The sequence below is a fragment of the Papaver somniferum genome, chromosome 7 (genome assembly GCF_003573695.1).
Source record: "Papaver somniferum cultivar HN1 chromosome 7, ASM357369v1, whole genome shotgun sequence".
In the NCBI taxonomy this organism is placed as follows: Eukaryota; Viridiplantae; Streptophyta; class Magnoliopsida; order Ranunculales; family Papaveraceae; genus Papaver; species Papaver somniferum.
Genome location: NC_039364.1, coordinates 222263535 through 222335623, shown reverse-complemented (window position 1 = coordinate 222335623; position 72089 = coordinate 222263535). Strand labels below are relative to the sequence as shown.

The window sequence follows — 72089 nt, the reverse complement described above, 5'->3', positions numbered from 1 at the left end:
TCTGTGTTATTTCTTTTCCGCATTATATTTTGTTATATAATTGAAATATCACAGGTTGTGCGTTGTTCAATCAATTAGAATATCCGACTTTTTGGTTGTTGATTTAAATTGATTGATACTTGGATATTGGTCTTTGGTACCATCCAAGTTATCTCTCTACTATTTTCTAAAGATTCGCAGATTTCTATTTGCTTGAGTATATATCAAATCGAGAGATTGAGATATAAACTCTTTGATATACTTTTTATCTAGATTGAGTCTGACTGTCTAGTTGATTCTCTAGAAATTATATTGGAGTTTGTTCATACATATTGCTAAGCGAAATATTGGGTGTGGTTGTTGTACTCCCGCTTTTTCAAAAATGATTAAGCCTCTAAAGAATAATATTATGTCAAGCAAATTTTACAAACGAAAACAAGTTCGAACCTCTTTTTGAGAAGTGTCCAGCCTGACAATAAAACTTCAGCGATCTATGCTTAATCCTTTTTGTTGAGTAAAAATTTGTGTAAAACAAAGTTGATACTACACGACTCAAACAACCTCTAATAAAACAAAAACATAAATAAATGGATAAATGCTCTTTCAAGAGACTTGATGGTCCTCATCCTCACTCACTTGGAGAAGGTAGGGGTTCAATTCCTGGAACTTGTAATTACTAATTACTAGTACTATTTATGAGCCACTAAAAAAAGAAAGAAAAAGAAAAATTATAGCCAAGTGGTCCTGCAACTATAACGATATTCAAATGCGTTTGAACTTGATCTGGAGCCCGTCTTCAGGTTTTGGGTGGGGAAGATACATTGTTTTCGTGCCTGGATTTATTAGTTCCCACCTACAAACCATAGAAACAAAACAAAATAAAAAACAGAAAACGAGTTATTTACACATAAAGATTGAAAAAAGGTTGAAAAAAATAATGCAATATACGAATACAATCATAACCAATTTAATGCTTTAAAAAAATAAAAAATAAAAACCAATTTTTATTCTTAGTTTTCTTATGGTTTATTTACTTGTAGCCAATGGCCAAATAATGCAGGAAAATTGCAATCTGAACTCGAGCAAGCATATTCCCTGCACATATCCTTGCTCCTCCACCAAAGACTTGGAATGTACCAGGCTTCGCGGGACCCTACAGAAAAGCATTAGTTAAGGGGTTATTTAGTGTTCTTTATTCTTGCAGTCACATAACAAAATTTAGTAGCATTTTTCTTAAGCTAGCTCTTAATGCATGGTTTCATACATTCCATCTGTCTGGATTAAAGGACATTGGATCATTATAGTTCCTTGGGTCTGTGTGAAGATGTCGTAGCCAAATGATGATTTTCCAATCTTTTGGTATTTTAAAACCTGCAAAAAAAAAAAAAAAAAATCAAATTCAGTATCTTCTTTTAACTCATTAAACCAATTTTGTAAGTATGAAGCTTGATTTTCTACCTTGGTATTCTGTATCTTCTTTAACTATTCTGAAAATGAATGGTGCAACATTGGCAAGTCTAATAATTTCTTCTACCACCTACAATTTCATTCAGGATTGACATTTATGGCATTGTATATGGTTTGTCATTGATCAAACATCAAAAGTTCTCGAATACGGTATTTGGAAATACCTTGTTTGTGTACTTCAATTCTGAAATATCTTTTGCAGTTATGAAATTACCATTCTTCTTGTGAGTCATTGCAAGGTTCTCATCTTGCATCGAGTTACATTGTGAGACACATTCCAAACTAGACCAACTATTGTTCATATCTAAATTATCACTTACCCTCAGTTTTTGGAGAACGTCGGGGAATTTCGCCAAGTAGTAGAAAGACCACATTGATGCGAGAGAAGTGGATTCGTATCCAGCAATTACTAGAGACACAATGTTATCAATAACTTCTCCATCACCTAATTTTTTCCCTTGTTTATCTTTCATATTGATCAATCCATCCATGAGATCATTTCTCTCCTCAATATGGCTTTTCGCATGCAATCGACGACTTTCTAGCTCTTTTCTAAATATGTCTGTCGCGCTTTTCCGACACTGTCAAAACAATTTCAAGAAATTTACCGAGTTCACCATGGACATGTCATGCAATCAACCAAGGCCACAATTAATTTTAACAAACGCAGACCAGGATATGCACCTTAAGAGCGTGGTGGTATGTTGTTCCTGGAACGTTAATGCGTTGGGCTCTCACCCCTCCGATAATGCCAGCGAAATAACCATCAAGCGAATCCAAGACAAGGCCTGGCTCAAAGTTAGCAAACATTTTTCCAATATTTGCAAAGGTTACCTGTAATTCATTTCAAAATTATTGAAAAATATTTGGACATATTCTACTCTACGAAATACTAGAGAAAAGAATGAGAATTATACTTTCTTAGTTTCCTTCATTCCATTGAGTGTGACTTTGTCGGCCCACAACTGAAGAGACGATGAAATTCTAGGTTGCACAACTAGAAAAATTCTCTTAAGAGCGTCGGGACTGTTGATCGCATTAAAAACATAGCTTCTTAGTCTAGTATGAGCCTTTCCATTCACAACAGCAACAGACGATTCACCTAAAAGTTCATTTGAAGGCCAATTGATGGGGAAAATATCGTCTCGCTGCAGGAAAAACTTGTTCGAAGCCGGAGAACAGGAGATGATAGATGGTGTCCCGAAGAGGCAAGTCTGGTACACTCCTACTCCTTCACCATATCTAATGAACATTGAGTTGATATCTGAATTAGCATAGAATTCTGTCAAATGTATCCCACACATTTATTAACCATAGCCCATTTAAAATAAGTACTTAAGTTAACCAAAGAAACCTTTATAATCATTCGACATAGCCCACAAAATTATGTATAATTATCATATATATCCCATAATAATAAGACAATCATTAAATCCCTCGATTAACATCAACAAAAAAAATGTTAACTATCTAATCAAGTTTATATAAGATATTTGACATAATTAATGTTTTTTTTAAGAATAATCAACACCTTCGATCAATTTTAGTATAATCATGATTGAGAAGAAAAAAACACCATCTTATAGATTTTTTTCTTTTTATAATGTTTATGGAGTTCATAGGAGAATGGTCTTAGGACAAGAATTAAAAACTTAGGTAATTCCATTTTGATTGACGTTGTTGTGAAAAAATTTAATGGAATAATTAGAATATACACCATCAATTTTGAGTGTAAATTTGTGCACCCCTCTAAAAGCGGGGTGCACATTTTGGCTCTCTTTAGTGGCGAAAAATTCCCCACTAAAATAAGAATTTTTAGTTGATGTAATCATGATTAAGAAAAAATTACTTTAGAGAAAGTTTATTTTGTGTTTGGGAAAATATAAGAATTAAGGTTTATACATATTTGTTCAATTGGTGAGAATACTAAAAGAACAATTATAATTAATTTTAAGTATGGTTAAGAAAATTAGGATTTATTTTGATTTTCAAGAAGAATTTAAGTTTAATTGTTAGCAAAGAAAAAACTTAAAACTTGTTTTGTTTTTCATTCTAACTTTTGGTATTTCATTTTAACTAAAATTTTTGGCTATGATTAACAAAAGTGTGGACTACATTTAAGAGAATTTTTAGCATACAATCGTGCTAGGTGAACAGCTAGGTACCAGCTGAGTACCAGCTGATCCACATGGCACCTGATGTGGCAGACTGGAGTGCTTACTCCTCCAACCCATGTCATCAACAAAAAAAAGGCTTTTCGTCACTCTTCCCTCGAATCATTGTGTAGATCTTTACTTTCATTGCCCTAATTTTAGTTATATTCTTGAGCAAATTAATAAGCCAGATCTCAACTCGATACATATCTATCGAAGACATATAACATGAGTCCATCGTTATCAATCAAAGATACTACTTTTTCTTCAAAGATTAAAAACTTCATTAAATTTTCTTTCCCATTTCTAAAATTAACCAACTGCCAATGCTATCCATAAGCTCTTCAAAAAAACAAAAGAAAAAACACACCATGATTTATGCAGTTAAGTTTCAGAACTGCAATTATACATTCAGGTGGACGGAGACTTATTCGATTTTGTTGCCTGAAATTGAAAGAATTTTGAATAGATTAAGGGTTACCAAAAAAATCATCACTACTTTCCATGTGAAATTAGAATTTTTTAGGTAAAAAGTCATCACCATGGAATAAAATGGTAGAAATTAGTTTGATCATAATTTTAGTAAACTTAGGAGTTTTGTGGGCGTGAAATCCGAAATAGGATATAAGTTCTGGAAAAAAAAAATTATTAATGAAGATGGAACAAGGTGAACGAGCACAAAGGATGGAGATGAAACATTAATTTCACTTTTTCTAGTTTTCTTTGTAGACCTCTTTCTAATGATATGGCAAAAGAAAAGTGATCTCTTTCCACCACATCCCATGCCATGTTCAAATCAGTTGTTATTTAGCTGTTAAACGGCTGTTCAAATAGCGTTTTCGCTTAGCATACATGTATACATTATTAAACATAAAATGAGCATTAAAACTGACCTTTGCTTTTTGGCTTCAATGAACTCGTCAGGTAGGTGAAGGATTTTGAAGTACCAAAGAAAACTCAGCATTTCGCCAAAATAAGGCAAACCCATAGTACCTGGAGGAAGCTTAACGTAACCACTGTAGCGAAGTTTAAGAGGACCTATGTACCAGATTTCATTCCACCATGTTAGCAGTACCCAAACTAGCAATGGTGCACCACCAAAAACTAGAGCAAACCACCATGTTTCCGAACTAATGCCCATTTTCCTTGCTCTATGACTCTCAGTATGTTGCTCACGTGGTTTGCCTTCTTTGAAGCTCATGAGCATTTACGTTTATAAGGAGAAGTATTGATTCCCAACAAGGGATCCTTGATAATCTGTAGAGCTAATAGACAAATTGTTTTCAAAAACTTCTGGTTATTTCATTGGTGCTTAATTTTGGTTGTCGGGGACCATTCGAGCTAACCAATAAAGACTTGCTAATTACAGATTTTTTCAAGAATATTCTGTAAGTAAGAAGTTCCAACTTCCAAGCAGTCTGAATGGTCTTGGAATCACCTTCATGTGCGTGAATACACATATATGTTGTGTTAGGCACTAGGCGGGGCGAGGCGCCAATCCCTTCGCCTTGCCTTGTCTCACCTCGTCTAGCACCTAGCTGCCTAGAAAAAAATTTAATATTGCTCATAGTTTTTCGCCTTGGGGCATTTTATTGCTAGGCGCCCTTTGGACGACTCGTGTGCCTAGAGAATTTTATAGCTAGGCGCCCCTTGGACAATCATTTGCATCATCGTGGCATCCAATTACAAAGTACAATCAAGCCTATCATAATCTCATCAAAATTGAATAATTTTCACATTGAGCACTCCTCAGCTACCATAACAAGCTGGGGGGATACTGCACGATCTCTAAGCAAATGTTGCTGCAATGTGTATACACTATAGTAGATGCACAGACGAATTTTAGTATTCTCCATGCAGTTGCTGGAGATAAAAAGAGTAGTAAATTTTCATATAATTGCAGATGCTGAAACCAGGACATCAATTGTTTAGACATGATATAAACCATAGAATGCAGATGTCTTTTGCTGGTTGATATACAACAAGAACAATCAGCACCGATCAGTAGTCATAATCAACAATTGGTAACAACAACTCAAATAGGAACACAGACAGGACTGTAGCGAGGGGGGAGAATGTAATAATGACATGATTTTTCCGTAAAAATGGCTGCAGATTAAGTTACTCATTCAAATTGATAACTCCATCTTAGACACAAGAATTCCGTCAGTATCTGCATAAAGCCACTCACCATCTAATATACGTGTTCCAGCCATTATGACGGGTACGTGCTTGTCTCCAACTCCCCTTTTATTGGCTTTCATTGGATGCGAAGCCAGAGCCCTAACTCCGATATCACACCCATTAATCTCATCGACATCTCTAATGCAACCATTGATCAATATGCCAGCCCAACCATTGTTAGTAGCTTGTTGAACAGGATTACCTCCCAGAATCGCACACCTCAAACTTCCACCACCATCAACAACCAGAACCCTGCCATTACCTTTCTCTTCAAGAAACTCACGAACAAGAACGTTGTCCTCAAAGACCTTGAGCGTCACTACTGGTCCAGAAAACACTTGACGTCTCCCGTATATCTGGAAAATAGGTTGTAGAGCTCTAAGCTCACCACTATGAATAAGTGGTGGGTTTGCGTCACAAACTTCAGCTGTCGCTACCATCGACATGTTATTGGAAATACCTATAAGAAAAGGAAAAGTGTGCTTCCATTAACAGCAAAACATGGGAAAAAAAAAACAAAGAGTTCCCATGGTGCATTACTTAATTCTATTTAACTCAAGTGCTGAATGACATTTGAAGTGCATAAACCATGACTTTCTCCAAGTTATGAATGGAACAAGGAAATCCTATGAAATCCTTGAAAAGATTGAACTGCACTCATCCTCACAGTGCAATAGTATAATTGGAACCTCAAAAGCTGGTTAGCATCGTATTCTCCTTAACACCGCATTGATCAACATTGCAAAACTTCAAGAATGCTTCTAAATTTGACCAACTACAGGCTGTCCAAAAACATCGTAAACTAAAAACCCTCATTTGATTGTTTGTTTAAAAGGTGATTCTAAATGAGGATCACCACTTCAAAAGCCATCCATCTAACCATCTCCTTGTATGGCCAAAAAGAGTAGATACTAAATTGTACTGTAGCCAGGCATAGTAGTTATTAAACAAGTTGGATCCATAATTGACTAAATTATCATATCACTCTCCAAACAAACCTTATATGCCTTAAATCAGATTTGATTTTAAAGAAATTCAATTATACAGACCAACAATTTATACTAATATCTTTGGGGAAAAAAAAAAATTTCTTTCGCTATCTGATTCAACATGATAATAGTAAGACAGATTTCTCAACAAAACAGTAATCCATAAATATGAATGAATCATACAGCTATCAGCAGTGAGAACAGATCTGAGAGAGACAAATACCTGAATGAAAGAGGGAGGGATCTTCAGAAAGAACAATCAAGAAGGAAGTGCAGTGTGCTGGGTGGTGGGTATCTTTGATTTTGCTTTTGTATTTTGTTATAATAATGGGATAGTTTTTATTTGGATTAGGATTGATTGATCCCCTTCATTATATGATTCTATTTCACCTCGTTTTTTTCTTTTCTTAGGACCCACGGGGTTGTGACTTGTGAGTTAGTGGACAAAAAGCTAATAAAAGTTATGGCCTGATGCCATTAGCACATGAGCAGCAGCAGCATCAGCCATCAGTTAAAAAAGAAAGAAAAAAAAAAATACTGAGTGTCAGATTGCTATTTTGACATGGACAGATGAAATCATTAATACAAAACAAAGCTGGGATAATTTAATCTCTCTTGGAATTAATAGAAAAAAGATCCAACGATGGTGGTTCGTTCAACTTAAATATCATAATTGTTTTATTAATTAGTGTTTCATTAATTGCACATAATAAATAATATATTCATTATAAAATGTTTTATTAATATGTGTTTCATTAATTGCTCATAATAAATGACTAATCATTTTTTAATTATAAATATTTTCTTAATTAATTATAATATGTATTTCTATTAATAAGTAATTTTGATAAATAATATCAATAGACATTTTTGGCGACAATGAGTAGTAGAAGAGGTGGAGGCCGAAAGATTAGTGGTGGTTAAGGGCGGCGCCAAGCACAATTATATTTATTTTTGTTCTTTTATCATAAAATGGGATACGAAGTCCATTTTCACATGTATCCAACTTGCCAAGAGTTTTTTCTCCCTCTTTCCTCAAAATCCTGGCTCCGCCCCTGATTTGTGGTGGAAGAAGTAGTGACGGTGAGTGCTGGTGAATAGTGATGGACAATATTAATTTTATGTTGTCGTTACAACATCGATAACATCGTAGAAAAATGTGGTTGGTTGTTTTTAAAACTTTTGATAAGTGAAGGTACCATATATTTCAGGGATGATATCATACAAGACAATATTTTCATGATCGTAGTTGGATCACCCAAATGGTACCCCTGTTATCTTTGGTACTATATCGTATAAGTCATGATTTCTTAATGTTAAAATAAAATTGATTGCAATACAAAAAAGAATATATACACGGAAAAAAAATAATGAAACTAATCAATTGACGACATTTTGTTCAATCTAAACCTCATACATGGCATTTGTGATTGAAAATTAGAATTGCGTCCAACAACCTACATGGGGTGGGCGACAGTGATGGTGGCAGTGGTGGAGTCAAAAATTGACATTGAGGAGGCCTACTTTTTTTTTTAAAGAAACATGTAAACTTTGTTGGACTAAACCATAAATATATATGCACAAAGTACTATTTATAAAATAAACTAAAAAATTTATGTAGTTATTAAAAGTTTAAGGGGTTAGAGCCAGGTTAGTCAACCCTTGGCTCTGCCACTAGGAGGTGGTGGATAAAAAATGGATTCATATGGTTTTATGGTGGTGGCGAGTATTGGTGAACAAAAACATATTATGCTAATTTCGTAACGCCAATATGTAACGTTATATTATAACGTATAACACGTAGTTGATCATTCTAATGTTAAAATAAACTCGATAAAACACATGTTCACTTTAAAAAATTGGTGCAATCAATTGCCATGTTATGTAATAACTAAACGAACGACACGAATCAAGATCAGAACGTATGAAATTATTTATTATCGATTTTTCTATGTAAAGAGTGGTCAAGATTTGTCCTTGACAAAGATAAATTTACCGCTGGGGTCTGTTCAACTTAACCATTTTTAAATGTTTTATTAATTAGTGTTTCATTGATTGTTCATAATTATTAATTAAATTTCTATTATAAATGTCCCTTTAATAATCTAACATAAATACATAATTTTATTAATAAATAATTTTACTAAAAACTATATTAATTCTATAGGTGGCGGGTGTTTGTGAATGGTGGAGGCGGTAACATTACTATTGGTGGAAGAAATAGTGGTTGCGGATGGTTTTTATGGTGGTGGGTGTTTGTAGTAGTAGTGGATAATAATAGTTTTTACTTTTTAGTGAGTTTTATTGACCGAGTAAAAAAAAAATCTTCACAAAACATGCAACATTGTATTGTGAAATATGTAATTGGTTGTTTTTAGCACGATTGATAAGGACAAAAACCAAATATTTCGAGGATGATACCGAAACGTATAAGACAATATAATCATGACTGTTGGATCACCGAAAAGGTATCCATATTATATAAAGGAAATTGGTGTATCCGCGTAAGAGAACATTATCGCTCTCTCAAGTATTATTACATTCTTTTTCCTGAAAGACCATAATGTCGAGTTGTTTCGCGACAACTACCTACAAAGACAACAACGTACTTTCACTCAATTCCCGATATAAAACCTTATTGACCGGAAAAATGTATTTACATTCTAAAATATTTGTTTGAAAATTATGTTTGTTCATCAAAATCATCATAAAAAACTCTAAATCATAAATCTAAATTTTGCCTCCGATGTTTATAGAATATTTTTTATATTTTACATTTTCAAATCATGCGACCTCTTGATTATAAATCAACAATATCAAATTACGGATCAATATGTATAGGTTTCATTCACTGAGTTAGAAGGTATACTAGATACATATGGGTAGATCACACAAAGCAGAACATGACTGAGAATAGTTCAATAATTTGGTCAAGAAATAAGGTCAAAAATTTAAGATTAAATTTCTATAGGACTAATTAGATCGGCTTCGATAGGAGCCGATTAAAATATGGATTAATAATAATTTCCACGTAAGACAATTGCAAAACATAGTTTGGCTAACTCTGCCTATGTAAAGAGTGGTCAAGATTTGTCCTTCCTCAATTGCTATGTTATGTGAGAAGAAGGTGATATCTAAGATTGAGGTACAATTCAAATCTATTAGATTCATACTATTTACAACTGGATGCCTTGAAAAAAACTGACATGTTGTTATTATTATTACAGTTAAGGAATACATTGACCACACTTGCGCAAATAGCTCACTTCGCAAATGATTGGTGTTGCATGTACTGTCAAATTAATTAAGGAAGTGAATATAGTTTCCTTAGTTACAACACATTTCCCATATTCTATTACAATTTTGAAACCCTTATCATCTAAAACACCACAAGAAACAAGATTTTTGCAGATGTCCGAAACATGAAGAACTTCATTTAAAGTGAGAGTCTTGCCAGAAGTGAGCTTGAGCCCAACTTTGCTTTTTCCTACTCGAAGCTGCAGATGAGTTACCCATGTAGAGTTTTTCGCCTTCCCCTACCTTATTATGAGAGGTGAACATATCTCTGTTTCCACAGACATGTTTGGTAGCACCAGAGTCTACCCACCAGTCTCTCACATTTGTTACCAAATTTACTTCAAACACCGTGCCAGAAAATTCATCTTTGTTGTTTTCAACCAAATTAACATTATTTTTATTTTTAAGGTCCTTATGGTTTCTACAGTGAACCGCCATATGTCCAGGATTTCCGCAAGTATAGAAATCACCCTTAAGGCCAGAAGCAGTGTCCGGAGTATTTTGGATATAGTAACTTAGACGCGATGTAAGACTTATGTTTGTTTTTTTTTTAGTTTTTCCACAATCTATTTATTTAAAAAAAATGAACATTGCAAATAAATAACATCAATAAAAATTGGACAGATTGCGTGAGTGGATTGAAATTGGCGAATCTAGTAAAATCTCTTCCTTAAAATGCAGAATAATCGTGCAATACATTCGTCTGAAAAGGGGACAAACTGGGAGCATGAGGGCCCAAACCAAATTGATTACCTGGACAGGGGTTGCTGCGATGAGCGTTCTCCCAACTTCGCCACCAATCACTCGACCATCTGGACTAGAAAGGGAGATACTGAGGGCACCAGATCGGCCACGAGATCCACCACTATCTGTCAGCAAGTAAGTGCCTGACAAGCATAGGATCTCAAACCGCCCCTGTGCAAATTAAAGTAACACCATTCAGTCACCAGGATAAAGCGGATTAGTTAAAATGGAGAACATTGAAAACTATGAAGCGCAAAGCTTTATACTACCTGGACATTGCCAAATCGAGCAAATAATTAAATACAACTATATCCATTACCACTAAGAGGACAAATATCCATTACCTCTAAGAGGACAATAATGGACTAATTTCACTATCTAATAGTGAGGGAATTAATCTATATGCGTTGTCAACAGGAGTACAACAATCTCAAAGCATTGAAACACTCATAACGGAACAACGAAAATATTTCCTTCAAAACAATATGAACTCTTCATCTGATGTAATTGAGAAAGTGCTAGCAACAGATTTGAAACATAGAAGGGCGAATGAAAAAATGGACAGGTATGAAGAAAACCTCTCCTACTGCAATTATGATTATATGTGGGGTAAAACCATTCCAAGCTGAACCTGATATCCATTCACCTAGCATGGAAGTTTGGCAAGAGTCATCATGCGTAAACATACAAACAAGAAAAACACACTTTAGACATTTTTCTCAACGAAGAATATTCCAAAATTCAATTTAAGTAAGGATAAATACGATCATAAATAAGATAAAACCATAATTGGTTTCGTCAGAATTCAACTGCAAGAAAAATTATAAACCATGATTCATTCTGTTTGACCACACCAATAGTAATAATCTGTGTTGGCTTATAAAAAAAATAACTTGAACATTCCCTCATTAATAATTGTTCAGACCATTGACTCGAATAAAACCCACACTGAAAACATTTCTAACGCCCACTAACACATCTTTCATCACCATTAGTCATATATTATAAACATTTTGTTGTAATACCAGTAAGTACCATACATAATTCAGTCAAAGTTCGAGTATACACATTACATAGTAAATACACATAAATCCTAACCCAAATTTTGAACTTGATCAAGAGGTGATTAAAAACTTCATATCACACACAATTGATCTAACGTTACATCCACAAGAATATTATACACTAAACTTCAAGAGCTAAAGGAATAATTTGAAAAGATAAAAAAAAAAAGTTTTCATTTACTGGGGAGCACACAACATAATCATAGGGGAATAAGGAACGAAACTCAATAGCAGAAAATGTGAATGTCACTTCGAGGTAAGGATTCCATGAAGCAACAGGTTCTACTTTTTGAAAATACAACATCATAGTACTTCTAAACTCCATCCCCAAAACCGAAATGGAAGGATAAATAGCAATGGAACGATAAACATTTGAAATAAAATTTAAGAGAGAAATTACCTTGCACTAACTCCGTTCTAGGACGCAACTGCATTTAAAATCATTGATTTCCACAAGTGCATGTACAACTGCAATATATTCTTCCTCACCCTGTTCATTCTTCAAGCCTTTCAACAATTCGTCCTCCTCGATGATCAATTCCTGCATCATAGGAACATAGACATAACTATAATTTAACCAACAAAACGTGGTTTCATGGACAAAATTTCAAAAACATAATTAAAATTCAGATGAAACCACAATTAGGTTTCGTCGGAAAAAAATCATAAAACTGAAACAAAATCATAGAACACCACAAAGATCTATTGGATATACTGTAACTAGTTAGGTACAAATTATCTAACTCTTTGAAATGGCATCATTGGTGTATTATAGTTAAAATTAACATGTGTTGTTCTTCCAAACTAACAATATTTCAACTTGCGAAAAACTACCATAGTTCTTCCAAAAAACTACCAAAAATTAACCTACTAAATGATTATAATCCCTCTTACGAGTAAATGGAACTCCAGAGTCAATTCCTGCATCACAAAAATTAAAGGAAGACGTTCGACATTTGCGTATACGTCTCAAAGTATGAAAGTTCCTTTCTTGTTAAAAATCTTAGTTAAAGGAAGACCAAACAACATTCACATCAAGGTTAACAAAATGACTAGTTCAATTACCCTGTTTTGTATCAGGATCATTGATTATGAACCAAAAAAAAAAAAACGAAGATCAAGTTTAATTCTCCAACATTATTCAATACCCTCTATCTAATTCACCAAATCAACAAACCAATTAAAATTTGTGACCAATTTTTTTGACATTCAACTTTAAAATAGATAGATTGAGAAGAAAAATTACATTAATCTTACATTAAAAATCAGATCTCTAGATTCAGTTTAATTTTTACCTTCTTTTCCCTAATTCGCATACTCAATCGTTGAGTAAAAGGAGGAGGTGTTGTTGTTGCTGATGGGGAAAAAGGAGACGGAGGGTCAGGATATTATCGTCGATTTGGTGGTGGCGCAGAAGGAAGAAGAGGAAGTGCTGCTAGTAGTTGGAGAAGAGGAGGCGGTGGAAAAAAGAAATGAGATAAGAAGAGGAGGGGACAACAGAAAATAAGAAGAAATGAGCTATGGGAGGGCTGTTATGGAATTATTAGAAAACTTGAATGATCTAATTTAAACTTTATAAAAAATATGGGGTTTTTGTATCACTTTTGGGGGAAATGGAGTTCCTGTAACTCTCAACATGTGGGTGGAGTTTTGGTAACTTAAACAGTATCACCTTCGTTTTTTATACAATCCTGTTAAAGGGACGGGTGGTTCCATTGGAGGGGCGGCAAACCTAATAAGACAAAAAGGATCATTAGGTGGTAATTCAAGTGCCCCTTATCAAAAAATATGGAAATGACCAATTAACCCTTATTATTAATAATCGAGATTAGTGATGATAATCAAGATTAGTGTTGATAATCAAGATTAGTGTTGCTAATTAATTTTCACTTATAATAACTCTAAAATCATATTTTTTGAGTTATAAAAAAAATTTAGAGGAGAAGAAAAAGAAAACTTATGTGATATTTGTGAAACCCTAGATTTTGATTCACTCAACCAAAATGAGTGATTCCAGTGGCAAATTTGAGATGGGTGAATCTCTATACGATAAAGAAAACAAATACTACATACCTCTTGATGGAGATCCTGATATGGAGTATTTGTTAGATGGTAGAGATGTTTTAACCCATAGTGAAGGTCAATCTTAACCAATTGAAGAAATTACCCAACAAAGTGAAGAACCCAGCACTGAAAATCACCAGGTATACTTCTAAACTAGTTCCCAATAGCTTTTTGTTGCTTAAAATTCTCTTAAGAACGTAAAAAAAATTAAATTTTTAAAAATTTCAGAAGAACTTACGGTTGGTAATTAGCTAGTCACCAACCGTAATTGTATGTTACGTTTCGTAAAGTATCCAATACCAACCGTAACTGTTTCAATTTGGGGAAAAACCCAATCATATTACCAGTTACGGTTGGTAGAAAATTTTCGAGACGAAACGTAAGTCCAGTACGGTTGGATATGTCCTTCAGTGGTTACCAACCGTAACTCATCATGTGCATGGCAGTATTTACTGCACTCTTTACGGTTAGTAATGTGTAAATCGAGACCAACCGTAACTTGGTTACGGTTTGTTATATGTGTTTTTACCAACCGTATATTTCTGTGTCTGGTTTCATTTTCATTTCACCCTATTTACGGTTTGTTACTGGAGGACCATTATCAACCGGAGTTAAGTTACAGTTTCTGAATGATTGTAGTTACCAACCGTATCTCTGTTACGGTTGGTGTTTCCTGTGTCGTGTCCAACCGTAGATTTATATATGTTTTCGTTTTGTTGCCTTGTTTAGACTAATGTGGGTATATTGTTGTCCAGATCGTGGATGTACCCCCCCTAATAGATGAACAACCTTTAGCAAATCAACTTCTCACCGAAGATTCTAGCTCTCACTATTTAACCGAGGAGACATGAGAGGAAAAAGATGATGCAAAGCATTGGGCAAGAGAACGAGGCAAGTTGATTATGTGTATCATAGTTTGTAATGGTACCACTAGTGAAAGTGCCTTTCAAATGGTTTGCGAGTGTAGTGGACAACATAGAAGTCATGCAAAAAAGGGTATCGTGCAAGTAGCAAAGGCAAAGAGGAAGCAAACTACGTTCACTAAGAAAACCCGATGCCCCTTCAAGCTTCAATTTAAAAGGAACGCGGCAAAAAGGTGGTTTTTGGAGAAAGTTGTATGCGATAGTCATAACCACCCTATACCGGAGAGTTTGCTATCACATTCGTATGTTGGACGCCTTACCGAAGAAGAAGAGAAGATCGTAGAGTCACTGACACAAATTCGTATGAAGCCCGTTGATATCCTCGCTCACTTAAAGGAAAGAAACCCACAAAATGCTTCTACTTTGGATAACATCTACAACGCAAGAACAAAATTGAAGGCTAAGAAATGGGAACAAAGGAACAAAATGCAAAAATTAAGGCATTTGGGGGAGGCGAATAATTACTCGGTTTTCCACGATGACGATGAGAAAGAACGAATAAGACATCTTTTGTTGGCTAATCCTGAGTTTGTGAAGTTGGCACGGTGCTCTCATCAAATCCTTCTAATGGATTGCACATACAAAACCAACAAGTTTGAGATGCCTTTGTTGAACTTTGTCGGGAAAACTTCTACCAATGCTCCTTTTAGTGTTGGTTTTTGCTTCTTGAAAGATGAGCTCTAAGAGAGCTATGTGTGGGCATTAAACCAAGTGAAGCTATTCTACGTAGAGGGATATACTCCAAAGGTGATCATTACTGACAAGGAACAAGCTTTGTTGAATGCAATAAGGAGGGTTTTCCCGGAAGCTCATAACCTTCTTTGCACGTTCCACTTGTGGAAAAGTATTGAAAACTAAGTGCATGCGCCCTGTCCGTCCAACCAAAAAAAGCGAAATGGATAGAATAAAGAAACTACCGTTACATCAACAAAAGGATGCCAAAGAGAAATTTAAGAAGGATGACAAGTTGGCGGAACTAAAATGAGAAAGTTTCAAAACGGAGTGGAGAGCCTTGACCTATTCTATCACCGTGGATGAATATGAGGATAGAGATCGTATGTTAGTGGCTCATTGGAAAATAGGTTATCCAAGTGTTGTGAAGTATTTGTTGGATAATTGGTTGGATCCACACAAAGAGAAGTTCGTACCGGCGTTCACTAACCAATATATGCACTATGACAACCAAGCTACAAGTACGGCGGAGTCATCTCACAACCGGTTGAAGAAGAAACTTCATAGTTGTAATGGTGGGTTAGTTACGCTATTCGAAGCCATGGATTCGTATTTCCGCCGTGATCACGATAGAGTTACGGAGTCTTTTGAAAAAAGCCGAAGTAAACAACACACCAAATGGTTAGACAATAAGTGGCTAAGGGGAATTACACATCAAGTTTCGCACCGCGCTATTGATAAGATAATGTATTAAGTACAACATTATGAATTGGGGGATTATGAAGAAGAGTGTGTTTATCCAAACATGACAAGTTTGGGACTCCCATGTCGGCATGTTATAGCCACATACCAAGACAAAGTGATCCCGATTCAAGATGTTGATCCCTTTTGGAAACATCATTCCGTGAAACAATTTTTGATTAACAATTTGGAGGAACGTTTGCCGATACCGAGATTTGCCAAAGCTTGTCCTCGCTCTTTCTATTCACATATCAAAAAGAGTGTTAAGATATTATTTCATAATAATCATTAATCTTAAAATCCAAAGTCATGAGGATAACAAAATTACGTACCGACATGAAATATAGCTTCTTCCAAGTCAAACCAAATAGACATTTTTTCTCTTTAGTCTCGTCGACCGTCTTCCTTTGAGCCATAGCCTCTTGAATATATGGTTGGGCCTCCGGATCATTATTGATCACATATGGATGACCAAAATGAGAATACCAACCCATGTAATCAGCAGTGGCTTCTTTCGTGTTGTTACAAGGAATTGCCTCTCCCGCTGCGAGTTGGTATCTTTCTTCATGGCGGTTGTTCCAAGCATCAACCGTTGGAGTTGCCTGTAGTTGAGAACAATGGTGGAGCCTTTTGTCTCGGATCCTTCCTTGGATAATTTGAAGTTTTCCTTTACAACCCTTTGTTGAATATGAGCAATTTGGCGTAGAGTTCGACGAGGATTGGTCATAACGTAACCTGTGGGATGATACAATGGTCCATTGTAACTTGCGGTCTCTGTGAACCTACGAACATCAACTCCATTTTCAATCCTCAAATAAGGGTCAAATATAACATCTTCAACAGTGAAAGCATCTATTTTCTCCCTCATTTGAATGAGCTTCTCCTCTTTGTTCCTTAGTTTCTGCCAGTGAACTTGAACTTCTTTCCCGTAGGGCCATAATCATGTTCTTCCCACTCAGTAGGAGGTCCCAGGCTCGGAAAGTGGTCATAAACCCATGCCTAAAAAATAAATTAAGTATAAACAATTGACACATGACTAAAAATATAATAAACAAAGAAAAATGTAACCAAACTTACCATTAAAAGCGCAACATTCCCGGCAATTTCAGTAGCTCCAACCCTGGAGGCCTTTCTTAGGCTGTCAAGTAAATATGCAAGGGTTGCAGTTGCCCACAAATAGTTTTTGATGTTGTCCAAATTCTTCAACAGTTGTAGGTAATGAATATTGACCATATTTCCCGAGTTATCGGGAAAGAATACGGTCCCAAGAGAATACAACAAATACTCTGTGGATGTACGCCCAACTGTTGTTTCATCCATCACCTGACCTTCCCTTTCCTTTGCTATTGTTCCTTCAACTTGGTCCTCAGATTCTTCAACAATAGATTTTTGATGATTTTTGGTTTATGTGGTTCAGCAGGATCATAACCACCAGCCAACTAAAACTCCATCTCAGTTTCATCTTTATCCCACCCAAGTGTTTCTTAAACAAGGATATAATGGTCAGTCCAAGACATGTTGTTGACGAAACCTTCAAACAGAGATTGTCCTTCAACTTCAAGGTCAGTAATTTGCTTCACATCGTCCGGTGTTATTGCCATCTCTCCAAATGGAAGATGAAACGTATCGGTTTCAAGACAATATCGTTCCCTGAAGACAGAGACCACAACACTATCATACTCCGATTGAATGTGAAGAATTCCAGACCCTAGTCCTGTACTAGCCACTAGATTGCGAACTGAAGCACATTCTTGACTTAATGGCCAATGTTTACCCCTTTGACGCTTGAGCAACTTAATGCATCTTGCGTGGTCCTAAGAAAACAAATATACAAAAATATAAGCATATTATGGTGAATTGAAATAAACAAACAAAATGTATCAAAATAATGAATTTTTTAAGAAAAGTAACAAAATAATACCCTTGTCTGACAGACTTTTGCGGACCAGGAACCGGTATAACCAAATAAGATTGAAGACTTATCTGGGGCCTCGCCCCAAGGTCTTTTATTCTTCTTCGGTGGAAACAAAAAATCTTTGCCTTGAGGAATATTCATCCCTTTCGGTGCAGGCTCCTTTCTCGGCTTCTTTTCTTTCTTTTGCCTTGGAGGTGCAGCTACAACTACCTCTTTTCCCTTGGTATTTTCTACCTCTTCATCATTTTCTACCTCTTCATCATTTTCTTCCTCTTCCTTTTCTTCATCATTTTCTTCATCTTCCTTTTCTTCATTATTTTCTTCATCGGCCTCCTCTTCATCTTCCTCCTCTTCATCATTTGCTTCCTCTTCCTCCCCTCCATCATCATCGGTTCCTTTAAATTCTTCTTCATCTTCATCATTATTAGTTTCTTCCTCCACAATCACATTTCCGTTGCCTTCACGGTTAGTTTCGACTCCGACCTCTTCTTGATCATTATGTTCCACTCTTTCTAGCTCAACTCCAGATTCAGCCACAGGTTGTTCCCTCAACTTAATTTCAAACTTATTCTTCATCTTCTTCTCATTCTTGTGGATACCTCTATTATTAACCCCTAAATGCTTGTCACCGCGAGGGGTGGGCGTATGATCAATCAGGGTTAAGTCATTTCTTCTCTTTTTCTTCCTACACAAGCATTACAATTGATTGATTTACTAAGGGTAAAACCAATAATATAGACAAAAAAAAAAACAAAACAAAATGGTGAGCCTGCATAGTTACGGTTTGTAACCAATGAACAAAGACCAACCGTACCACTCACACGGTTGGTAAATAGTGAATCGAGATCAACCGTAACTAAACTACGGTTGGTATTTTATCTTAGTTTTCAACCGTAAGTTTTCTTTGGCCAAATATTAACATACAAGATATTCTGCGGTTGGTAATGGATGTTGAGTTACAAGTCGTAACTCAAATACGGTTGATAACGTTGATGGAATTACAAACCGTAGAAACCAAATGAAAGTTATAGAACAATGTACGGTTCGTAACTCAACATACGAGACCAACCGTAAGCTACTTATGGTTGCAAAAAAAAAACGTAACTGAACAATTTCTCATAAATTCAAGAACTTACGGTTGGTATTTCAGTTATTACGAACCGTATCATCAACAAAAAACCATAGTTACGGTTGAAATTGGAGTAATTATCAACCGTAACTCACATGCAACACACAAATTTCAGTTTCAATTTCGATCCAAAACCCTAATTTTTTATACAAAACTAACTAAATCAACACAATAAACTAGACCCTAACTGGGTTTTTCGAAACATACCTCATAAAGGTCATTGTGCTTGATTTTGACGGTTGAGGAGTTTCAAATTGATGTTCTTGACCTAATGGAGGATTTGGTTCATTAGAACGGCTACAATCTTCGTCAACCTTCTTCTTCGGCATCTCTAATATAGTTTCCAATCAACGATTATCAATTTTTCAAATCGCCGATTAATCGAAGAGGACGATGAAAAATCAGTTTTAATGGTGGAGAGGAGGAGAAGAGAAGATGAAGTAAAGTTGAAAAAAAAATTGTTTTGATTTTCAGATTCAATTGGGTTAATAATGGGGAAGGACCAGTCTTTTCAACCAAAAAAGCAAGGGTAAATTAGCCCATTTGAGGTGAAAAGGGTAATCTAGTCAATTAACAACCCCTATAGAACACCCCCTAACCAATAATAGAGATATTACTATCACCCTTGCCGCCCTTCCAATGGAACCACCCGCCCCTTTAACAGGATTGTTTTTATAGCTTATTATGATACAAATAAGAGTAAAAGAAAAAAACAAGTGAAAATAATTTGTGAATCACTTTGTTGTCTCACTCACTCCCAAGTATGCTTGTGTCAAGTTGAGTATATTTGGCCCCGCCTATGCCCCTAGGTCTAGGACGCTCTAAACAGATGTCGCAGGGCTATGACGTTCTGCTCAGTTCGTCTTCTCCCTTACAGCTGCTTAGAGCAACCACAGTCACGATCAAATTTGGAGACTATATCCAAATTTAGTCTGAAAGTGAAGCGTAGTGGAAAGGATCATAGTTATATTTGGTCTGGAAAACTAGGGTTTGAGACCAAATGTATTCGTCAACCCAGACCAAATCAAAATATAGTGAGACGGAAATATAATGAGCGTAAGAGATTAGGCGCGAGTATAGTGAGCGTCTGGATTTAAGCGTTAGTATTGTGAGCGCCCGTGATTGGAACGTTAATAGAATTAGCGTATGAATGAGGCGTCGTTATAAACACCGCTGGGGAGAACGGCTATTATACCCACGCCTCATGCCAAACGTTGATATAATCTTCGTCTCAATTGTGTAATACTTTATCAAATTAGAAGAAGTCATGGTTCACATAACTAACCCCACAAAACGCTTGTTATACATGCGCCTATTGATTGGGATCTTATTTCATCTTCGTCCCATCCCAGGTGCGAGTTATAGTTGTGCCCCATGTGTACGTCCACAATACCCATGCCTCACTAGCATACGCTCGTTACACACCCACTTAACTCCATGCGCTGGTATATCCTCCGCCGGACTAAAATCTAATCTTCACGGTTGAACTTCACCTCCACTAAAACCATTATTTTTAGCTCTTGGTCTAGCTTTTGGTATTTAATCCCTTCCATGAGTGGTTGCTCTTAGGACATGCCAGTATTTTTAATGCGAACACTGCACCAGCAAATTTTTTTCTCATTAAAGCTTGTTCAACTATGGAAAAGTAAACACACGTGCCTTTGTGTCCCCTTTTACCATACATACCCATAGTTTCTCGGACCAAAACTGTGTTCACCCACTATAAACTTTTCTGAACTAATGCACTCACATTATAGAATCACCAATCCCATCATTTCTCGTATCGTACACCCACGTTATAAAATCAACAAATCCAGCATAAAGTCTCTAGCAAAATTACCGTGGGTAAGTTAATTTCACTGTTTTTGTTTCTTTCTCTCCACTAACCTCCTCTGTTATGAGGTTGTTTTCATACCCGAATAGAATATCTTTGTTTTCTTTTCTTTCTTTATAGACAGACGTTTTCTTTCTATAAATTTTTAACTACACCTCTCTCCACTGAACAATTTTTTCTCCTCTCCTCTTATTTCTTTCTGATCAAGACTTGGATCTCATCAGCATATTCTATAAAGGTAATAATAGTACTCTCCCAATTCATTCTTCTCTTTAAATCTAGGGTTTCATTTGCTTCTTCCACACACCATCAAATCTTCACTTCTCATTAACATTTTGAGCTGAAATTTGATAAAGGTTTGATGGATTAATAAGCTTAATAGATCTGTTTATTTACTTGAGTTTTGTTTGATTGAGTTGGATTTATTAAATTTGACTGAGATTTTTGGATTTGTTTTTGTTGTTGTAGGGTTTTTGGAAGTGTAGATTCAATTAATGGCGAATATTGATATTGAAGGGATCTTAAAGGAATTACCAAATGATGGTAGAATTCCAAAGACAAAGATTGTTTGTACACTTGGACCAGCTTCTAGATCTGTTGAAATGATTTCAAAGCTATTGAAAGCTGGAATGAATGTTGCTAGATTCAATTTCTCACATGGGAGTCATTCATATCATCAAGAGACTTTGGATAATCTTAAAATTGCTATGCAGAAAACTGAGATCATGTGTGCTGTTATGCTCGATACTAAGGTCTGTTTACTGATTTCTATAATTCTTTTTTGAAATTAAAATTTTCTAATCTTGTGAGTTTTGCGTGAATTATACTTTATTTATTTATAAATTAAGTAAAATTTGAATGTTTTTGTTGCTGTAATTCTTTGCTTGAGTTTGAAACTATGTAAAATATTCGTTTTTTGAATTTGTGCAGTTGTTCAATTCTCATGTATGATTGGAATTGAAATAACTCATCTAGAAACTCTTTTATGTATCGCTGAACAGAAACTTTGACTTCTTTTAAGAGGTTGCGAGTGTTTTGAAATCCCAGCCTAATCTTGTCTCACTGGTTGACCATGTTAAGGTTTTGTTCTTTTCTTGACCATGAAAAGGAATGGGTTGTATAAGCTGATTTGATTTTTTAAGCAACGGTTTGCTTTATTTTTACTTGTTGTTACCGTGAAATTGATAGCTATTTTTTACTTCAGCCAATCAATTCAGTTCCGGATTGAGTGAAACTACTAGTACAGATTGGGCATTTTAGGAAAACAAGTTTCGTCCATAAGGTGTACTTGTCTACATATTGGTGTAGTACGTGCTAGTGTTTGGCCCTTTATAGCAGAAGTAGATATCAACACGTATGCTAATTATCATAAGTGGATATAGGATTAGCTGAATTCTTGTCATGATCTATGTTGAAACCACAATACTTTGACTCCTGGTTCTTGGAATTTATCGCTGCTGGAAAAGACTGAATTCAACTGGTTTTAGACAGCACACTTCATTTTAATTTCACATAGTATTTTGGTTTGCGGTTTACTTTGTTGGTATAATGAATAATGCTCATATGTCGGATCTCACTCTATATAATTTTAGATTGAAGCTTCTTGTATTCCTTGGCTCGTACCCTGACATTTGTAAATGGTGAAGTGCTATGTTATTTTGTTACTGCTGAATGTATACATGGTTTGTAGACATTATTCATAAGTTGAGTTTAACACTGAAATCTTCATTGTTATTGAGGGAACAAGATGCTTATAATTGCTGATTGGTTCTTTTTGCTTGTTTTACAGGGACCTGAGATCCGAACTGGATTCCTTGTGGATGAAAAACCTGTTCAACTTAAAGAGGGCCAGGAAGTTACAATCTCCACAGACTACGACTTGAAAGGGGATGGAAAGACAATTACTATGAGTTACAAAAAGCTTCCAGAAGACGTGAAGCCTGGAAATACCATCTTGTGTGCCGATGGAACCATCACGCTCACTGTGTTGTCTTGTGACGTAGGTGCAGGAACTGTGAAATGTCGATGTGAGAACACTGCTGTCCTAGGAGAGAGAAAGAATGTAAATCTCCCTGGTATCGTGGTTGATCTCCCCACTCTTACAGAGAAGGACAAAGAGGACATCATGGAATGGGGTGTTCCCAACAAGATAGATATGATTGCTCTATCGTTTGTGCGCAAGGGCTCAGATCTTGTCAATGTCCGAACGCTCCTTGGACCACATTCAAAAAGCATTCAGCTGATGTCAAAGGTTAGTTTTCCCTCAGAATGTTTTCTTGTGCATTTTATGTTTTCTTGAGTTGTCAAAGCCCCGTGAAATGGGAAAATAGGGCAGTTTCGATAGTTGTAGGTATTCATGGTTATTCTGAATCTCCAATGGAGTAGTAGATCAACTGCGTAATTCGTGTCATGTAATTCTTTTTTAGTGTTTAATGACCATCTGTTTATACCTCTGCTTATTCAAGGTTGAAAATCAGGAAGGAGTGGTCAACTTCGATGAGATCCTTCGCGAGACAGATTCTTTTATGGTTGCTAGAGGTGATCTTGGGATGGAGATTCCAGTAGAGAAGATCTTTCTTGCACAGAAGATGATGATCTACAAGTGCAACCTTGTTGGGAAGCCTGTGGTCACTGCCACCCAGATGCTTGAGTCGATGATCAAGTCCCCAAGACCCACCAGGGCTGAAGCCACTGATGTTGCCAATGCTGTCCTAGACGGTACTGACTGTGTCATGCTCAGTGGTGAGAGTGCTGCCGGGGCCTACCCAGAGCTTGCCGTGAAGATCATGGCCAGGATATGTATCGAAGCTGAATCTTCCCTTGATTATAATGCCATCTTCAAGGAAATGATTAGGTCTACCCCACTTCCAATGAGCCCGTTGGAAAGTCTTGCCTCTTCTGCTGTCCGGACAGCTAACAAGGCTAGAGCCACCCTTATTGTTGTGATGACTCGTGGTGGAACTACAGCAAAGTTGGTAGCTAAGTACAGGCCAGCAGTACCAATCCTTAACGTAGTGGTCCCAGTTCTGACAACTGACTCCTTCAACTGGACCTGCAGTGATGAAACTCCAGCAAGACAGAGTCTTTGCTACAGAGGACTAATTCCGTTACTTGCCGAAGGTTCAGCCAAGGCCACAGACACGGAATCAACTGAGGTGATTCTGGAAGCTGCCCTCAAGTCTGCAACTAAGAGGAATTTGTGCAAACCTGGGGATGCAATTGTGGCACTCCATCGTATTGGGGGAGCCTCAGTCATTAAGATCTGTGTTGTGAAGTCTTAAGTATTGACGTCGTGAAGTAAATCAGATGACAGTTATTTTGGGAGGGTAATGAAACACTTCTGCTGCTATTTTCTGGACCTTCTATACGATATCTTTTTGCTTTAGTATAATTTGGAGAAGTTATCTTCCTCTGCTTATGTTTCCTTCTTTTCCTTATCTTTTATTCCTGGCCCTGAAAACATTTCTTGGTTTAAAGATATTTAGGGCTTTAATGATGTAGGTGTAGGGTAACTACTGTTCCTTGGATTACATTTGAAAACATTGGCCAACCATCAGTTGTGTTTGGCATTTTGTAGCTCTCTTTCTCAACTTTTATGTTTTTTGCCTGTGTAATAAGTTGAGAGTATCTATCTACGGGGCCTCGTCGGTTACTTTTTTTCTTATCATTTTTTTTTAAAGACGAAGGCCTTCAACAAGACTAATGATCCCCTGGATAACTGGCAAGAGCCAGATTGGAGGCACAGACCAGTACATAGTAGACTTATGTTTTTTTCCCATTGAGTAAGCGCATGAGCACCAGAATTACGTAACCTTGAAAAGTAAAAATACAAGCTTCTTCTAACTTAGAAGAAAATAATTGAATGTCTTTAAAGTTTGTGTCTATTCTAGTATCACCATCAAATTGGCAAGAAGAGAAAAGTTCGATAAGATCTTGAGCACTTTTGATTAAAAGGGGTATAGCCGAGGAAGGCACCCATTTGATAAAGAGGTATAGCTTGGCCTACATGCTTAATCAAAGTGTATCTAGCAATTCGAGATAAAAGTTTATGAAACCAGATAGAGATTCTAGCATCAACCACCTGTAAAATACTCATATGAGTTTGGATTTTAGAGGATTGAAAAACAGTAGGAGTTCTCAAATACTTTTCACCTGAGTCTATAGTATGAATGTCAAACCTTTTCAAGAAAAGACCATTCAAGTTTATCATATGCTTTAGACATGTCAAGTTTTAGCAGCAATACCATCAATGTTCTTATGATGATTTTTACATCATAAATTGCCTCATTGGCAAGAAGAATGTCATCAGAAATACTTCTCTTATGAAGAAAAGCACTTTGGTTTTGAGAAATAAGATTGTTCATAAAAGGTTTGCGTCTATTAGCTAAGGTCTTAGATAAGATTTTGTAAATAAAGTTGCAAACACCAATGGGTCTATATTGGGAGACTAGCTCAGCTAGACGAACCTTAGGTATTGGAGCTATGTTAGTATGATTGAAAACTTTAGCAATATGCCCAGTACGAAAAAAAAGTTTGGGTCATATCAACAATTGCCTCACCAACAATCTGCCAATGCTTCTGGTAAAAAAGTCATGTAAAACCATCAGGTCATGGGGCTTTTCCCCCTCCCATTTGAAAGACAACATTTTAAATTTCCTCAGCAGAGAGGGGGAGAATTTAGATGGGAGTTATCCTCATCAGAAAATTTCACCGGAAAATCTTAAAGAATTTCATCCTGAAATTGCCGATGATTGGAAGAATACATGGTTTTAAAATAATCTACAAAGAAAGTAGCAATACTATCTCTATCAGTTGAAATAGTTCCAGAATTGTTTTTAATTCAACTGATAGCATTTTTTTTCTTCTGAAAAGAGTGACTCTATGTAAATAAGGGGAGTTTCTACCTCCTTCCATAAGCCATCTCTATATTTATCCTTCAAGTATAACTTTTCTAAGTTATACAAGTACTCCAATCTGGATCCGTCTAGAGATGGAACTAGAGTCAGTTGGGTTAGAAATTTGAATATCAACTAAGTCCTCTCTAGTAGTTTTAATATTGGTCTGAATGTTTCCAAAAGAGGACTTATTCCATTCATGAAGACCCTTTTTAGTACTGAGAAGTTTAGCTTTCAATTTGAATGCCCCACTATATTTACAGGCCAAGAATTGGCTATAATGTCTCTACATGTAGGGTATTAAATCCACGTGGTCATGAAATGGAGTGGTCTAGACATGTTAATATCATCATAATTAAAACCAATATGCATGAGACAATGATCAGAGGAATCCCTAGGAAAATTATTCACACATCTATCTAATCTTTCGATAATAAGGTCATTACCATGTTGCATATTATACTAAGTAAATCTAGGACCAGAGAAACCAGGATAATATAAATTAAAAACATTGCAGAAGTTTCCGAGGTTTAAAAAGTCAGAGTTTTCTACTTCTAAGCCACCATTCTTATCCTCAGTACCTAGAAGAACATTAAAATCTCCTACAAAGAATACAGGTTCATCTAGTGGTGTAGAAGGTAACTAGCACTGGTTATCCCAGAAGGCTTGTGTTAAGCTACTATTAGGTTCACCATATATAAAGTGGATATGACAGAGTTTAGAATGGATAATATCATTGGTTGTGACATAGATGCCCCTAGAGCTTGGGGATAAACATTGAGGTTAATTTCTTTCGATAATCCACCACTTCTTCCAATACTTGGAACGTTGAAAGTACATGGAAAACCCATGTTTCTCAGTCTTCTAGTAGGCAAGTCTTTATTCATTTTAGTTTCAGACAAAAAGATAATATCAAGGTTGATATTTCTATACAGAAGGCTAAGTTCCTTATTAAATTTTTTTACCCAAACCTCTAACATTCCAACACATCATGTTAACATTATTTACATCGAAATGATTCATTGGAGTAGCAGCATTGGGAGGATCATTCAAAGGGGGAGAAGGAATTGAATTTACCTAATTAGTATCAGACCTGCCACCAAGCTGAGCATCAGTAGAACCACCAATTTGAGAAGCATCTTGGGTAGAATTGAGACTCAAAGTAGCAATGGCATGAGGATAATTATTGCGGACACCATTGTTTCCTGGGGAATCGTCAGCAGGTATATTATAACTACTGAAAAGACGAGGGTACCCAAATATACCACAATCTTAAACTTTTCCACCTATAAGTCCTCTTACCGAAAGTGATTGTCTATGGACTGAGTCGAGACAATACAACGAATCGGTATTCACACTTTGTGTGATCGTCTATGGATACGAGATCGAGACAATACAACAATCAAAGTGCGATTACTTGATAATAGGTTCGGACTTAACCAAACTCTATAGGATCACTATCAATTAATATAGAGTTAACGGTTGGGTAATTTACTTTAAATTATAATAACAAAAATTATAATTGTGGACAACAAAAGTAAATGACACAACAATATTTTGTTAACGAGGAAACCGCAAATGCAGAAAAACCCCAGGACCCAGTCCAGAATTGAATACTCTGAGAATTAAGCATGTATACAAAATCATACCAACTTCGTATAGTTGAGACCAAGCAACTAAATCTATAGTTCACCTAGTTTCTTCAGTATCCATGCGCTTCCGACATTCAATAAGTACACGCACTGGAACAATTCCTTTGGTTCGTATTCCAAACAGTAAATGATTAACAAATCTGTTCGGTAACAACTCTATTCAATCTCAGTGATATGAGTTAGACAACGACTCTTCTGTTTAATCTAATAAACTCCTTTGTCGGGTTTAGATCTATCTATCCAACAACTACCAAAGTAACCGAGTTTAGATTTTGCAATCAAAAATAGAATCTACCAAGATGCTATATAGTGATGCCGATCTACGCAACTAATCAATCAAATCTATCAAGGATAAACCGATTATAGTTGGATCCCAGCCGATCAAGTTTTGTGCACACCAAAGATTATGAAACCAATAAGAAATCTTCTTTGTCTTCAAATCTTCTTAAATCTTCAATAAACACCTGCACACCACAGCTTGAATCTCTTTTGATCAATCACACACAGAATGGAGTCTGTTAACAATGGATTATCACAAGATGTCTTTAGATCTACAAACAGTTCAAAAGATCCTGTCGACACTTCGATCTAGTTTGAGTGAATTTTATATCAGAAGAGAAGATTCTCAAGAATAAACAAACTAGGTGGAATCAAAGTTCAACAACCGTTAGTCATTCAAATCAAATCGAGAACAATAATACTACAATTATCTAGTTTCCCACCAACGATACTCGTAGAGCTTCTTGATCCCACAGAAGTCTTTAAACGAGCGGTCCTAAGAGATTTCGTCTAATTAGGGTACTTTCCTCTCCGAATAGACGGCTCCACCAATAAAAACACAACAAGGTAGTTTTGCTGGCTCTTAGGATAGTTTGCTCGAAATGAAAACTTGGGTATTTATAGACCAAGGAAGTTTGGACACCAAGGAATTTCCAAAACCGAATATTCTCAAGATATGCAATAAATTCCCAAATCAGTTTTCATAATTCCTAGAAATGCTCTGTCAAAAATTAACCGAAATCCTACTAGAAAATATCCGATTAGTAAATGCACGTTACCAAGTTTTATTTCAGAGATATGCATTTTAATTGCTGGTAATTAAAAGCATATAAAATTAACAACCTTGATTAAAAGTTTCTCAACTTATTTCGGTCCGAGATCTCCTTGAGTTATAAAGGAATATCTTTGAACAATAAAAGATAAGAGTTACTGATCATGTTCAAAGTATGTCGACATCTTATTTCTTTGTAAATCCTTTTTCATATTTACAATCTTGGAACCGATTATACCACACTTCCAAACAAGTTTAGAACTGGTTCATCTGATTTCCAAGAACTATGTGATTGATCAAATATCAATACACTAATCATGGGTTTACGGTTCTACCAAACACAAGGATTGGTTCTACCTTAATATGGTTACTGGGACCGGTTACATCAGTTACCAGGATCGGTTACGTCAATTACCAGGACCAGTTACCATATTCTCATGGTATTACTTGTGATCTGTCACACCAGTTACCAGGATCAGTTACACCAATTACCAGGACGGGTTACACCAATTACTAGGATCTACACACTCTTTTTTGATCCTTCACACCAATTACTAGGATCGGTCACACCAATTACAATATCGATCATACCATCTTAGGTGATTACTTAGGATCAATTACACTAATAAAATTCATACCAATACATAAGTCATGCATTGTGACTAGTTTTACCAAGATGCATAACAAGTTATGTTCGGTTCTACTAACTCACACATATTGGTAATCCAAATATATGCAATGAATAACAATACCAATAAGCCTAGCGATTTCCCCTTCGATTCATAAAAGAAGTTCATGAATGTACTTCCTTTAAACGAATGTAAACATTGTTTCCTAGGATGAAATATTCACCCATACCCATAATCACAATAGCATTCATACGATTATGTCGATGTCTTATATACAAAGTTCAAAAGATAAGCGTTATACTTCGTATTCTAATTCCTTAACACCATGTCTACTAGAGTATAATCATTCACAGCTTCGCAGTTATGTTTTCAATATAGCACGACTTGAAAGATACGTTGGGAATGAAACAGTTCAAGTCAAAATATTACTAACCTCAAAAGGAAGGATGATATCGTCGATGTAGCTTGTTACTTCTTCACATTCTTCAAGTCTTCGAGTAATACTTGTATGTATCGTTATCCTAATCTTTCTATCCTAACCTACACAAAGTTGTCTCTAGTACATAATCAAACGACTCTTTAATTGAGTTTTGATTCACTAAAATATGACAACCAAACTTGAAATACCAACGCTTGGTGGGTTCAACCGAGCTATGCTCTAACAACTACCATATGGGTCAACCAAGGAATGGGTATTGAGGGTACAATTGGATAAGTTGATGATAGGAAGATCACCCAATTTGGTAACATGAGGACATAACTTTGAATAATCTGGTTTCAGACACATCACTTTGTTCTAAGATGACCACAATACTTTTTAAATTAGAAGATCTGGCTATAGTATGTTCCTCAAATCCAATCAAGGATTAATTTTTCTTTTGAGATTTGACAGAGTATCATGTTCAACATCTGAGGAAATAACTTCTTCCTTAGTAATAGCAGGTTTTTGAGTCGGAAAAGCCGCAGTTTTAAACCTTCTAGAAGAATTAGTGGTTTGAATCAGGCCCCGATTTGATAACTCGGGATTAAAAATAGATGCATCAACTGTCATATTCTGAGTAGTAACTTGCTTGAAGATGACCGACAAGCCATTATTTAACTGAGTTGAGATTTGTTGAATCGGGCTAACATCAAAAAACTTTAGAGCAGTATATCGATTAACAAAAGGACCCATTTGAAGATTACTTGCCTGAAATACGGGGGTATAACAACCACACCCAACTAATTCATTCAACAATTTGTATAGACTAAACTCCAATATAATTCTGAGAGCATCAACTTAAAAGTGAGACTCAATCAAGAAACATATCAAAGATCTTTATCTCTTTCTCAATAAAATCAGTAAATCAACTAGATATGAATCCCTGAGACTGATTGTTATGAGAATAACTCGGATGGTACCAAAAACCAATTTCTGAGTATCAATCAAGTCCTATCCAACAAACACAAGGTCAGATTTATCAACTATGATTGAACTACGTACAACCTGTGATATTATAATTATATAAACAAATATAATACGGAAAAGAAATAATATAGACACCAAAATTTTTGTTAACGAGGAAACCAAAATGCAGAAAAACCTCGGGTGCTAGTCCAAATTTGAACACCACACTGTATTAAGCTGCTATAGACTCTAGCCTACTACAAGTTAACTTTGGACTGGAATGTAGTTGGTCCCTAACCAAGTCTCACACCGATTAAGGTACAATCGCGTTCCTTACGCCTCTTGAATTCCAGCAGGACTCTGCGCACTTGATTCCCTTAGATGATCTTACCCACAATGAAGAGTTGTTACGACCTAAAGTCGACGACTTATAGACAAATCTGTCTCCCACAGATAAGTCTATTCTGGTTGTTGTTTTCGTCTTAAGATAAAGATCAAGGTGTATATGAAACTCAACTAATAATCCGGTCCCATACTCCCGAAAAGAAGCCTAGAAATATTAGTCACCTCACAATAACCTAACTGATTAACAAAAGAAGTTATTGCAGAATCACAAGAGTCTGAGACGAAGAATTGTTGTGATTACTTTTAATATCTTACCTAACGGAGATAAATCTCGATAAAATATTAGAGAATATTAAACTCAACACGGTAGAAAAAGTAAGATCAGAATACGAAACTATAGAGAAAATAATTGGATCTGGCTTCACGAATCCCAAATGAAGTCTTCAAGTCGCTAACCTAATAATGGTTTTGGAAAACAGGTTAATGGAGAATCGACTCTAGTTTGCAACTAGGGCACACAAGAGTGTCGGGATTAGGTTTCCCATATGCTAGAGTTATCCTTTATATAGTCTTTCAAATCAGGGTTGCTTACAATCAAAGCTAAGATAGCTTAGTAACAAAGAAATTGATATTCACCGTTAGATGAACTCCTGATTTAAGATTGAAGCTAAGTCTGCTTAGAAAACAAGCAATCAATCTCCATCGTTAGATGGTATTAGCTTGATACACACAAATGAAATATACTTATATTTAGATATGGGTGAACCGTACCTAAACGTGTATAACCGTTGGCTCAATAATAGTTAACCGAAGTTAGCCACATGAACACTTATAGTTTAGCCATATTCATCTAACACTTCCAGATCAAATATGATGATCAATCAATCATTATAGATAATCAAATGAATCTAAATGTGCTTTAATAAGGTTGTTAAAATGTTCACTATCTCATAGAAATATCCATGAACAATTTGAAACATATTCGGTTTGGTTTGTAGTTGTACAAAGTACTTATACAAGAACCAATTGATGAACATAATGCCACGGTTTGCAAAAAATGTTCGCATACCTTATTTCACTAAACGAACATGAGTTGATAAGTATGAATTGTCATACTTACCGATTTTAGAACCTATCCACTGTGTTCGCAAACAGAGTAGGCGAACCACAGTTCCGGACCTACCTAGTCTTAGCCGTTCGGAAACACTATTCGCAAACCGCAGTTTCAGACCTGAACTAGTATTCACATTTCGCATACAAGGTACGCATACTATGCTATATCCATACATTGGGAGTAGTTCTAAAACTCTCGGTTTAATCATTGAAACACCCCTAGAAGACAACAATGGTAATATTACACATACCACTAGCCTCAAGTAATTGTCAAGTGATTAATCGATCTATACGAAACTTCCCAAGTTAACATCAAATGATTGTCTCACACAAATCCTGTAAGATGTTCAAGGTAATTTTCACATGATCATCTTGACTTAATATTTAGTTTCCAACAAATAAATTGTCTCCAACTAAACTCGTCAAGTAGATGATGAACTTAAAGCTAAATCTAAAAAGCTTCCAACATGTATTTCGAGAAATATATATACGGGATAAACTAGGCTCGAAATTTCAAATGTGTATAATTCGAAGTCTATATAGCTATACGACTTAATCTCTTTAGAAGATAAAATAGAATAGACTTCTGAGTGATAAATAAGTTTTAGTCTCCACGTACCTTTTGTTGATGAAGTTCCTCCAAGCTCTTCAATAGATCTTCTTCTTCAATTGGTGAACGTCGTGAAGTGTATTGCTCAACTACACACTTCTATCCTAATCCGAGACACAACTATAAGTAAACTAGAAATCAAGTATATAGTTTTGATCAACTAAACTTGAAAAACAAGCTTGAGATAGCAACGCTTGCGAGTTCGACCGAGCAGTGCTCTAACATTCCAAACCTTTTTGAACAACAATTTCAGCATTTTGAGTAGTAACTCTAGCTTTTCATTTATCACTAGAGTGAGTATCAAGAGTTCCATCTTGGGTATCCAGAACAATATCACTTGGAGACATGATAGTTTCATTAATCACTTGAGATAACAACGCTTGCGAATTCGACCGAGGTGTGCTCTAAAATTTCCAAACCTTTTGAACAACATTTTCAGCATTTTGAGTAGTAACTCTAGCTTTTCTTTTATCACTAGAGTGAGTATCAAGATCCATCTTGGGTATCTAGAACGATATCACTTGGAGATATGATAGTTTCATTAATCACTATATTAGAAGTAGAGACAGGGAATTGAATAACTGGCTTTGGCGGCATCACGAGGCTAGAGACAGTTGGAAGAGAATATCTGGTGCTAGATGAGGCTGCTTCTTTAATAACTTTCTGCCTAGTTCTTCAAGCTAGGAAATCTACATCTTTGTGATCAATTACACGACATGAAATACATAAGTAACGCGGAACTTTATAGTATATGCACTCAATTAGAAAAGGTTGGGTTCTTCCACTAGTAAAGAGAGGATACCAGTTAGTAAAGCTTTTTGGACAGAGACCCTAATACAAACTTTAACATTCTCCTTCAATGGATGATTTCCATAGGGTTCTTGAGCTTCAATTAGTTTACCCAGTTAGAAAGTGAGCTTTTGGAGATCCTCAAATTCAATGCATTCTTCTTGGATATTGCATAAGATCAGCCACATAAGTTCTTATGTGAAGGAAACTTGATAATTTGTTAGCCATCATGTTGGACGAACAACTCTAAGGACCATTAAATAACCACATACAAACCAAGGACGTTGCTCATTTACTCTATTGAAATCATTCTCTGCTAAATTTTTTATAAGAGCTTTGTTTCTTAGACCAGTGAAGGTAGTAACAGTAGGTGTTTGAGATAATGCCCATTTATAGATATGATAACCGATAAAAGAAGTGGGAACAAGAGTTTCACTGCATATGTACCCAACTATATACCATTTACAATTATTATCAGTTTCAGCTAAGATAACAATTTTTTCAATGAATACTAGCTCAGTAAGAGTTGACGGTAGGGTTAGCTTCTCAGCCATTTGAAATGTGAGGTTTTGAACGTCTAAATTTGCAGAGTGAGTGTTATCTTGAGTACTTAAAGACTCCATATAACTTATAAAAGTGAAATATATTGAAAAATATCTAGCATGAAGGGAAGCTAGTTTATGAATCAAAATATGTATCTGAATACAAAAGATTCTAGCTTTGGTACTTATTGATGTGAAAAGACGAGGGTACCCAAATACACCACAATCTTTTTATTTCAACCTATAAGTCCTCTACCGAATGTGATCTTTTATGGACAGAGTCGAGACAATACGACAATTCGGTTCACACTTCGTATGATTGTTTATGGATACAAGATCAAGACAATACAACAACAAGATAACTTGTGTGATTGACTATGGATACAAGATCGAGACAATACTACAACAAAGTGTGTACTTGATAATAGGTTCGGTAATAACAAACTCTATAGGATCACTTTCAATTATTACGGGGTTAACGTACAAGTATAATTTACTTTTAATTATAATAAAAACAATTATAACTACGGAATAGAAAAGTAAATGACAGTAAGATTTTGTTATCGAGGAAACCGCAAATGCAGAAAAACCCTGGGACCTACTCCAATTTTGAATACTCTCAGAATTAAGCCGCTATATAAAAAATAATAATAACTTCGTATAGTTGAGACCAAGCACACTACCTCTAGATATTTAGTTCCCTCAGTATCCATGCGCCTTCGACTTCTAGAGTCACGCAAGTGAATAACAAGTCCTTTAGATCGTATTCCAAACAGCAAAGGAAGAATATGTTTGGAAACCACTCTAATCAATCTTGCTAAAAAATATAGATGAGTCGTTGACAAAGGATCTTCCTTTTAATCTAATAAACTCCTTTGTCTGGTTAGATAAATATAAATATAACTACCGAAATAGTCAAGTATAGATTCACACTCAATCAATATAGATCTCAAAGAGAAATATAGAGAATTCCGATCTTATGCAACTAATCAATCAGATCTATCAAAGATAAATTGATTCTAGCTGGATCCAATCCGATCAAGTTTTGTGCACTAAATCCACAAAATACTCTTCGTCTTCAAATCTTCTATTATCTTTAAATACCTAAGCAATACCACTTGAATCTCTTGTGATCAATCATGCATAGAACGGAGACTGTTAACAATGGATTATCATAAGATGTCTTTAGATCTAACAACAGTTCTCCGTCGATACTTTGATATAGTCTGAGTAAATCTTATATCAGAAGAGAAGATTCTCAAGCATAAAAAAACTAGGTGCAATCAAAGTTTCAACAACCATCAATCAAATCAAATCAAGTCGAAAACTAATAACACTGCAATTATCTATTTTCTCACCAACGATACTCGTAGAGATTCTTGATCCCACATAAGTCTTTAAACGAGCGGTCGTAAGATATTTTACCTAATTAGAATACTTTTCTCTCCGAATAGACAGTTCCACCAGAAACAACAAGAAATAAAGTTTGCCTGGCTTTTATGATAGTTTGCTAGAAACGCAAACTTAGGTATTTATAGACCAAGGATGTTTGGACACCAAGGAATTTCCAAAATCGAAAATATTCTCAAGATATACAACGAATTCCCAAATTCTGTTTTTATAATTTTGATAAATGTTGGTATAATATTTCCGAAATATCTCAATATAAAATCTCCAATTAGTAAATGCACATTACTAATTTTTATTCTCTAGAGCTATGCATTAATTGATGGTAATTAAAGCATATAAAACTAAAAACCTTAATTAAAATATTCTTAGTTTATTTCGACAGAGGATCACCTTGAGTACCAAGGAATATCTTTGAACAATAAATGATAAGAGTTACTGCTCGTGTTCAAAGTATGTTTACATGTTTTCACTGCAAATCTTTATTTCATATTTACATGGATTTGCTTCTTGGATTCGGTTCTATCACACTTCCAAATAAGTTTAGAATTGGTTTGCCAGTATTCCAAGACTACTATATGATTGGTCATACCATTAATCACAATGGTTATTTGTGATCGGTCTTTCCAAGTCACATACATGGGTTCAGATCAGTTATACCAATCACTAGGATCGGTTCTACCTAAATATGATATCTGCTTGTGATTGGTGACACTAGTCACTAGGATCGGTTACACCAATTACAAGGATCGGTTACACAGAACTTATGGTCGGTCACACCAATTACAAGGATCGGTCACACCAATTACAAGGATTGATCATACCATCTCATGATGATTACTTAGGATCGGTTACACTAATTACCACGACCGATCACACCAAATCATAAGTCTAGGGATTGTGATTGGTTATACCAAGATACATAACCTGAGTTAAGATCGGTTCTACCAATTCACACATATTGGTCATCCAAAGATATGCAATAAATAACCTGACCAATAAACCTATTGATTTCCTTTTGGATTCACGAAACAAGTTCATGAATGCACTTCCTTTAAACAAATGTAAAACATTGTTTCCTAGGATGAAATCTTCACCATAACCCATACCGTAATCATAACACTATATACAAGATTATGTCGATGTCATACTACGAAGTTGAAAAGATAGGCATTATACTTCATAGTATAATTCCTTAATACTATGATCATACTATTATGATCATGTCTCAACACTAGAGTATTATATACGATATGTACAGTATATACAGCTTCGCAATTATGTTTTCAATATAGCACGACTTGAAAGATATGTTAGGAATTAATGAAACAGTTCGAATCAATATTACTAACCTCCAGTGGAAGGATGATACCGTCATTGTAGTTCGTTAATTCTTCACATTCTTCAGGTCTTCAGAGTAATACTTGTATGTCTCAACATTCCTAGAATTTCTAGTCTAACCTAAACGAAGTTGACTCTAATATTTAATTAAGCCACTCTAGATGAGTTTTTCTACTAAAATATGACAACCAAACTTGACATATCAATGCTTGGTGAGAGTTGAATATGGTTTGTGGTATGCACAAGGGAAAAATGATGTAAAAATATGCTAGCTTTCTTGTTTGTATTTTAAAACATAAAGCCTTTATCATTTTTTTTGTCCCCCTCTATCTCACTTTTCAGAGATACTGAAAGGGATTGAAGCTTCAAATTCACGTGGGATTGGTAGCAAAATATAAACAAACAACTTTCCCTGTAATCCAACTCAAAGTTTTTCTCATTACATACATCCTATATGTAAGAATGATGAGAGAGCGGGTTAGTGAACACTTAATAGGTTTGTATTTTCTTGGTTTGATATGGGAATATTGGCATAACCTGCCAAACGTAATTAAGGTATTGATTTATAGTGAAAATATTGATGGTAGATAGGGCTTGATTGTTTGATGAGGTGTTTTTTTGGCTTTAGAGTATTGATCGCTAAAGTTTTTGTGACATGATGCTTGGTAAGGTTAACTGGCTGGTTTTAGAAATAACCCAACAGTTTGACGTGCCCCAAAGAACATTGGTGCCTCTCAACAGGTGTTGCCTTCTCTGAATCTATATAAAATGTACCTCTTAATGACAATTCCAAATGGAGTAAAAGCTAATAAAGCGTCGAGAGTTAGGTTTTGAAAATAGAGTTTTGCAAAGTAATGATGGTTTTGAAGAGAGTGTGCATGGCATTGAAAGGGCGTGAATGACCAAGCGACATGACCATTAACCAAGACCATAAATGGCTATAATGGGTTCGCTAGACTCTCTATAAGAGCAGTTAAAGAGAAAATTGCATAAACATAAAGAGATTAAACTATAAGAGGAAGATATTAGAGAGAGATAAGCAAAAAGATGGAAAATCCTAGCGATAATCTTCCCATAAACCTACTCACTACCGCATCATACAATTTAGCCAAAAGTATTGCAATAAATTTGAGTGATCAAGAGATAGAGAGGTTGAAGAACGATTTAAAGTATGAGATGGATCGTAGGGTGCGTGAGTTGGCCAGACAGAAAGATAAGGAAGATCATGCCATAGAGTCTGTTGCTTGGCGAGAAAAGAGACATACAAGAGATCAGAGAAAGTTTGAAGAAAGATCTGAGAGAAAGAAATGGAAGAGATGTGGGAGTGCGACAAAAAGTGATTCAAATTAGTATGGTGAGGGTTTTAAGGATCATGTTAAAGAGGTTGATACAAGTGAAGAATATTCTAATGTTGTATAGGAGAAGACAATAATGATGGCATGCCAAGAGGATATGCTTTACAAGCGCTATCAGCATGAGAGGGCCAATCCAGAGATCTTTGTCAGGACCATTCAGGAGGGAGAATCAAATGATGATTAAATTAAGCAGTTGGAGGATGAGACTGATGAAAGTCAAGATAGTGATGGCAGTGATTCATCCAATGAAGGTAGTGTTTCTTCTACATCTTCAGGGAGTGATTACAATGAGCAATACGAGGAAGAAGAGGACTGGAGCTACGATGGGGATGACTATTAAGAGTCGCCATTGGGGTATCAAGAACATCCAAGATCTTAGGATTTGAAAAAAGTTTGAAGATGGTTAACAAGTTTTTTGCAAATGGGCATTCTTGATGCTTGATTCTAATCTTCGTTATCCTGTTGTTGTTGTTAATAGGGTTGTTGTGGTGAATCTTCTTGTTGATGCGTCCGATGTATTCATAATGTATGTTAGATTCTAGTTGTTGAATAGTGGTGGTAATTATGGCATGTTTATATCTAGTACGTATTGTTTTTATTTATTTTCTTTTGGTAAGGGCTACGAAATTCATGATGTCTGTGAACTATTGTTCCTATTGATAGTGGGTCTTGATGTTTTGGTTTGTTTGAAAGTAAGAAATGTTAGGATTACGCCCGATACGTTTTTGGTAATTATGAGTGCAAATGTTAATACTTTTTCTTCTTTTAATCTCTTTCGTGGTGAAAGTTGTAGTGTAACTGCACAAATTATGCCAGATAATTTAGTAATCCAATGATTGTTAGTAATTGGGGGTGGAAGAGTTAGAATTGCTAGGAAGAACACCAAACTACATGTGGAAATACAAAGGTTTTCCTACGTCACGATGAGAGAGCAGAGCTCAAGAGAGAGACTTTTGTAAAAATTATTGCTTCTTCAGTTACTTGATTGTAAACTTGTAACTCTTCATGTCTCTGAACCAATTTACTGCTGATGTCATGAACTGGTCGGGTCCCTGTGTGAAATGGTCTAAGGTACCGAGTCCACTACGTTGTAGGTATTGTGGGGCTCAGGGGTATTTGGTTTTTAGACAAACAAAAGTCTCTATTCGTTTATTAGATATTTTTCTTTTGATTTATACAACCTTCTCATGTTTATTCTCACACTGTAACTAACAAATTTTCGAAGCGAGTGGAATGTAAAAATTTGTGTTCAATTATGAAATGCATCTATCAAATGACAAAATTATGTTTCTCGCATGAGGAAAATAGTTTTTGTTTGATAGGAACTGTGGGACTGTCTGATTAAACGATCAAGAAAAGTTTATGGTAGTTCTGACTGCGTGCATAGGAACTGTGTGACTGTCTGATTAAACGATCAAGAAAAGTTTATGGTAGTTCTGACTGCGTGCGTATCTAGCCATAAAAAATAAACCTCTAGTTTTGAGCAGATAAGAGATAGAAGCATTATTTTTTGATCTCTCGCTTTTGATTTTTTTTTTTTAAAATACCCTCGATATCTAATTTTACCTGGGGGGCGTCAGGCCCTGATGGTTTCCCCATGGTTTTTACCAGCATCACTGGGATCTTATTAGCTCGGATTTAATTTAATGTGTTCATAACATATTTAGAACTAAGACTCTTGTTTCAGGTGTTAATCATACTTTTATCTCTTTAATTCCAAAAGTTCCAGTTTCAACTTGCCCTAGTGATTTCCATCATATTAGTTTAAGTAATGCTATGTATAAGATTGTTGCAATTTTTTTAGCTAATCTTATAATACCATTGTTAGATAGTCTTATTTCACAGAACCAATGTGTATTTATTCCTCATATACAAATAACTGATAATATAGTAGTTGCTTGTGAAGTATTGTATACTATGAAAACTTGCAAGAGTAAAATAGGTCGTATGACTATCAAGTTAGATCTTTTGAAAGCATTTGATCAAATGGAATGGTCTTTTATTATTCATGTTTTTAAGCTTCTGGATTTTTCTGATGAATTTTCTGATTTAATTTATATGTGCATTTCTACTGTTACTTATTTTGTTCTTGTTAATGGATCCCCTGTTGAAACATTTACTCCTTTTAGAGGAATTCGACAAGGGGATCCGTTGTCACCTACTATCTTTATCATATGTATGGAATCTTTTCTAAACTTCTTTTGCATGCACAACAACAAAAATTACTTACTGGTGTTAAAGTTAAAACTACCAGTTCATCGGTTTCTCACTTGTTTTTTTGCGGATGATGCTTTTTTATTTACTAACTGCTAGTATACATCAAGATATAAATTTGTTAGACATTCTCAGGATTTTTAGTACTTCATCTGGGCAGGTTGTCAATTACCAGAATCCTGGATTTTACTTTTGTAATGGTGTTCAAAATAATCACCGTAAGATTTTGGCCAGAATAGTTAAGTTAGGCGGAATTACAAAAACGGACACTTACCTAGGTACTCCACTATTTTTCCACAGAGCAAAGAGCTTTAACTATTAGCATATGTTAGATAAGGTGTATCAAAGAATTAAAGGGTGGAAAGCAAAACTTCTTTCACAGGTTGGTAGAGCTATTTTAATTACATTTGTCACGAGTGTAATGCCAATATATCAATGAGTTCTTTGCTTTACCTAATAAAACATCAGATAGGCTAAACGCTTTGTGAAGAGATTTCTGGTGGAAACGTAGAGAAGGATCCAAAGGTAGTTATCTTAAGGCTTAGAAATACATGTGTAAGAATAAGACTAGTGGAGGTTTAGGTTTTAGAAATCCACATAAATTTAATCTATCTTTACTTACTCGTTTATATTGGAGACTTATCACTAGCCCTGATCAATTATGGTGCAAAATTCTTAAATGCAAATACTTCCCGAAATCTGACCCTTTGCATTATAAGAAAAAAAGTATTTGTAGAGGAATAGAAGTGATCAAGCGAAATCACTGCGGGGACATATGAGATGGTATTAATATTCACATTTGGACACACTTTTCCCATTCGTGAACCTGGTTATTATTAATAAGTATCACACAGTCTCTGATATACCCACTGATGAAGGTAAGTAGAAATTTCCTTTAAGACACTCTTTGTTTGATGATGTTTCTATTGATTCTCTTAAGGTGATATAACCCGACTCTTCTAGAACAGACTCAATTAAATGGATAGGAACAAAAACTGGTTTGGTCTATGTTAAATCATCTAATAACTACCTTGCTAATAGGTATGCAAATGCTACAAAAGTTGCTTGGTATGACATCTGGAACCTTAAGGTCATACCTAGAGTTAAATATTTTCTTTGGAAAGCTCTAGTTGGTTGGTAGGAAGATTTAATCATATGGATACTACTTGTTCTTTGTGTCAATCTTTGGATACTAAAATTGTAGATCATCTGTTTAGTAAATGCATTTTTACTGAAGCAGTTTGGAGATGCATTTCTTTGTCCCATTTTTTCTATCAAGCCCATAAAACGTCTTTTGTTGATTGGTGTGTTACTTGGTTGCATGAAAAAAGAACAGAGATAGTGTTGCTTATGTTTTATGGTTCATCTGGATATATCGTTGACAAGTAGTATTTCAGAATGTTAAGACAAATCCTCTTACACTTATTTGTTTTATATTCCTAAAGATATTCACTCTTTGCAATGTAACAAAGCAATTTTATCCATTCCTAATGTTACCTATTTTAAATGTGAGTGTTGGCATCCAGGTGAATGTCAACACTCACCAGGTGAATGTCATTCAGCAGAATTTGCTCTTCCCGTTTCTGCTAAGGAACCTATGCATATTTTCTTTGATGCAGCTTTCAATTCCACTACCAAAAAGTTTGCCTATAGTATTGTTTAACTAAGTTCATCTGGTGGTGTATGTGATTTTGCAGGAGGCAATGGATGGTGCTCAAGTGCAAATGAGGCAGAATCTAGAGCTTGTACGACAACAACAGAATGACCAGACAACTTGGATACAACTCAGTAATATTCTACAATGACAATAGAGGTGTAATTAAAGCAATGAAGAAGAACTTTTTTGCTATCGACTGCAAAACACGTCAATTTTTGCTTGCTACTCTTCATCTCAGTCACTTTTTTGTTTGTTCTTCTTTTGCTTATATAAATAGAAAATAGAAAGTGTAACGGTTTTGCAGATAGGTTAGCTAAGTTACTTCTTAGAAAAAGTTATATCCATCTTAGCTCTATAAAGATGAGTCCTGACTCCTGAGCATAAACATGACTGGATAGCTAAAATCTGTAACATAAATTTTGGGGGATTTTGTGTTTCCCCCTCAAAAAAGATGGCTAATTTGTAAAACCCCCTTTTTAAATCCATAATTGGTAAAACCTCATATAACATGGATGCACCGTGATAAGTCTGTTAAATCAACACATGCAGTGCACGTGTGTGTCGGATTATAATATTAAGTTTGTAAAAATCCTAGATGATTACACGTGCCCCTAACATATCTCTTCTATGAGCAAACCATCCGCCATTAACAACAAAAGTTCAGTTCTCTAAGCAAACCACTTATATCAGGAAATTTAATATAAATTTCTCTTCTTTGTAGTTTGGTGATGGCCGGAGGTGACTGAGATACTACTGATGCTTCTAAGGTTTCATTAGTACTCAACCACTCATCATCACAAACAATTACAATAATCAATATAAATCACTCCCATAAAACCCAACTTTGAATTAAGTTGTATATACATAATCACATGTTCATCATCCATCACCTCTCACTCTCTCTACCTGTCCATGTATACCCACATATCTCCAACTTTCATGTTTTCATAATCTGAATTATCCGAATTATCACCAACAATCAAAAATTTGTCAATGATCAGAGAAAAATAAACCCAACAACTCATAAAAACAAAGTCCAAGCAGTAATTAAATTCCTTAAATAATTGAAATTACCCGAATGGTTTCAATCTGATATGTGATTCCCCAATCAAACATCAACAGTCGAATTTAATTTCATAAATTTTGAAGGAAATTCCAAATCAATTTTGAATCTAGGGTTAGGTGAAATGAAATTTTGATTTTCTTTAAGATGATGAATGGTGATATTTTTTCTCCAAGTGTGAGAGAAAAGAATAAATCAGTGGATGAAATTGGTGTTGGTTTACTTTCACTCGATCAAAACCCAGAAGAGTCGATGTTGTGGAGGTGATGAAGTTTCGGCGGCGGAGTGTTCAGAGTGTTCATGTTTTGTTTGTGCAGGAGGTATTTCGGATAATCATTTATTTTATGGGACACGCGCACTGCACGTGCTGAGCTAACAGTTTAGTTACGGCACATCCATGTTATGGGAGGTTTTACCAATTATCAATCTAAAAAGGGGGTTTTGCAAATTTGATATCTTTTTTGAGGAGGAAACACAAAATCCCCCATAAATAATTATCCCAATGCAGTAGATTTAGTGCATAATGTATTTTTTCTTGCAACATTCTCCCTTACACTATCCGTTTTGTTGGAAGAGTCTCATTTACATTCATTTTATTTTATTACATTATTATCTTGGAGATTTCGAAGGACCAGAAGTGAAGGGTGTGATTTAAAATTGAAACCTATTTTGAGGCATACTAATTTTTTTTGAGGCATACTCATCCATTATATTATCTAGGGTGGGTTTATAAGGGGTGTCTAAAGGTAGTGTAATTACCTATATATCCCTAAATAATTTCAATTTGTCATAGTTCCCTTATCCTCAAAAACCTAAAATTAAAAATCAAAATAAACTTTAAACTTAAACATCTAGGACTCCAATTCAATAAAGAAATTAATCAAACAAAGGAAACACGAATCTAAGTGAGCGATGTTGGAATGCGAAATCCAAATCTCAATTGCTCTTAGATGTATTTTAGAATGTATGCGTAACAAACCCATCTTGTTTGATCGGTAGAATATGATTTCAAAGATGAAATTAGGGTTTTCAGAAGATCAGTTCGGCTGATCTTGCAGTATCAATTTTGAGCCGAACTTAGTGTATGATTTAGAGAAACACTATGTTCGGCTAATGCGACTTTACAATATTTTCAGCCGAACCTCAATTTTCCAGCCGAACCTCAATTTTCCAGCCGAACCTCAATTTTTCAAGCTGAACCTAGTGGATGATTCAGTTTTTGAGTGAAGTTCGACTGATAACTTTTGAGCCGAACCTCTGTTTTTTTGAAATTATACCTAGGTTCGACTGACAAGTTATCAGCCAAACCTAGGTATAATTTCAAAAAAACAGAGGTTCGGCTCAAAAGTTATCAGCCGAACTGTTCATCTGGTCAGCAGATCTGGGTTTTAAAAATTCAATTTTTTGGCAGATTCAACTTATAAAAAGAAATTAAACCTCGATAGAAGTTTACCTCTGATTTGAATCACACATTTTGGTCACTTCTAATCACTAAAATCTCAAAAGTCAAAACCCAAGCTTTTTTTCTTCACTTCTTCTTCTTCCTCTCAAAAATCCCAACTCTCTCACATAAATTTGATTTTTCTACTAATTCACCACTAATAATTTAATGTTTAATCAATCCTTAAAATTCATAATTAATAAATTCTAATCATAATCATTTACATTAATTATATAAGGATAGTTATGCCATTATCAAAAATGGTGGATGAGGGGTGATGTTGTTTTTTATTTAGTGACCCTATTTTGGCATCTAACTCCTTTAAAATCCTAAGCTCCTTAGGCTCCACGTTGAACGGTGACCGTGACCCTCTCACAGAATTGCCCCGTTTCACTTTTCCTCAAAAAAGAGAAAAAAGAGGAATTCCACACAAATTTCCGGCACAAAACATAAAACAAAACAAAAAAAACAAACATACAAAACCCTTTTCTGTTTCGGCTCATAAAACCTTAAAAAAAAACAAAAAACAAACCCTAAAAACAAACCCTAGGATATGCTTTCTTCATGGAGATGATGATACAAAGAAAAGAAAAGCAACTAGCCAGGGGACAAAGACTTTATCTTTTACAGAGGAAGGAGTTCTCTCTTAACTCAAGTTATATTTTACAGGTACAATCTTCGCTCTTGGTAAACCCTAATTTGTTTTTTTTTTTTGTCTCTTTTCGTTTCTCTGAATCGATAAACCTTAACCCATGTTTTGTTTTGCAGGTAAAATAAATAAACCCTAACCATTATTTTATTTTGCAGGTCCAATCTTTGCTCTTGGTAAACCCTAACTTTTTTTTTTCTTTTCTGTCTCTTTGTTTCTATGAATCAATAAACCTTAACCCATGTTTTTTTTGCAGATAAATTCAATAAACCCTAACCCATGTTTTATTTTGCAGGTACAATATTTGCTCTTGGTTATCCCTAACCCTTTTATTTTATCTTTTCGTTTCTCTGAATCCATAATAGGTATAATCAATAAACCCTAGCCCATATTTTATTTTGCAGGTACGATCTTTGCTCTTGATAAACAACTGAATGTTGTCTGTTGGACAGGATTGAGAAGTATTACAAGCTGCATGTAAGTATGACCATTGTTTATTATACATCCAACATGGATTATTCGATATTGATAGTTTCTAGCGTACCTTTTGATTGATTTAGTTAATGCTACAACAAACACTCTGTTGGTAATTAAACAAATATGTTGCTATGCTACAAGAAGCAGCAACGCGTTGATCAGGTAAAACTACTCTTGCACCTATTGAAAATTAAATTCATAAATGCATCACATGATAATGGTGCTGCTTATTGTCTTAATGCTTTCGATGCAGGAGTTTAATGTGATAATGAGGTGATGTACGATGCGTTATTTAGAACCGTTCATGTGCGTCATTGCTGTGAGAAAGGAAGGAGAGAATGCGCTTAGTGGCATGCTTAAAAATGTCATTGGAACTCTTGATTTTCGTTTCAAGTACATGTTACAGGGGGAGACTTATCCTGAGGTGCATTATACATGGATAATTATCTAATTTAAGTTAGATTTTTGATGTTGAGAATCACCTAATTAAGATTTGAATCTTGCCCAGGAATTTTTATAGACAGATGTGTATCGGTTTAGCACCTAACATGGCATAATCTCAAACATAATTGTTGCCAAAAGTGCACGTCAACAAGGTGAGTACTGCTTAAATTCTCTTACATTCATCTAAATTGCATGCTTAGCTGTAAGGAGGAAAATTAATGCAACTGATTATCTTGAATTTGATGATTCAGGTATAAAGCAGTTATACTTACATGTCTATCGGGATAACAAACCAGCATTAACACTATACATAAAGATGGGATTTGGGGTAATAATACTTTTACTGATCTGTTTTTCATTCATTTTCTAATGGTTAGTTACTTTTGATCAGTAACCATCAGCTACTCCTGACATGAAAAATTCTCCTTTCTAATACTTGCAGAGGCGACTCCACATCTGGAAGAATAGAACCTATACATGTACAACATAAATCTGTAGTTAGATTTTACTCATTCTTTAAACTGATAAAGGTTTTGATTTTTTTTTGAAGTCCTGAAAATAGTATTTTCATTCAGTGAGAGCTAGCATAAGAAAAATAGTATGTACGATACCACTATAATCACTTTATGAAAAATCAGTATGTGTCCTTTCTTTGCTGGCAGAGGTTGTTTGTGCAGCTGTTCTTGAAAGTACAGAGTTCTCATGGTACAACTTCAAGAAATATTTACCGTTGGTTACAAAAGTCTCGAAGGACGGTATGAAACACCTGAGGATGAAATACTTGAAAATACAAAGGAAAATTTAAAGAATTTTGAGGAAAGGAAAGATTACAGTTCTAGGAACATGAAAGGTAAAATTGGTGGACGCCATCAACTTACTCAAAACTGGAAAAAAAATAGGCGGTGCTGAGTTCATTAATTGGGCAAGCCGAGCATAAACCTGCTTACAGGCTTCAAATTGACAGTGACAAACTTAAGGACGTGAAGCTTGATATAGTTGGAGGAAATCTGAAGAAAATTGGTGGGAAGTACTTCTGACCCACTCCCAAATGGTATTTTATTCTTCCCTTGCATCCCTGGCCTTCAACCAGTATTCTTAACGAAAAAGAGTCCTACGATTTGAAATGTCGTGTTAAGGTTTTTTTGGCTAAGAACGATGTGCTATACTACCTTTATACCTTAGCGGGTAACTAACATATTTCCGAAGGTTTGTTGATCTATTTCAAATCTAATGCTTTCTTGATTGTCTTATCGTATGCGAATCCAAAGCATTGGTGTTACATGTTCTTACATTCTATTTCGATGCAGATTTTGATTCGCATACTGAACTCAATCAAATTTCCGACCCTATTTTCTGATTAGACGCATCAAACAATTTTTTTTCATAAGTGGAAGGTGTAATTGAGACTTAGCTCAGTGATGCGAAAAGAAGGATTGTAGCCATCCAACAGATCTTATGTCATACTTCACCATAGAGACTCCTAATGCATGTCACTCTTTCACACACCATATTCCCTTCATTAAAATTAACAGATTTTAAGGTTTTCAATCTTTTCACTTTGCGTATGCATGTGATTAGGAAATAAATGAAGGTGAAGCACCTGCAAATCTGTTTCAATATGTTTTAAACGTTCTTGGACCACTGAACATATTAGGACAATAGGTAAAGGACTGCTACAAAAGAAAACATAAAGACTGTAACTAATTTTTATACCCTCATGTCCAAGTGATAAAACATATAGCTACTAGATAAAAATGAGTTTGTTCATACTGTTCATGAGTTTGTTCATACTAAAAGAGTTAGGAAATCCTAGATTTGTATTAATGTAGCTGTGTGTTTACTAAAACTATCTTTCGTAAATTCTTATGTCAAAATTAATTTCCCTCAGTCTTTTGATGTGCCAGGTATGAATTCTTGGACTGAATTGTTTTTTGGAGCTTTTTTTTTTTTTATTAAACTTTCTTGACTTAGTGCTCACTGATTATTTGGGATGACACATGCATGGGTATAAGTTAAACTGCGAATTAATATTCATAATTAAATTGTAGATCGTACAAGGCTTTTCTTCATATGTAACTTTCATTTCCATTATTTTTAGGTGTGCACAGGTGGGAACGAATCCATAACCAAAGATTGAAGTACCCCAGACGATGTATAAGTGATCCAATCTTAGCGACCTCATAACAAAAATCTATCCAGGTATAGAGGGATATAACATTCCTACGGAGAATTCTTTGACAGTGAGAACTATCCTTTCGTCGAGGAACGAGGACATCGCTGCAAAAATGATGTAAATCTAAAGATGTACCGAGGATCCCATCGCTCTTACATAGTCGCAGTCGCAGATAAGGTGGCCTAGGATTTGGAGAATGGATCTACGGGGAATATGAGATGAAAGGTTAAATGCATTGAATCCAATGGATTTGCCACCATTTAACTTGCAAGTAAAGGTGAGATTTCCAGTTTTGATGCCACGCAATATAACAACACGTGATGGATTCTGTGGAGAAAATTTAAATGATGCAATAATACCGGAGACAAACAGGGACTATTGCAGTTCTCATCCCAAGAATATCACTCACAAAAATGATCTCAATGACAATAAACAAGTCATGGGGCCAATCAATGAAATTCGTCGGAGTAAATTTGAGAACTCCGTACTTCATCCATAGAAAACCAGATGTGGCACTCCAAAGATGCACAACATCCAGAAAACAATTGAAGCAACAAGACGGATAATATGGTTCATTTTCAGAAATACTTTCGTAGTATACTTATTAATTGTTCAGAACCTTTAGAAGTTTAGTTGATTTTGTATATGCGTTTTGTTCTTTTTTTATTTGATTGTTAAGTTTATGATTTAATTATTTCCTTAGTGTGTTTGCTTTCCTTCCTTCCAGTTACTAACATAAAGAAAATGCGTATCTTAACAGTAATATCCTTCCAGTTACTAACATAAAAAAATGCATATCTTAACGTATGGAGATGAAAAGAGACAAGACCACAACTTCGATAGGAATGAGTGTTTGGTTGGGTACTGAATTGAGGGTTAAAAGATGGCTTAGTTTATTCTTCCAGATGGAGACGACATCATTTACTTTTGAGTTAGGTAGTTCAAGTTGAATCTGAATGAAGACGTGTTCTCATGGAAAACTGAATTAGAACTAAGTGGAGTTGATAAATAAAGTCAAGAGAAAACCAGGTTATTAATCTTGATCTATTGTTATTTTTATAAGTTGCACTTATATTGCATGAAACTATATTGGATGTGTAGGAGTCTAGCCATCAGTGCAAGCTATTCTTGATGAAAATGAAGTCTTTTGGAAAGACATTTCAGGTAAAGTTAATTTGTTATCACTGAGCGAGGCGAAGCCGAGCTTTACAAATCATATCGGGATTGGGCGAGGCGAATCCGAGCTTTACCAAATCAAATCGGGACTGGGGCGAGGCGAAGCCGAGCTTTACCGAATCAAATCGGGACTAGGGCGAGGCGAAGCCGAGCTTTACCAAAACAAATCAGAATGGGGCGAGGCGAAGACGAGCTTTACCAAATCAAATTGGGACTGGGCGAGGCGAAGCCGAGCTTTACCGAATCAAATTGGGAGGGGAGAGGTAAAGCGCCGAGCTTTACCAAATACAAAAATAAAGAAAGAGACAGTGATGAAAGAGGAAATGATGAATTGAATTGGTGGACCAAATTTGAGAAGCTGCCCGGGCATAGCACGGGCACAAAATCTAATTACGCCCAGGCACAAAATCTAGTTATCTAGTATGCCTCAAAAAAAATATAGCATGCCTCAAAATATGTTTCTTAAAATTCCACGTTTCTTGCCAACCTGGGCCGAGTTCGTAAATAAAACAATCATTGAATGTTTGTTCAGCTTTTAATTTTACGCTCCGACAGTTCCAAGGTTTCTCTCCTTTCTCGAAGCAAATAAATCCCCATTCCTTGAATCGACACGACAAAGCTCTCTCCCACTCTACTCCAATTTCCTGCTAGGGTTTCTTTGGATACAAGAAGGTACTTTTGTGAGTTCAACATCTTCAATTTTGACTTGTAATGAGTTCTCAATTCTCATCCCATGTCTCATTTTGCTAGATTTTCCTTGTAATGTACACTTCATTTCATTTTTTTTCATACAGATCAGATCCATAGTTTGTTGTCCTCATGGTAGTGACGAGTTTACTCCCATCCTGCCCGATCCTACCCCTACCACAATGCAACCACTCAAAAATTAACTTCTCATACAGATATTCAGTTCCCATTAGGTACAAAAAACGAATCATTAAGAGCTACATTCAACGACCTCCGATATTGGCACCTTCTAATAATGGAGGGGCATTTGAAGATGCTCTTCGAGTTTTTGTACTTTCGGATTTGCACACGGATTATTCAGAAAACATGTTTTGGGTTAATAGATTATCAACCAAAAGATACAGGAAAGATGTTCTCCTGGTTGCCGGTGATGTTGCTGAAACATACAATAACTTCGTCTTGACGATGTCCGTTTTGAAAGATCGGTTTAAACATGTCTTCTTTGTACCTGGGAACCACGATCTTTGGCGCCGATCCAAGGGAGAGAAGCATGTAAGTAATTTCGATCAATCCTTCTGTTAAGTCAACACCCAGAAGTATTTAGTATCTCATAATTCATTTAGTACAACAACATAGTAAAGTTTGGTTTATATAGTATATTATATAGACAATTCTTGATAAGATTGTGTTTGGAATTTTCAGCTTGATTCACTTGAAAAGCTCAATAGATTGCTTGATGGATGTAAAAGACTAGGGGTTGAAACCAGTCCGATGATGGTGGATGGACTAGGGATCATTCCTTTGTTCTCTTGGTACCATGAGGTTGTTATGCTACATTGCTACTCATTCTGCAGTATTATATTCAAAGAATGTTCAGTACTTATTAGATTGAAATTTACTCTGAATAGGCTTGCTAATTTTGTAGAGTTTCGATAAAGAGAAGGACATCACAGGCGTTCGTATTCTATCCTTGGAGATGGTGATCACTTTCTTTTCCTCCTTGTAAGGGGTTCAAAGTCTTTAATTTAGATAGAAGGCAATTCTGTTATGCAGTAACCAAATAAGCATTTAAAGTACTAAAACCATGATTTGTCATTCTTCTGTTGTAGAAAGTAAGACGTTGTTTACTAAAACCGCGATGTCCATTTGCAATTTTTTCCTAGTTTCTCGTATGATAATCTTTTCATTATCCTTGCATCTTTTTTGTGTCTGAATTTAATTTCATGTATTTGCAGGCGTGCAAGGACTTCCATGCATGCAAATGGCCTGATGAACTTTCAAGCAAAGATGTATCTCTTGCTCTTTACTTTGATGCTATGAACGAGCAGAATCAACACAAAATTGACGAAATCCAAAGAAGCTGTAACCAAATAATAACCTTCTCCCACTTTCTTCCAAGGTTAGTATCTCACTTGAACTCATTTGAAGATTATTAGTAGAGTATTAGATTTTATTTAGTCCCGTCAACTTAACTCTTTGAATTGGCAATTTTAAAGTCGCACATTGATCGCTCTAGTACTTTTTGGTCTTTGTTTGGTGTCCATATAATATCTATCAATACTTACTCCTTATGACGGTCTCCCCTTCAATTTGCTGAGGAAAATGAAGTTTAACACAAAAAAGAATAGTGATTCTGTCTGATAAATTTGGGCTCAAAGCCTTTGCCTATTTGATCTCTATACGTTATACCATGTCGCATATGGTGGGTTTTAACACAGTTAACCTACAATTTGGTGGAAATGGCAGTAAGGAGACCAAATAGACAGATTTTTTGGTTCATTTGCATACAACAGATGGGTTAGTTCAGTTAGCATAGGCACACGACATTTTCTTTGAACGTACATTGATTATGATACACGAAAAGTTAGATTATTTTTCTGGTTTTGCAATTTCTCATGGTCGTACCTGCCTTCGCGTTATCTCATTACTCCTTTTATTCCTTTTATTGGTTGGGTCTTGGTGTCAGTATTTGTATCCTGGTAGTCTTTCGTTGGAAAAAAGACGCTTGTTCAGCCTTTTATTTCGTGCCCCCTAGGTAGATGTAGAATCTTTTTATGTGAAACCGTGTCCGCAGAAACAGCCATTATCTTGAGTCTCGACTCTTCTAAATTGCCAAAACTCCCTCACTTTGTTTTGTTTGTGACGAAAAATACTTGGTTAGTAAAATGTAGAGACTAAGCTGTTATTTGGAACCCTGTCTTAGAATGGTAGTTTTCTTTCCTAAAACAAAAACTCTTTACAGAAGTTCTCTTTCGTCGTAGCTCTATTCATAGTTCTTCTACACCTGCGCTTTAGAGGGTTACTTGAAATTTCTGGAGAGATGTTTCCTCTGAAATGTCTTAATAACAAAGTATCCTCTGTTGATAGTTCGACACCTGCATCTCAGCTGGTAAATTGAAATTTCCTGAGAGATGTTTCCTCTGGATCTTTCTCAGTAACGAGGTATGCTCTCAGGAATGAACAAGAGATAGGAATGACGTTGTTTATCTTTGTTTCTGACAAAAAATACCTGGTTTATAAAATGTAGAGACTGAGCATTTGGGCAGAATCCTGTCTTAGAATGATAGTTTTCTTTACTAAAACAAAAGCTCTTTTCAAAAGTTCTCTTTCGTCAATGCACTGTGGATCTCTCACACTAAATTCACATTGAACAGACGTACACACCTCACATTAATCTCACTCATTGTTTCCTTGTTTCTCTTAGTACTCAATTACTGTATATTCAGATGATGGAGGAACCATCTGTTTGTAGTTCTACACTTGCGCCATAACAGGATGGTTTTGCATCATCCATTTATGCCGTTTAGTCCAGATTGTAGTTGTAATAGTATATGAGTCTGTCATCTTCCATAGCATTTGAGTTTGCTTACACTGAGTTGTATTGAAGGTGATACAAGTCTTCAAAGATTAGGTACTTCATCTGACAAACTGGGAACTGTGGTGAGTGAGCGACTTGGTGGACATCTTAAGGTATGATGGAGATTAAACTAGATCCGGATGAAAGTTGTAGTGTTGTAGAGGAGGGTCTCATCGTTCCAGAGAGCCATCAAGTATTTCTTTTGGATCAGAATTGACTGAGTTAGAGTCCTCGAAAGTTAGCCAGAATTGACTACGTGAGAATTAACCATATTTGGCTAAGTTTTCTTTTATATATTTTTTTAACCAGAATTTTGGCAAAGTGTTTGTGAAGAAGATGAAGTGGGTGGACTGAGTTAATTCAGTGAGTCATCCAAGTTGTCTCAGTGAATCACTTCATCTTCTTCACTTGTGCTTAGCCGAATTTGACACTTGAAAACATCAGAAGGGGTAAATTTTCGTGATCTCTAAATCACTCAATTGTCAATTCTGATACGAAGAAGACACTTGATGGCTCTTTGGAAAGATGAGACTTTCCTCTGCAACTTTCATGTGTTGAGCCCGACCTAATTCCAACTCCATCATACCTCTAGAAGTTCATCAAGTTGCCCACTCACCGTAATTTCCAGTTTTGCAGACGCAACACTTAATGTTTGATAGATGAGAGATTCATCTACAAGTCTCATGTTTTAATCCAAAGCTAAATCGATTCCTAGATTGATCATTTCGCTGTAGATCCTCTTTAGTATTACCTTCTTGAGGCTGTGCATGATATGAGATCACCTATATCAGAATGGAAGACCTTGGGGCACAACAAGGGGCTTGCAAACTCAACAGCACTAACCACAAAGATTGGTAGTCAAGAGTTTTGTTCTATTTATTAGACGGACAGAACCCTCGAGAGGTTGTTAATACTAGTATTACCACTAATAGAAAATGCTGGGGCAACAAAGAAAATGATGATCAAAATTGGGAAAGCAACATACATTCTCAAGAATCAAGTTACCATCGGGGAAAAGTTTTTAGACGTTCATACCTTTCCTATTTTGAGATAAAGGATCTACTTTTACTAGCTTTGATCCGACATTACTTTGTGTCTTCAGCATTTTCCATTAGGTGGTGTAGTGTAACTACCATAAACAACTTGCCGGAGGTTGTCTTTGGAATTAATATGTGGCTGCCAGTTGTTGGGGCTGGTATCATTGAATCGTGTTTTTGACATCTGCCATTATGCTAACTGTGACACCTTATTGTGATTTATATGCTCCCAGACCAGCATCAGATACAGTCCCACACTGTCCATTATAACTGTTAAAATTCAAACATAGCGGTACAATCTCATACCGTCTCGTTCTGATGCCAATTTCTACATGCACAGCTGGATTATCCCATGGATAATCCCATGTGAGAGAGAAACTCAGTGCCCCCCACCACGGAGAGAACAGTGGGCTGTTTTAGAGTGGAACCCACACCCATTTTTCTCTCACGCGGGATTATACAAATCAGTCTCTACAACCAATAATTCTAGATGTACGCGGGATTATCCCGTAATCTCGGGTACATCTAGAATTATTGGTTGTAGGGACTGATTTGTAGTTTTGGCAGAACTGTCTTAGAGGGAGAATGTTATTAATACAAACTATGTACACATAATCTTTCTTGTCAACACACTCAACAGAGGCACACACCTCATTTTACTACATATCAGTCGCTCAGTTATGGTTCCGTTGCATCTCCTTCTACTCTCACTTGACGTATTTTAGATGAGGGAAGAACCCTTCTATTTGTAGTTTTATGTTGACTTCAGTCAGTTTCTTTACATTCTAGAGATTTTTCCTCTGAACTCCTCTCTCTAGAATGAACAGGATACAAGAATGTCAGCGTTTGATTTTTGACAAAAAATACTGATTAGCTTGAATCTAGCTGTAATTTTATTTTGATTTAAGAAATTCAGTATCAGATATTGATCTCTGTCAATAGAATGGAATTGTTTCCTAATTTGTATTCATTTTATTTTAGACAAGAGCTTTGTCCAGAAAAACGAATGTTGTTCTACCCAAACCTACACAAGATCATTGGATCAGATAGTTTGGAAGTGAGAATTAGGTCAATACATGGAACGGATGGGAGTCCCTCTGCCTGCCATGTCTTCGGCCATACTCATTTCTGCTGGGACGCTGTCCTTCAAGGAATCAGGTACAACATACTAGTTTTAAATAAGTTCAGGCTTTGTTTGTCTCTCAAGTAAACTACATGGAAAAGGGTTGAACACTTTTGAGTGTGCAGGTATATTCAGGCACCACTGGCTTATCCTAGGGAGAGAAAGAGGAGAATGAATGGCGGTGAAGACTGGTTGCCGTTCTGCATATATTCCTCTGCTAAAGCTGACCAAGGTATTGGAAGTCTCAGTGAAAAAATGTCAGCCTGTTATTGGTCTGATTACTATTCTATCAATACTAGACAACCTGATAACACTGAACTTGCTCCTTGGGTTGCTAAATTGTATGCTAAACGATCCTAATTCTGAGGCCATGGCCATCAGCCCATCACTATGTCCTCTAGTTCCATCTAGGTGATGATCCAGGAAACTCACCTGACGCTCTTGTATAGACTAATCATCAAAAAAAAATCTTATCCGCAGTTTGTAAACCTTGAACTGAACCTTTTTAACTTGTGTTGTAATCTTCTGAAGGTCCATTAAGATTCTTACCGGCAGTTCTGTAAACTTTGAACTGAACATTTTTTTTCTTGTTTTGTAATCTTGTGAAGGTCCATCCAATATATAGACTTCCTATCTATTGATTTGAGGTTGGACTTTTTCACTTTTTCACACTCGCCTACTTTGGGTTTCACTTACTGCAATGCCATCCGACTTATTTGTTCTAATTTACTCGACTTATTTGTTCTAATTTACTTGCCAACGTAACAAATGTCCACCAGGTCCACATTGGACAGAAGGGGACAGAGGCCGTGATTTATCATCTGAGGTCGTCTGCTGTGTGCCGGTCAGCCAAATATTAAAATAACCGGTCCATGCCTGACCGAAAGGAGAGAGCAGAGAAAGAGCGATGCAGTAACCATAGATAGAAAAGAGGTCGGCAGGCATTTATTTAAACTTCAAATGACAACACAAAATACAACACCAAAGTATCTGTCTCTATATACTAATACAACAATAAACAGAGAAACACCACCTACACAGAACAACAAAGACTGAACACTAATTCTGGAACCAACATCAAAGAGAAAAACTTAGTAATCTTCAGGTGCTAATGGTTGGTGAGTATGAGTGCGTGGGGTTATTTCAGCAGGTATGATTACATATTCATAGATCAAACCAGCAAGTCCTGCACCAATAAATGGTCCGAGCCAATAGATCCAATGGTGTCTCCACCTCCATCCAACTAAAGCTGGTCCAAAAGCCCTGGCTGGATTCATTGATGCCCCAGCAAATGGTCCACCTGCAAGTATATTTGCACCAACGATAAACCCAATTGCTAATGGTGCAATTGTTCCCAAGCTACCCCTTTTTGGGTCAATTGCGGTTGCGTAAACAGTGTACATCAATCCAAATGTCATAATGATCTCAAATAGCAATCCATGCAATTCTCCCACTCCTGATGCCACAGTAAATCCTACAGGTCTCTGTCACCAAAACACAAACAAGAGCATCAAAAACTCATTGGAAATGATTCTAGAACATTAGAGGATGATCCACTTAATAGAGTCGATCACTTTCTTACCATGCCAACCGTAGTGAGCCTTAGTAAGAGAGATGCAACAATAGCACCTAATATTTGAGCAACCCAATACAGTATAGAACGAAGTAGAGAGATTCTACCACCAACCAGGGCACCAAAAGTAACAGCCGGGTTCACATGACCGCCTGATACGTTAAGTGCAATGGCCACCGCCACGAACAATGCCAACCCATGAGCCAAAGCTACGGCTATCAACCCTGAGGCCTCCGTGGTGGTATCTCCATACATCTTTCCTGTCAAGAATGATTGAAAACGGCATGGTGAAACAACAATCTTTGTGGAAGTTTCTTTTCCTTTTTTCAAACTTCATAAATAATGCATGCATGAAAATCGATATCATTACGTATGACTGAAAGGTGGTGGTTAGATACACGTACCTAGAGCAAGAACAGAGCCTTCTCCAGCGAAGACAAAGATGAAGGTGGAGAAAAATTCAGCTATGGTGGCTCTCATGGAGTCTGGGTGTGTGAACTCCTCCGTACGGCCAAAGGCAAAACCTCTTGGAGGCATGATTCCTGTCTATTACAGAGGTCAAATATATCACTCTTTTCTTGAATTTGTTGAGTCTTATTTTAATTGCTCTTTAAGTTGAGATGTTGAGATGATGATCACTTTGTAGAGCTGTTTTGCATGCAAGAATTTGAGAGAGAGGGAGAAGAGAAGTGGCGAAGGATGAGCGAGAAAGATCGATAAATACAAGTTTTAGGTGAAGACGAGTGTTACGAGAGAAGTAAAGAAGAGGAATGGATTTTGTCTCTATATAACTACGTGGAGAGACGTTGTGTAAGAGCTTTGACACGTAACTTAAGCTGGTGTGACTCGAACAATTTTTGTTACTTCATGCAAACTTTATTCTTATCTCGTTTTGATTCTTGATGATCATCATCATCTTCACTAATGTTACTTTTTTGATCTAGTGTTTAATTAGAATTTTCTAGACACATTATTCGTTTATTGATTAGTGCATAGATAAGCACCCCCATCATCTATTTGGCTCATAATTATGGGCATAGGCTCATTATGCACTCACGAATCTACTTGGAGCTTCTACGTACTTTCGACCCTCGCGCTAAACTAGTGCCCAGATGCCTCCCCAAATTGATATCTACGGTCTGATTCGAAACTATACGTCAATTCAGTAACCTTTGCACAAGTCCCAGCTAGAGAATTTTGACATTATGGTCCAACTGATATTCCCTCTTTAGCTTTCACTTTATGCTTAGATAAACAGTACTTATATGTTTCCGACGCCAATTGTCAAGTGACTCAACTGTCAAGTAAACGGTCTAGCTCAAGTGCGGAGGAAGATGGCCATTTTGACTATCGAGAGTTATGGTGTCCCTCGCGTACTATGATTGCGAAGTCCGGATTGTAGACAGTACGAGGTAAAAAAAGCAATGCGATAAATAAGAGATAAAAATTTGAAACTGAAAGAAGGTGCGAGGAAGAATATTTGTATTTTAGGCTTAGGAAGAATTAAAAATCGGTTAGCAATGAGCACAACAGACTCTACTTGTCCTTCTTTGGTTTTCTGGTTGAAAATAAATTGAATAATTATTAAATCGGTGGTGGTAAAGGCGAACAATATTTCATGACTAAAAATGATTTATATGTGATAAATAGGTGATTTGTGATGATTGGAGATGTACATGTACTGTTATTTATAGGAGGAAGTTGGGAAAGCAAGAATCAGAAAAAGAGAGGAAATCGACGACCATTTTACCTTAATTATACTTCATATACAGCAAGTACCTCTTGTTCGGTGTTCAATATGAATTCAAAATTATACTTTGGATATATAATTTATAAGATGTCGGGGGAAATTGAATAACAAACGAAAACTATCAATAGATAAGCTGCTGATCTAAGGTTGAATAAGCTTTTGTTCTAATGGTAGCTACTGATGTGGTATTGTCCCAATGTACCAATGTAGATCTGATGGTTTTTTTGGGTTTTCATTAGTTTTATTTATTTCTATCACTAAGGATGTAGGTTGCTAGGCATTATTGAGTGAGGATGACAACTTCGGTTGTAAAGACTATATAAAAGCTTGTTCACATAGGATAATAAAAACCAGAGCAAATTTGCGTATAATTAATCTATATGGTTTAATGTGTGTCTCTTTACTAGTGTCTGTATATTTTTTTTTCCGTGCATAAGTTTTCCGGAGGGCATGTAGCCAAGTTTGTCATATGGGAAGAGGAAAAGTATGTTCTTACAACTTCTCCCTGATGTTGGGTACCCCGGATTTCCCTTTCATTAAATGCTGCCATTCCTGCAATAATAGGAATACAAGCATTCGTAGAAGTTAGTATAGTACAGAGTAAGTAATTGTATTTCATCACTCTGTAATATACTCCATCCGTCCCATTATTAAGTGACCTATTTACTTTTAGATTTTGTCCTACAATTAAATGACCTATATCACTAAACAAGGAGATATTTCTAAAATTAGCATTTTAATTGATTATAAAAAATATAAGAAATATGCATAATTTGATAGGCATGTTTATATTCGTTATGCAGGTGTTTTAAAATGCTTTTCAATGATACGAAGTTTGCGAACATCTGTGGTGTAGTTTGAGAGATAAATCATTCAAAATTTCACTAATTATTACCATACGGGTATAATTGTAAAAAATGCTTAAATATACTCTCTTCCCTCACTTTCCTTAAAAATTGTGCAAACTTGAACTAGGTCACTTAATAGTGGGACGAAGGGAGTATCAATTTAGGTATTTTTGCACTTTAAAACTTGTCTACTCTTTTGTGACTGTTCTGTCATTGATAACTCAGTATGTTTTTTTTTTTGCTTAATCATGTAAATTTTATTACCAAAAGGAAACTAAAGTTTGTATACAAAAACTTTTTACTAGACAGGCCCAGTAGGGAAAGTAAAACAGGCCCAGAAAGGACAAAGCCCAAAGACTTGCTGTGAAAACATGAATCTGAAGTATAAACCATCCTCATTTTCTAACTCTCCCAGAAAGTTTGGTTTCTCATCATAATAAAGAATGGTTCCCCTTGCAAGCTGAACTCCATTTTTGGCCATTTTATCTGCAGGGAAGTTGATTTCTCTGTATGAATGCCTGGATGTGATATTGCATATATTTGTCTTGATATTGCTCCACCTGTTCTTAACAATCCAAGGAATGCTGCCATTGCTAAAAGCTTTTAAGGCTGCTAAGGAGTCGAGGCTGAAACATACCTCTGTGAAACCTTTTTTCACTGCCCACTCCCCTGCTATTACCAAAGCCATTACCTCTGCTATATAATTTGATGCTACTCCCAGCCCTCCAGTAGCTGCTCCCATACAATCTCCCTGTTTCTGTCTATAAAACCAATACCAGCATTCTCAGGATTTTCTGGCTATAAAACCAATACCAGCATTCCCAGGATTTTCTTTGGAAGCACCATCACAACAAATGAGAGTTTGATTGCCAGTAGGAAGTTTAAAAAAGCATTGCTTCACACCAGTTATCTGAGTTGGATTCCAGTGATACCAAAATGTGATGTAACTTTTAAATCATACATACTCCCCCATTTAGTACCATTTATCCTTATAGCACATTATCTTGTGAAGGTGATGATCATCTGTTTGAACTTGTGAAAATTTGACTCTTCTTCATTATATATCACTCTGTATCTTGTATGCCATAGTTCCACTGTCACATGGAAAGCACAGTTGAACCATATTGCTTTAATTGTAGTACTCTTGCCTTTTGCAAACTGAATAATTTCCTCAAACTTTAAAGGATTCACAAACTGAAAAATGCCACCCAGCCAGTGCCATATTTTGTTGCTGAAATCACAATGCCATAAAATTGATAACTCAGTATGTCATAGTTAACAAAGAAGAATAACTCTAAATCATTGTCATGTTGTTGATTCCTCTCATGTTGTTAATCACTAGTGATACTCTATGAATTTCTTTCACTTGTATAGTTCTAGGTCCTGAAAATCTCTTTTGAGTAAACCAGGTGCTTGTGAAGATGTTGAACAAGTCAAGAAGAGGAGAAAAATGAGCAGGACAATCTGTTTGTTGTGCCCAAACCCGGTTTTATGCCGACGGTATCTTTCTCGAACCCTGTCATACTTGATAATTGTGTGAATGACATATGGCGGTTTGATAAGATAGCTGCCTTTCCGAGTACTATCCAACCCTTGCAATACATAGTATTCATGAGGATGATTCCGTGGTGTTTGAGTAATTTATTGGCCTGCAAAAATATCTATCTCACTGTGTATCCTTAAACACTTGCATATGTTATACATCTCTGTATCTCCCAATCTCTGAATCTGTGTGCATACATCCGTGAATCTGCTTTTCGTTCCTTTAAACCTCGTATCAACCCGACTTACGCACTTGTTGCTAGTTCTGGTTCCTGTAACATATTGATTGATGTGTGGTCTAGGCTATGATTGTATCGTTTCGAAACCAAACTAATATTTTAGTTTGGTCTCAAAGAGAGAACGTAGTCGAACTACCCATTTCTGTGGTAGATATACCTGGCCAAACTGAAACAATGGGTGAAGAATTGAACCTCATCTCTGTAGTCTCAAGGAATACATGTACCCAACGAGGACAAGCCATCCCTCGTGTATCGTTTTACCCGCAATTATGGATCAATTTGAATTAAAAGTGAGAACGATACATATGATCCCTGTGTTTTGAAGTGTTGATGCATAAAAACCTTATCACCATGTTAGAGATTTTGAGGAGATTGGGGGGTGTTAGAGCATTGCTCGGTCGAACTAGCAAGCGTTGCTATCTCAAGCTTGTTTGTCAAGTTTAGTTGATCAAAACTGTAATTCTTAATTTCTAGTCTACTTATATCTATGTCTCGGATTAAGATAGAATGTGTAGTTGAGCTTTAAACTTCACGGCGTTCATCGATTGAAGATGAAGATCTACCGAGGAGATCTTGGAGGAACTTCATCAACAAAAGGTATGTGGAGACTAAAACTTATTTAATTACTCAGAAGTCTATTCTATTTTATCTCCTTACGAGACTAAGTCGTATAGCTTTATGTATAAACTTTTATATTATACACATTTGACATTTCGATCTGAGTTTAACTCGGTTATCTATTTCTCGAAATATGTGTTGGAAGCTTTTTGCTTTAGCTACGTTCATCATATTCTTAACGAGTTTAGTTGGAAACAATATATTTGTTGGAAACTAGATAATAAGTCAAAAGATGATCATGTGAAAATCGCCTTGAAACGTCTTACATGATTTGTGTGAGACAATCATTTGATGTCGACTCGGAAAGTTTCATATTGATCATCCAATCACTTGAAAGTTACTTTTAACCTAATAGTTTGTGTGAGACAACTATTGTCGTCTTTTGAGGATGTTTCAATGATTGAAATTAGAAAAAGGGATGGAGGAACCAGTCCATGACTTGACATCGGTGGAATGCTACCATGACAGTTTAGAACAAATTAACCTTTGTCTGGAAACAACACAGTATGTATACCAGTATGCAAACTGTAGTGCTACGACTGAGGTCCGGAAACCTTATTTGCATAACAGTATGCAGAAGGTTTTAACTGTTAAATTCCAGGTACCAAGTTTTCATACCAGTATGCGAACGGTTTTATTGAGTAAATGTCCGGGAAAGCAGTGTGCATACCGGTTTGCAAACTTCTAGACAAGACCAAAGTCTGGAAGCTATAGTTTGTGTACCCGTTTGCAAACTTAGTGGTTAAAGTTCTAAAATCGGTTAAATATGCTTTCATACTCATGAAAAATACATTTATCAATTAAGGAATGCAATCTTTGAAAATCGTGGCTTAATGTTCATGAATTGATTCTCATGAATCAATCTGATTTTGATTCAATTGGTTCATATATATTTCTGCGAAATAATGAACAATTGAACAACTGTATTTGAAACACAATTAGATTGATTATATTTCATATTTGATTGATCATCATAGTTGATTTAGAAGTGTTAGATGAATGTGGTTAAGACAAAAGTGTTCATATAGCTAACTTCGATTAACTATTATTGAGCCAACTCAATATACACGTTTAGGTACGGTTACCCATATCTAAATGAAAGTATATTTCGTTTGTGTGTAACAAGCTAAGACCATCTAACGGTGGAGAGATATTTCTTTGGTTTTAAGCAAACTTAGCTTAAATCTTAAATTAGATTTTCATCTAATGGTGAATATTGAATGCTTTGTTACTAAGCTATCTTAGCTTTGATTGAAAGCAAATCCTGATTTGAAAGATTATATATGGGATAACTCTAGCAACTGGAAAACTTAATCCCGACACTTTCCTGTGTCCTAGTTGTGACTAGATTCAATTCCCCAAAACCTAGATTTTTTAACAAAATCATTATCGGTTAACGACTTGAAAACTTCATTTGGGATTCGTAAAGCCAGACACAACTATTTTCTCTGTAGTTGTGTGATCTGATCTTAGTTGTTCCATCATATTGAGTACTATCTTACCATTAGATTAAATCGAGATTTATCTCTGATAGGTAAGATATAAAAATTAATCACAAAGCTCTTCGTCTCATTCTTTGTGATTCCATAATAACTTATTTTTGAAAAAGCGGAGGTCTAACAACACCACCCAATATTTCTATTAGCAATCTGTATGGACTAACTCCGAAATACTTTGCTAGAGAATCAACTAGACAGTCAGACTCAATCTAGATAAAAGTATCTCAAGGAGTCAATATCTCTCTCTTGATTTGATTTTTACTCAAGATAAAAACAATAACGAGTCTTTATAAAATACAAGGAATAACTTGGATGGTACCAAAGACCAATGGCCAAGGATCAATCAATATCAATCAACAACCAAAGGTTGGGTTTCCAATTGATGATCACGAACGCACAACCTGTATTATTTCAATTATATAAAATATAATGCGGAAAAGAAATAACACAGACACCAGAAGTTTTGCTAACGAGGAAACCACAAATGCAGAAAAACCCAGGGACCTAGGCCAGATTGAATACACACTGTATTAAGCCGCTACAGACACTAGCCTACTCCAAACTAACGTCGGACTGGACTATAGTTGAAACCCAATCAGTCTCCTACCGATCCAAGATACAGTTGTACTCCTACGCCTCTGATCCCAGCAGGATGCTGCGCACTTGATTCCCTTAGCTGATCTCACCCACAACCAAGAGTTGCTGCAACCCAAAATCGGAGACTTGATAAAAAACAAATCTGTCTCACACAGAAAAGTCTATCAAAGGATAAATCTGTCTCCCACAGATAAACCCTAGGTTTTGTTCCGTCTTAAGATATGAAATCAAGGTGAACATGAACCAATTGATAATCCAGTCTTATATTCCCGAAGAACAACGTAGATTAATCAATCATTTCTCTACAATCCTTCCTGACTACACATGAGGTTTGTCGAGGAATCACAAATAGTGAGACGAAGATGTTTGTGACTTCTTTATCTTGCCTATCAGAGAACTCTCACGATCTCAAGCCAATCAAAGATTGTACTCGTACGATAGAAGATGCAAGATCAGATCACAAAACTACGATAAAAGTAGTATCGGTCTAGCTTCACAATCCCAATGAAGTCTTTAAGTCGTTAACCTGGTTTTAGAGAAGAAAACCAAAGGTTAAAGGAGAATCGACTCTAGCGAGCGCACTAGTATCACACAGACGTCTGGGGATTAGTTTTGCACAATGCTAGATGTCTCCTTTATATAGCCTTCAAATCAGGGTTTTGCCTTAGTTACAAAGCAATCCATATTCACTGTTAGATGAAAACCTGATTTAGATTCAAGCTAATATTTCTCAACCGTTTGATCGAAAACTTAGCTTGGCACACACACTTGGGTAGACGTTTACTGGGTTTGTGAAAACCATGCCAAAACGTGTACGTGTATGTTGGTTCAACATAGTAACCCAAAAGGTTAACCATATGAGCATTTCATATTAACCTAGTTCTTCTTCACCATAACTAGTTCAATTGGCTCAAATGAACTAGTTAGAGAGTTGTTCAATTTCTATGAGATCTTATGTAACTACACAAGACACAATTGAAACAAAGATGATTCGATTCGATTGAATCGGCTCATGAACTTTATAGCAACGGTTTGCATAAAGCATTCCTTAGTAATTTAAGTTTCATGTTCAGAGCACATCTTTAGATCATAACCTCTTAAGCTCACAAATAAGTTCGCGGACTTAAGACAACCGGTGGTGTTTTCCAAACTCAGCAGAAAATCTCGGCAAAGAGACTTTCGCCAGTTCGCGGACTACGTTCGTGGGTTGAGTTCGCGGACTAAACACGCAAACGAGTTTTTCGAAAACCCAGCAGAAATTCTCGGTAAGAGAACTTCCGTCAGTTCGCGAACTGAGTTCGCAAACTGACTTCACGGACTTGGAAAAGCCAATTCCTACGGTTTCTCTCTATCAACAAAGTTCGAAAACTTCAGATTAAGGAATACATGGTAATGTAATCTAAACTCTCATTCCAATCATTGAGACATTCTCAGAGGACGTTATATAGACGTTATTCACAGACCGTTTCGCGTCAGAGAAATTATCAAAGTAATTGAAACTTTTCATGACTTTCGTCACTAGGTGAAGATAAACTTGATCAAAGCTAATGCTTTACCAACACATGATTTCGAGATATATATAGGCGAGATATACTCGGCTCGAAATATCAAATGTGTATGACCCAGTCTATATAGCATACGAATTTTGTCTCATAAGAAGTAGGAGATAGAAGAGATAGACTTTTGAGTGATAGATAAGTTCAAGTTTCCACATGCCTTTTTGTTGATGAAGTTCCACGGTTCCTTGAGTAGATCTTCGTCGTTGTATGATGAATCGCCATGAAGTCCTTGAGCTCAACTACACTTTTCTTTCCTAGTCCGAGACTTAGCTATGTAGGATAGAAATCAAGACTCATAGTTTTGATCACTAACATTGACAAACATGCTTGAGATAGCAACGCATGCGAGGTCGACCGAGCTATGCTCTAACAATCTCCCCCTTTGTCAATTTTAGTGACAAAACTATTAATACATATGGAATACAAAAAAAGATAAAGTTTAGTGGCTCCTATTCCATAGTCTAATCTTCAACATTCCCTGAAATCTTCGTCCTTCCAAGTACTCCAATGATCCCAAAGGTTGTAAGTTTAGCATCACCGTTGTTGAAGATCCGTAGTTATAACAATGAGAGAAATCGAGATTCTCGATCATCATTATACAGTGACATAGTATTATTATGAAACATCAAAGTCCAATTGCATCACGACTTTAACAAAAATACTATGGTGATATGTATCGCTCCCCCTTAGTCAATACTCCATCTCGATCATGGAAACCACTCCCCCTTACACAATGATCCGAAAATCATATGTATTTGTAGTGTGAACTATAATATTTCTCCCCCTTTTTGTCAATAAAATTGGCAAAGGTACAAGAACGGGATCATAATGAAATTTCCACAAGAGACATTTCATAGACTAAAAGAAAAATACATACCAACTTAATTTAGATGCAATCATAAAGCCGAAGCTAAATGCATTCATCAAGGAGTTTTAAGATACAAGATAACCCCTATAAAATTCCACAGCCGCACTCCCCGCAAGATATTACCATTAAGCACAAGTTCAAAAGAACTCTCCCCCATTTGATGTCATTCCCGAAAGAACAACAAGAGCGACCTTATTTTCGAAAGAAAAGAAGGATTTTTTAATTGGACACTAAAAACCATAGAAATGATTTTCTATATCCAAAAATCAACCAAATTAATCACAAGAAAACCCATGATTAATTTAATTGGAATGCGCAACTAAATCAAACCACGAAAGTGATCAATTTAATTGAAAGTGCTCAACATAAGTAAACTATGGAGCTACGACTAAAGTCATCATACGGAGATGACTAACTTAATCATTAACATACTCAACATAAGGAAAAACCTTAGGAAATATACGACTACATCAACCAATAGAACATGATTTGTATAGCCGTTCATATACTCAACACAAGAACTTGTGGAATATATGAAAACTCAACTAGACTAATTACAAGAGAACCCATAATTAATCTAATTGGAATACAAACAACCAAACTAATCACAAAAGTAATCAATTTAATTGTCGAAATATTTGCTTGACAAAAGAAGACTTTCGGAGTAAATAACTAAATAACCAAATAAGATGATTAATTTAGTTCATAATGCTCAACATATAGCATCTTATGGAACAACCAACAAAGCCAATAAGAATAATCGACTTAGTTGTATCGTGTTCAACATAAGACACACAATGGAGCCTTCACGGTAAAACACAACAAAATTGATCAATGAAGATCAATACCGTGGATAACATAAAAGGATCTATTCTATTTTCCATCATAACAACATAATAGACTTTATCCTTGTCAAACAAAAGATTTTATCCTATTTTCCATCAAATACATGACTGCATAGGCATAACTTTTGTAATTGTCAAAAGTCCATTCGTCCTTTCATCAATACGAATACAAATTCATGAACGACTTTACTTTTGACAGCATATGGGACCTTCAAGTTCACGGGACGCAAACAATGCATATCCCATAATCAAATTGCAATATCACAAAATCATAACGATCAATACTGTAATAACATCATCCTCCAAATATTTTTAGAATTTAAAAACCAATAAACCTAAAAAATAACATAAGAAGATGAAAACAAAAATAGATATGTGTAGTCACAATCATCGTTATTGAAAGCACTAGTTATTCTTCCAACTAATCCAAAAAGAAGACGTACTAGACATAAAAGAAGATGCATTACTCATCACCTTCATCATCGGACAATTTCCAAGTAGCTTGAATTGAATCCAACTCTTCCTTGAGCTCGGGACACTTGGTTCCAATTATCGACACTTGATATTTTAAACACTTTACTCTTGCATTTACCTTGCATACACCCTTGTAAAATTTTTGAATAAGCCTCAAGGTGGTAGGGTCTTCAACATAAAGAGGAGTACCTCTTTGTCGTTTGCGAACATTTTCCCTTATACGCCGAAAGGTACATGGACGAACAAGTTTGGGAGCCCCAAGAGAATTTCCAATAAAATCAAGTCCACGATCACTTCAAATTTGGCTAATCAAACAAGGATAGACTAACATCTTGATGTGAGAAGTCATCGTCATCATTTGAAAGATGATAAAACCACAAATATCAAGATCTGTATCGCCGGATGCAAGGAAGAAGACCAATTCCGCAAACTCATAACTCCACCAAGAATTCTCAATTGTGGAGGGACAAAGGTTAGAGATACCGAGTTTTCCAAATGCCATTAAAACGATACTAATATCATTAGTAGGAAACTTTCTTTGGCTTCAAACAACCTTCTTTCCACAAAGTCCAATAGAGATATCATCATATGATGGACGTTCATCACCTGGTCTAGGTAACCGTACGTTCCCCAACGGTATTTCGGTGACCCTTGAAATTAGCTCTCTATTAACAAGAAACCTTTCTCTATTTATCATGGATTTGAATTCCTTCTTCTTAAAATCAACATCATGAACGTTGGCATAGAAAATCCTTGTTAGAGAATCAATACCTTCACCAAGGCCATTAAAGATATTCCCAAGATTGAAATTTTTGAAGCAAGCTAAATCCTCTTCATGTCCACTAAAGGTTTCCAATTTCTTTTCTAGAATAAAACCTTTGGAAGCAATCCTATCAAAAGTTCTAGCACAAGAATCATTCACAAACCTAATTCTAAGAGAATTTTGATCACTAGGAGGATTCAAGCTAGAGGATTTTGAGCTTTTATAAATCCTTTTCATGCTTCTAGAAATCATCATAAAGAGATATACAAGAGGAAATTACTTACTTGAAGAGAACCTCAAACACCCTTCCTTTTTATTTCTTCAAAGAAGCTTTAATGGTGGAGAAGCACAAACCCTAGTTCACGTACGCGGACGGAAGATGAGAAAGGAGAAGGTTCGCGGACCACCAACATATATATATCCCTCATTCATGGGCTTGGGCTGTACATGAACTGTGACCCACAAGACTTGAGGAAAAATCTTGGCCCTTTCCACATTAGAGGTAAACAACTAACATATGTGTGGAAGATAACAGAAGCAATAAAAAGTTTAACCAATCAACAACACAACTGTACACAACTCAAGCCATTTCTTTCCCCACTTCAAGATATGTTCAAATGGGGGAAAGCCAGTCTTGTTACCAAGAGGAAAAATGCACAGAGGCGTTCTCATGCGACACGTATGGTTGATAAGTGTGAACAGTCCCTGTAGTATAATCAAAATAATGATGATAGTCAGGGAAGCTGGAGCTTTCTATCCTTCATTGGTTCGGGCTAGAAGAAGGATATTTCCGATTTCTGGGTTGTTCAGTATTAACAGTTTTAACACGACCAACACCCTTTCCGAAAAAATTCTTAGACTTAACAAAATTAAGTTTTTCTAAGAATTTAAAAACGCCTTCGAACGCTTTAAACAGATCTTTATCAATTCATCCATCACGATAGTATTCCTCATAGAGATCAAGAGTTAATCTAGTGAGGTTCCATATCCTTGAGCGTATTGAACGTTTTCCCAAGTTTTCCTTCTTTTTATTTTTTCCTTCAGATTGCTTCTTAACATCTAAATCTCTCCTTTTAGATGAAGTAAGATTATCATGAGAACCCAAAGGTTTTAACCATAACAATCTCTAAACAATCTATAAGGAATTCTGGCGTGCATTACAGATGCCAGGAGCAAGTTTTCCAAAGAAATTTCCCATAGGGCAATTTATATGGAACGAACAAACACAAACTTATTAGGTTTACCGTGTTTTCCTGCTCTGATACCAATTGAAAAAGCGGGGGTCTAACAACACCACCCAATATTTCGCTTAGCAATCTGTATGGACTAACTCCGAAATACTTTGCTAGAGAATCAACTAGACAGTCAGACTCAATCTAGATAAAAGTATCTCAAGGAGTTAATATCTCTCTCTTGATTTGATTTTTACTCAAGATAAAAACAATAGCGAGTCTTTATAAAATACAAGGAATAACTTGGACGGTACCAAAGACCAATGTCCAAGGATCAATCAATATCAATCAACAACCAAAGGTTGGATTTCCAATTGATGATCACGAACGCACAACCCGTATTATTTCAATTATATAAAATATAATGCGGAAAATAAATAGCACAGACACTAAAAGTTTTGTTAATGAGGAAACCACAAATGCAGAAAAACCCCGGGACCTAGTCCAGATTGAATACACACTGTATTAAGCCGCTACAAACACTAGCCTACTCCAAGCTAACTTCGGACTGGACTATTGTTGAACCCCAATCAGTCTCCCACCGATCCAAGATACAGTTGTACTCCTACGCCTCTGATCCCAGCAGGATACTGCGCACTTGATTCCCTTATCTGATCTCACCCACAACCAAGAGTTGCTGCAACCCAAAATCGGAGACTTGATAATAAATAAATCTGTCTCACACAGAAAAGTCTATCAAAGCATAAATATGTATCCCACAGATAAACCCTAGGTTTTGTTCCGTCTTAAGATATGAAATCAAGGTGAACATTAACCAATTGATAATCCGGTCTTATATTCCTGAAGAACAGCCTAGATTAATCAATCACCTCTCTACAATCCTTCCTGACTACACATGAGGATGTTTGTGACTTCTTTATCTTGCCTATCGAAGAACTCTCACGGTCTCAAGCCAATCAAAGATTGTACTCGTACGATAAAAGATGCAAGATCAGATCACACAACTACGATAAAAGTAGTATCGGTCTAGATTCACAATCCCAATGAAGTCTTTAAGTCGTTAACCTGGTTTTAGAGAAGAAAACCAAAGGTTAAAGGAGAATCGACTCTAGCGAGCGCACTAGTATCACACAGACGTCTGGGGATTAGTTTTGCACAATGCTAGATGTTTCCTTTATATAGCCTTCAAATCAGGGTTTTTCCTTAGTTACAAAGCAATCCATATTCACCGTTAGATGAAAACCTGATTTAGATTCAAGCTAATATTTCTCAACCGTTAGATCGAAAACTTAGCTTGTCACACACACTTGGGTAGACGTTTACTGGGTTTGTGAAAACCATGCCCAAACGTGTACGTGTATGTTGGTTCAACATAGTAACCCAAAAGGTTAACCATATGAGCATTTCATATTAACCTAGTTCTTCTTCACCATAACTAGTTCAATTGACTCAAATGAACTAGTTAGAGAGTTCTTCAATTGCTATGAGATCTTATGTAACTACACAAGACACAATTGAAACAAAGATGATTCGATTCGATTGAATCGGCTCATGAACTTTATAGACATGGTTTGCATAAAGCATTCCTTAGTAATTTAAGTTTCATGTTCAGAGCACATCTTTAGATCATAACCTCTTAATCTCACAAACAAGTTCGCGGACTTAAGACAACCGGTGGAGTTTTCCAAACTCAGCAGGAAATCTCGGCAAAGAGACTTTCGCCAGTTCGCGGACTGAGTTCGCGGACTAAATACGCAAACGAGTTTTTGGAAATCCCAGCAGAAATTCTCGGTAAGAGAACTTCCGTCAGTTCGCGGACTTGGCAAAGCCAATTCCTCCGGTTTCTCTCAATCAAAAAAGTTCGAAAACTTCGTATTAAGGAATACATGGTTATGTATTCTAAACTCTCATTCCAATCATTGAGACATTCTCAGAGGACGTTATATAGCCATTATTCACAGACCGTTTCGCGTCAGAGCAATTCTCAAAGTAATTGAAACTTTTCGTGACTTTCGTCACTAGGTGAAGATATACTTGATCAAAGCTAATGCTTTACCAACACATGATTTCGAGTTATAGATAGGCGAGTGATGTATTTTCAAATGTTTTTGTAGATTGTGGTAAAAGATGGGTTCTTTTCGAACTTGTGAAGGTAACTCTTTTTTTTTTTTTAAGATTTAAGCAAATAAATAAATGAAGGAAATTAATAGTAATGTCAAGATTTTAGAAGGATTAAGGCTCAGGATTCACTACCACTTCAAGTTGATTGGTTATAAATAATATTTCAGAAATTATTATTAAGCTCTTTTTCTTATTAAATCACTTTTTAATTTAAAAGGTGTCCAAATATTAAGTTGTAATCCTTAAGCATGATTTATCAAAGAATTATTCTAAGCATAAAACATCAAACTGATTCACAACTAATTAAGAAAACCATTTTATCCTTTTTTTT

The 72089-nt window shown here is 35.9% G+C and overlaps 6 protein-coding genes and 1 long non-coding RNA gene across 9 annotated transcripts; 3 read left to right on the top strand and 4 right to left on the bottom strand.

The window, feature by feature from the left end:
* Window positions 1–1005: 1005 nt before the first annotated feature.
* Window positions 1006–4740, bottom strand: LOC113296011 (ent-kaurenoic acid oxidase 2-like). Its single transcript, XM_026544341.1, has 7 exons — window positions 4493–4740; window positions 3970–4043; window positions 2364–2728; window positions 2131–2280; window positions 1767–2027; window positions 1244–1350; window positions 1006–1132 (listed from the first exon to the last, which is right to left on the bottom strand). The coding sequence occupies exons 1-7, from the start codon at window positions 4738–4740 to the stop codon at window positions 1006–1008; spliced, it is 1332 nt and encodes a 443-aa protein (XP_026400126.1).
* Window positions 4741–5439: 699 nt separating this feature from the next.
* LOC113299653 (putative 4-hydroxy-4-methyl-2-oxoglutarate aldolase 2) lies at window positions 5440–7190 on the bottom strand. The gene is made up of 2 exons (XM_026548723.1): window positions 6996–7190; window positions 5440–6243 (listed from the first exon to the last, which is right to left on the bottom strand). Exon 2 carries the CDS (start codon window positions 6227–6229, stop codon window positions 5729–5731), a length of 501 nt encoding a protein of 166 aa, XP_026404508.1. The 5' UTR covers window positions 6230–6243; window positions 6996–7190; the 3' UTR covers window positions 5440–5728.
* Window positions 7191–21249: 14059 nt separating this feature from the next.
* Window positions 21250–24804, top strand: LOC113299652 (pyruvate kinase, cytosolic isozyme-like). Of its 2 annotated transcripts, none has more exons than XM_026548721.1 (4): window positions 21250–21393; window positions 21624–21907; window positions 22945–23406; window positions 23621–24804. In XM_026548721.1, the coding sequence occupies exons 2-4, from the start codon at window positions 21650–21652 to the stop codon at window positions 24434–24436; spliced, it is 1536 nt and encodes a 511-aa protein (XP_026404506.1). In that variant the 5' UTR covers window positions 21250–21393; window positions 21624–21649; the 3' UTR covers window positions 24437–24804. The 2 variants fall into 2 exon arrangements, with proteins under 2 accessions (XP_026404506.1, XP_026404507.1); XM_026548722.1 differs by having other exon boundaries at window positions 21392–21511.
* Window positions 24805–46037: 21233 nt separating this feature from the next.
* On the top strand, window positions 46038–46547 carry LOC113293397. Its single transcript, XR_003332277.1, has 3 exons — window positions 46038–46196; window positions 46281–46368; window positions 46468–46547. It is a non-coding gene; the product is annotated as an uncharacterized LOC113293397 (long non-coding RNA).
* A 3557-nt stretch (window positions 46548–50104) lies between these two features.
* LOC113299650 lies at window positions 50105–55938 on the top strand. Of its 2 annotated transcripts, XM_026548719.1 has the most exons (7): window positions 50105–50237; window positions 50360–50804; window positions 50955–51074; window positions 51178–51231; window positions 51488–51651; window positions 55128–55304; window positions 55395–55938. In XM_026548719.1, the coding sequence occupies exons 2-7, from the start codon at window positions 50385–50387 to the stop codon at window positions 55627–55629; spliced, it is 1170 nt and encodes a 389-aa protein (XP_026404504.1). In that variant the 5' UTR covers window positions 50105–50237; window positions 50360–50384; the 3' UTR covers window positions 55630–55938. The 2 variants fall into 2 exon arrangements, with proteins under 2 accessions (XP_026404504.1, XP_026404505.1); XM_026548720.1 differs by having other exon boundaries at window positions 50121–50804.
* Window positions 55939–56200: 262 nt separating this feature from the next.
* Window positions 56201–57604, bottom strand: LOC113293396 (aquaporin TIP3-1-like). Its single transcript, XM_026542048.1, has 3 exons — window positions 57247–57604; window positions 56852–57102; window positions 56201–56753 (listed from the first exon to the last, which is right to left on the bottom strand). The coding sequence occupies exons 1-3, from the start codon at window positions 57377–57379 to the stop codon at window positions 56361–56363; spliced, it is 777 nt and encodes a 258-aa protein (XP_026397833.1). The 5' UTR covers window positions 57380–57604; the 3' UTR covers window positions 56201–56360.
* A 2137-nt stretch (window positions 57605–59741) lies between these two features.
* On the bottom strand, window positions 59742–60182 carry LOC113296010. Its single transcript, XM_026544340.1, has one exon. The coding sequence runs from the start codon at window positions 60180–60182 to the stop codon at window positions 59742–59744; it is 441 nt and encodes a 146-aa protein (XP_026400125.1).
* Between the last annotated feature and the right edge of the window lie 11907 nt (window positions 60183–72089).

Coding starts and splice junctions, on each gene's coding strand:
- LOC113299650 (XM_026548719.1), top strand. CDS start 50,385: ATGGTAGTGACGAGTTTACTCCCATCCTGCCCGATCCTACCCCTACCA. Junction 51,075..51,177: donor TGTTCTCTTGGTACCATGAG/GTTGTTATGCTA, acceptor CTAATTTTGTAG/AGTTTCGATAAAGAGAAGGA. Junction 51,232..51,487: donor GTATTCTATCCTTGGAGATG/GTGATCACTTTC, acceptor ATGTATTTGCAG/GCGTGCAAGGACTTCCATGC.
- LOC113299652 (XM_026548721.1), top strand. CDS start 21,650: ATGGCGAATATTGATATTGAAGGGATCTTAAAGGAATTACCAAATGAT. Junction 21,908..22,944: donor CTGTTATGCTCGATACTAAG/GTCTGTTTACTG, acceptor CTTGTTTTACAG/GGACCTGAGATCCGAACTGG. Junction 23,407..23,620: donor GCATTCAGCTGATGTCAAAG/GTTAGTTTTCCC, acceptor TGCTTATTCAAG/GTTGAAAATCAGGAAGGAGT.
- LOC113296011 (XM_026544341.1), bottom strand. CDS start 4,740: ATGGGCATTAGTTCGGAAACATGGTGGTTTGCTCTAGTTTTTGGTGGT. Junction 4,044..4,492: donor ATTGAAGCCAAAAAGCAAAG/GTCAGTTTTAAT, acceptor TTTCAATTTCAG/GCAACAAAATCGAATAAGTC. Junction 2,281..2,363: donor GAATGAAGGAAACTAAGAAA/GTATAATTCTCA, acceptor AATGAATTACAG/GTAACCTTTGCAAATATTGG.
- LOC113293396 (XM_026542048.1), bottom strand. CDS start 57,379: ATGCCTCCAAGAGGTTTTGCCTTTGGCCGTACGGAGGAGTTCACACAC. Junction 57,103..57,246: donor AGGCTCTGTTCTTGCTCTAG/GTACGTGTATCT, acceptor CATTCTTGACAG/GAAAGATGTATGGAGATACC. Junction 56,754..56,851: donor GGCTCACTACGGTTGGCATG/GTAAGAAAGTGA, acceptor TTTTGGTGACAG/AGACCTGTAGGATTTACTGT.
- LOC113299653 (XM_026548723.1), bottom strand. CDS start 6,229: ATGTCGATGGTAGCGACAGCTGAAGTTTGTGACGCAAACCCACCACTT.
- LOC113296010 (XM_026544340.1), bottom strand. CDS start 60,182: ATGGGAGCAGCTACTGGAGGGCTGGGAGTAGCATCAAATTATATAGCA.